Raw genomic sequence first — 72089 nt, forward strand, 5'->3', positions numbered from 1 at the left:
TTCTGTGCACTTGTCACATCAATCATGTACATTTTAAAGTTTTAAAAAGTCAATTTATCATGACTCTTGAGATAATGATATTTTAAATTTTTTACCAATCCTAACTCGATCCATTTAATAATCATGTCAAAAACATTTAGACTCAAACCATTTACTAGATAGGTAACACAATCATTTAATAAATAGGTTGAATTGTCTTGTGTTCAAGTTGACACACATAACATGTGATCATGGCATGATTTAAGTGAAAAGTCCTTAAAAAATCTTCAACAGTCATTGACATTTGTTGCCACCACCGGTACTTTTTCCCTCTTATATCATAATTCAAACCGATCATATACAAGCTTATATCAGAATTCAAATCGATCATATACAAGTCTGACATTTATAATACAATAATTAGATATCTCAAAATAAATTAAATAGATCAATCTTACTAATCTAAACATGACATTTTTACTATCGAGACATGATAAAGCTCAACCCAAATCCCCGAACTTTTTCTTGTAGGAGGGTCATGGTCATGTTAAAAAGTACAAGTACATAGAGTTATCTCGACTCCATCACTCCACATGATTAGGGGCGGAGCTAGTAAGTAGCCAATGGTGACACGCACACATACATATAAGTAAACAAAATTGGATTCTCTCTAGTAAATTAATTGAAAATGATCTAAATATTCATTTCTTCAACTTCAAACTAAAAATCAAAATAGCTTGTCCCCACCCCCCACAACAACAAGAAAATCCTGAATCCACGCCTAACATGTGACACACAGATTGCATAATGTCAGAATGACGTCACATCTACGTCATATTTGAGGAGATAAAAAGCCGTTATGATGGTGACACGCACGTAGAGAAAACATGGATTCTTGTATCACATGTCACTTTGCCAATTTTGAGTTGCATGTGCGGCAGGACTCATAAGGGACAGTTGGCCGTTTCGCTTTTTTTTTTTTTTTTTTTTTTTATAAAAAAAACAAACAAAAAACCACGGCACATCTATGGTCGGTTTTCACATTAATCACACATACAATTTATGGCTCCTCTACCACGGAATTTCAGGACACGCGGCGTCTAATTATATGTGGTTGTGGTCCAAGTCAACCTTGATTAGATTTTGGATTGTAAAAATCTAAAAAAAAAAATGAAAAAACTTCGATAAATGAAAAATATCGGCATATGCTTCTAACGTGTATTATCCGTCTCATTTCATAAATTCAATATTATGATAGTGATGTTATAAGTGATGGTGATGATGAAATTAACGATATTAATGATGATGGTGATGGTAATAATGAGGATATTGAGGTTATTGTTCTATTGGTTTATAAAAAAAGATCAAAGTGAAAGGTCAAATAATCAATTTGAAAATTTATAGTGTAACCTCAAATAAATATAGAAAGTTATGTCATTATTTTTTTTTAAAGATAAAAAAGATATTTATCACCTTTAAAAAGTGGATTCTTTCAAAATTTTAAAACACGACCGCTTCAAAGTAGATTTGTGTTATTCTTCACAATTTAGAAGTTTACATTTTGCAATATACAACAAGTTACAGTAGTATTTTTTTCGACGGAGTTTTATAAAAATTTGTAAAAATCGTAAAACTAGTAAAATCGTGTTTTATTTTATTTTTAGTTTAAAATACATGAATTATTCAAAATGATTTAATAATCCAAAGATTAATACTTTTTTTGAAAAAAATACAAAAAAATCATGAATTTTTCAAGAATTAAACTGGAGATTGCTTTCAAGGCGCCCAAACACTATTTAGTAGACTCAACTCTCCTTTTAGGCCACGTGTCACCATCAAAGTGGACCGAAACCATTACGAAAACCATCAACAAAGGCGATTGAATGCAACAGTTAATTCCACTCCATAAAAGATATTTAAGGGTCCATTTGATCAAATGCAGGGAATTCATTTCCAAAGAAATCCGACTTCATTGAAAAATTGGTCATAGAAAAATAAATATTTGTGAATATAAATTCCATCCACCTTTATACTTAGAAAATATAAAAAAGAGTTAGAATTTAGCATAACTTTAAAATCTGTCAATTTCAAATTAGATCAAGTCAACTCGACTTGAATGGAGTTTGAGATGACTCGACTCCAAAGTTTGACGGAGCCAACTTGTTTAGTCAACATGACAAATCATCAAGTCAGCTCGAAAATGCACCTAGTTAGGTCAGAAACTTGGTTTAGTTATTCTTTTATGTTTAATATTTTTACGAAGAACAAAAATAAAATATTTGATCTATCTTTAAATGTTCATAAATTAATAAATACATTTTATTTAACTTGCTTGAGTCAACTCAAAGATTGTTGACATGAGTCGACTCCAATTTTTGAGTTTTAAAACTATGGTTTTCAATTTTGTCAGGGTAGAGGTAAACCGAGAGAAAAAACATTTTCCAAAAGAATAGAAATCCATTTTTTATCCTCCATAGTGTAAAATTGAATTCCAAGGAAAATTAGGGCTTCAAGTTAATAATTTTACAAAAGCAATATTTTCTTTAGTGCTTCTTGTAGCAATAAACAAAATATGCTTAATGCCTTATCCGTTATTTGGGCCTTCCACTATTCTCTTCTACACTTTCACCTTCTTATGTGTCATCCACTAATAGAAAAAATGATTAGGTGGTTGGAAAAGTCATCTTTCCTTTGAAGTATGGGTTGAGTTGATTGGATGTCTTGTTTTTCGATCACAAAATGTGTCATCTAAAAAATAGAGTCAATTTTCCAATCGTTTCCTTTGGGGTGGGTCTTCTATAGTTTCTTCCTCTCATGCAGGTAGTTGGAAGTCATGATTGGAATATTATTGGTCTCGTGAAGATATTTTGGAAAGAGAAGGGATGTTCATGCCTGGAGGGTGAACAAGGATGGGTTGTTTTCGGTTAGTTCCTTCTATCGATCCAAGAGGGTCATGCCTCGTTCTCGGAGGTGGTTGTGTGGGGGTTAAATGTGTTGTCCAAGATGACATTTTTTTAGTTGGACAACAATTCTTGGTAGGATGCAAACCATGGACTTCTTGATGCGTCAAGGTTTCTATGGGGCTAATTGTTGTGTTTTATGCTTTAGAGACGGTGAATCATGGTTTGGGTTGACCCGATTGGGTCATACTCAACCCAATTTTTATTTTAGTCATATATCTTTAGTTTAGTTCAGTTTTAAGTTATTTATAAGTTATTTAGTTAGTTGCTATTTCAACTTTAGAAAATTTCTATTTCGTATAGTTTCTAATTTGTTTTTAAGTTTCTATTTCTTTTTTTAAATTCGTCTTTATTATTTAGACTATGATTAAAAGGCGTTTTTTAGTATCAAATTGAGTTATAATAAATTTAGATTTGAAAGTTATTTTTTAATATCTTAAAGATTTCTAAATTATTATGATGAAGTTATCAATATAAATGAGCTTCAAAAACGAATTCCAATCAACTCAAAACATATGAATTCAATTATCTTTTCTCTCTTAGTTATTTTTTAGTTTCATGCTTTATTTTCTTTCAAACTATTGCATGTTTACATATTGAATTTATTGATTTACACTCTTCCGCTACGTCGTAGATTCATACTTGATATATTGGCAATGGAGATATTTTGGAAGTGTCAAGCACCAGGAGATGCATCTTGGGCATGGAAAAGATATTATTAATGTATGAGATCTAACGGCAAAAAACATGAGATTTATTATTGGAGATGACTCAGAAACAACATTTTGGAAAGATCCTCGGCTTGAAGGAGGTTCACTAATTTCTCAAGTTGGAAGAACAATTTTCCAAATGGTAAGTTTTCCTAATGCTTGAATTACAGATTTCGGGGATGAGATGGGATGGCATAATATGGGTGATGTAGGGTTGAGATCTCAATAGGCGTGTCGTTTGATTTGGAACCACCACCCTCCATGGCCAAATGAAAAAGACTCCATCATTTGGACTGCCATGGCCTCGGGGTATTTCATACAAATCAGCTTGGTAGGCAATTTGTAAGAGGTGAGCATGTTGAATGGTATAAGATCATATGGAATAAATTCAGAATTCCATGGCATACTTTCATAACGTGGGTAGCGTTGAGGAAAAGCCTTCAAGCCAATGAAAATAGGTGTCGTAGAGGTCTTACATCACCTTCAAGATGTGTTCTTTGCTGCAAGTCCGGGGAGGATATAAAACGACATTTTGTTTAAATGTGATTATCAGTCTGGTATGGAGAGAAGTGCTGGGTAAGTTAGGTGTGATAAGACCCAATGTAGGCTCTATCCTTGATGAAGTTCAAGTGTTGTTAAACATTCCTATGGGAAACCGGGACGGGTTGGTGTCGAATATGCTTAATGTCACCTTTTGTTCTACAGCATACACCATACCATATGGCGAGAGAGAAATTTTTGTATATTCGAGAATAAGAAACGTCCTCACTCAGCAATGCTATATACAATTCAAATGGATCCTCAGGGAGTCTTCAATGGGGCTAAAGGCAGCAATAATATCAAGGATATTTTCGACAGATGGGGTTGTTCCTATAATATTGTGGCAAAACTGCATCAGTATGTTCAGTGGACTCATCCTCAAGAAGGTTTCATCAAGTTAAATACGGATGGGTCTTTGTTAAATGATGGGGTGAGCTTCGGTTTTGTGGGTTGTAATTCTCTTGGCCAAATTATCTTTGCTTCAAGCTGTTGAAGAAGGTATGAAAGCTGCTATTCAAGCGGGTATTCTTCAGCTAATTGTTTATGTGTATTCTATTTGATAGCTTGCTGCACGTTAGTAATTCTTCCCTCCTGGAGGTACACCACGATTATTAGAAGCATTGAACATCTGACGCGGAAATTTTCAAGCATTTCCTTCGAGTTTTCATGGAGAAGCAAATTGTGCAGCAGACTGGCTTGCCAAAACTGAATCTTTGTGACTTCATTCCTCATGTATTGGCTCAGATTTGTCTTTTTTTGAGGACTCGTATTGTACTTTTTTGTGACTTTAGCTTTTTATTGGAAAGGGTGGGGCCCTTTATAGTCCCCCTGCTTATCGATAAAAAAAAATTACTTATTTTTAAAATGCAAAATGAGATATGTACAATTTTTCTGTACATGATAATTGTACTATTTAATGGTACTGTACACAAAAAAAAATTGTCTATCCATCAAGAATGTCTCTTCTGCATATTAAAAATCTAAAATCATGGTAGATTCTCTTAAGTCTGAACTTAGTTACTATGATCACACGGTGCCCTATGGGCCTACCACATGAGCTGCAAAGTGTAAGAAAACTTGACGAGCATCAATAATAATATAGTGGTATACTGGTATGAGGGATGTACATTTGTGCCTCTGATTTTATGAAACCAACATTTCACCTTTTTTTAAAATCCCATTTCTACTATTTATAAGATAGATAAACTAATCTTTCTAACATTGCACCAATTTTCTCTCAAAATTAACAAAGTAAGAACCTAATCCAGTAAGTAAATGTGCCATTCAGGTTTGACTAACAAGGGACAATAGATTTTGGTTCTAATGTCTGCAAGAATCCCCTTTTGCAAGTCATTTAAATAACTTGTGAGTTTCCCTTCATCCCTTCCATTTGTTGTAATTGATTTGTTTCCTTTGTTCAGTTTGGTTTCTCTAAGATGAAAGTTCCATAATCCAAGAAGGCATTGATTTGAGATACTAAAAAGCCTTAATCTCACCTGATGATGATGGTGCTCACTGAATGATTGATTCAATTAATGGAAGTTTTGTTCTAATCATCAGAAGCAGTTTCACCATTTTCATCTGCCAAGGCTTGGTTCTGCTTTTCTTGTTCCTCTGCAAGTAATAACAGCCAATTTGTAACCCGAGTTATGTGTATTTCAGATGATTCATACAATTAATCATAAAAAATGAATTCTTCTAAATGCAAGATATTGACAGATATTTGGCAAATTCCCATAACCTTTGGTATAACAGTAAAATTTAATAATTGGGAGTACCTCAAAGTAAAATGGGTAATAGACAATAGAGTTTTTCCTTCTTTAATATAGACATACTAGATGCTGCTGACAGGAATTAGATAATTCTGTTTTTTTAATAAATTTTAACTTAGACGAGCATTTTTTAAAGAAGAATAAGGAGATCGAGAAGACTTGCCTAGGTTCAAATGGAAGCAACTGAGTCTAGCCTGGAACCAAGTGTGTAAGGTCCCATTTAAACACTAAATCCTCATAAAATATACTTTTAAACGCATCAAATAACTTATATTTGAAAAACAAGAAAGAAGACAATAGCCATAATATTTTGATGATTACTTAATAAAGTGATTGTTCCTTTACTTCAAAGATCAATTTTTGTTCATTTTCTTCAAAATTCCTCAACAAACTGTAAAATATGTTAGGACCAACAAGATTCTCTTTATGTGAGAAGGCCTCGATATGCCAACTTTGAAATAATAACATAATGAACTAGGAAAATAACTTATAGGTATGGAAAACGGGAGAAAATGACACCAAATCTCCCTAACTAGTGAACAATGGATCAACAATGACCTACCGATCCCCCATTAGTTTTACAAAGAATACATAAATTGGGCACAACGAATCCCTAATTGATTAAATGGTTTTAAGTGAGAATTTTATCCAAAGTGGCCAACCAAATGAAGAAAGATACCTTCGATGATAATTTGGGGCCCAAATGGAGGTGGGGGAAACTCCACAAGAGAGTTGTGCACTAAGAACATATAGAAAGATTCAACCATGAAAAACCTCTCCCAGCTACTTGTCCATTCCCTTTGGTCATCTTCTAACAATCATTAAAATCCGTCATAAAGCCAAAATCCCACTACGACTACGACTACGACTCGTGAAGGCTTCCAATAGTAGTTTTTTTTTCTTTTCTGGGAGGAAATCGTATGTATATATGGGAGTTTCTGAGATAGGGTGAAGCAACACATCACTGATCCTCCCAGAAATTGACCTTGTTACCTCTAGCAACCCTAAATGAAATCCTCATTTGAAAGTCTAGTAATACCCTGACAATGCATTTCCAAATGCTACAACCATAGGAGGACCCTCTCGTTGTACTTTGCCTTGACTATCCTCCTCCAAAGGCTTACTTGATCCACCCCAAACCTCTAGAGTCATTTGGTTAATAATGTTGAATTCATGGCCCAAAATCCCTTGGCACCTAAAATGATCAAGTACTTGACCATTTTTAGTTAAGATTTTGCTATTATAAGAATAGAGAACAAAGAAGGTGGGCCACCCTCCATGGTCCAGTTGACCCTTGACTCAACCAGTTGCACGGAGGACTTTTCGAGGGGAAGGTGTGTGTGATTGTGGGATTAGTTTCACCCGAAGTTTCACAGTAACCAAAAAAAGAAAAGAAAAAAAGAGTTGGATGGAGTGAAGGCATTCACGGCATTTGTGTTAGACAAAAAGAGAAACATCAACTTCTTAAAACTAGAGATAAAAACTTAGCATTCTTAGCTATGTGTGAGGCTTTAGCTCCCAACATTGATTCTGCTTGCACTACATATAGTTTGTGTTAGGGTTTAATAAATGCTTGGTGATGCTAACAAGGTTGAAGTTGAAGTGCTTGAAAATGGTAGGTAAAGCAATTGGCCACTCCCGAAGTGGCGGACGCCATTGATTAGCTAGTCTCAAAATCTTTTAGAGACTAGGTTGGCCCAAGGTTCTTATTGAGACTTATCAACCCCAAGGTTATGCAAAGTTATGGCTAGTAGCGATGGCAATTTTTCCCTTCCCCACCGATGCTCCGATCTGCTGTTTTTACACCTTTAAACGGTTTTGGTCTTAAAAATGAAAAACCGAGTCAGATTTGAGGCGGGGACAGTTTTGATATACCCTACCCCAATTTATATATATATACCACTCATAGAGAGAGAGAGAGAGAGTTCATATTGGCACTCCATTTTTTACTTATCTCAGTCATTTTTTTAACTAGGGAGTAATAAGTAAAAGTCGGGGTGCCAATATCAACTCTATTTTTTTCCAAGAGATTTATAGGGCAAACCTAGCTATTGAAATTTTATTACAAAAACTCCCTTACTTCATCAACTTTGTTACTGAACAAACCTTACTTTATGAATCAAGCAAGCATGACTAACTTGGTAAGAGTCGTTGGACCCATATAGATTATCAAATTGGCAATTCAACACCACAACCTTTTAGATTTCATGGAAAAACGCAGATTCAAAAGAAGAAAATATCAAAAACAAATCCTTTTTGAGCTTGATCGAAGGTGTTGAAAATGGATGGCTATTCAACCATAATTTTTTTTTTTTTTCTATTTTTAATTCTTAGAATTGTCTTTTATAACCCCCACGACATTAGATCATGTTTTTGGATGCCACAAATTGATGCATTTAGGATCCACTCCAAGGTTTGTTAAGTAACAATTTTTTTTTTGATCGATAAAGATAAATTTATTGATAAAAGAGAACGAGGGGGTCGAGGTGACCAACCCAAGAGCAAAGAGAAACAACAAGGAAAGAAAAACACGCGGATGACAAAATACTCTCATGACAACGAACAAACCCTATCCCATCTCACGAGAAAATCTTCAAAGAATACTCCCTTAAATTCCTTATGTAATTTGCTTCAAGAGTACAAGAGCTCCAAAATAGAAAGAACTAATCTTTTCATTGAAGAACTTTTCCCCTCAAAGATGCACCGATTACACTCTATCCAGATACCCCAACAAATAGCAAATGGAGTCAAGAACCATAAAGTCCGTTTCGAAGCCGAGAATGAAGCTCCCCACGCCAACCACGATTCCAAAACCGAGTTGATTGAGTGAGGGAAGCAACCCACTACCCTGAATAAAGATAAGAAGTATGACCACATGTGATCTGCCACCCGACAATGAATGAATAAGTGATCCATCGATTCCGCCTGGATTCTGCACTTACAGCATTGGTTTGGTGAAATAAAACCTCTTCTGATTCAACTGGTTTAATGTTGCGAGTCTCCCTGCAGTCGCCAACCAGATGAAGACCGATATCTTGGGAGGTATCTTACCACCCCAAACAAAAGCATGAGGGAAAACCGCTGTACTACTTGGAGCAATGCTGTCATACATGGATTTAACCATGAATTTCCCATCCTGAGTTCCAACCCACAATCTCTTGTCTTCTGAGGAATTCTGCACATAGTTGTTCTCCACCCTAAGAATCAGTCTCCCTATTCTATCCACCTCCCAGTCATTGAAAGTTCTTCTAAACCCAAAGTCCCAGTTAAGCGTGTCGTTTTTCGAAACTCTTGAATGCAGATACAACTTTATTCTTTTTCAAGGATAAGTCAAAAAGATCCGGAAAAGAGTCCTTGAGAGGACCGTTCCCACACCACCAGTCTTCCCAGAACCTCACCTTGATCCCATTCCCAACTTTATATTTTACTCTGCTTTTAAATACCGTTAATCTTCTAAGGATGCCTTTCCACACTCCGCGCCCCAACGCACCTTTCGCCGGACCACTCTCCCAACCATTTTCTTTGACTCCATATTTGTCAACAATTACTTTCCTCTACAGACTTTCCCTTTCCTCCCCAAACCTCCAGAGCCATTTCCTCAACAATGCCGAATTCATAGAACCAAAGTTATGAAATCCCAGTCCCCCATTCCTCTTGGGTAAACAATCCTTGCTCCAACTCACCCAATGATGTTTTCTCACGCCGTATTTGCCATGCCACAAGAAGTCTCGGCAGATTCTTTCTAGTTGCACTTCTACAGTCCTTGGCAAGGAAAATAAAGAAAAAAAAAATAAATGGGAATGCCAGCCAGTGCACTTTTGATAAGGGTAATCTTCCCTCTTTTAGATAGTAACTTAACTTTCCACCTGCTAAGTCTCTTTCTCATCCTTTCTAACACCGGCTCCCAAATGTCTTTGCTAGTATAACCCATCCCCAAAGGAAGACCCAAGTATGTGGATGGAAGGGTCCCTGTTTGGAACCCAATCAAGGCTGCCGCCACTTCCAACCCTACCACCTCACCTACCGCAAACAACTTGCTCTTGCGAAAATTTATCGGGATACCGGATATTGCCTCAAAACACCCAAGAATACAGCTTAAAAAGCTCAACTATCTCGGTGAGTAATCCAAAAAGATTAAGGTGTCGTCTGTAGATGGGACACCACATGCCTGCCCACACTTGTGGAAAAACTAGTGAGTTCCCCTTCAACCACTCCCTTGGATAGCATTCTTCCCAAGACCTCCATGACAACCACAAACAAAAAAGGCGATAGCAAGTCTCCCTGGCGAAGACCCCTCGAGCTTCTAAAATAACCAGTTGTTGATCCATTGACCAAGACCGAGAACGTGGAAGTCGAGATGCACTTCATGACCCACCTGACCCACTTATCACCGAAACCCATCCTCCTCAACAGGTATTTTACCAAATTCCAGTTCACATGATCATAGGCTTTGACAAAATCGACTTTGTAGATTAGTCCTGGACTTCTCGCTTTTCTACGCGAGTCAATACATTCATTAGCTATGAGAACCCCGTCCAAAATTTGTCTTCCTGCCACAAATGCTCCTTGGGCCGGACCAATGATGTTGTTTAACACCGTCTTGAATCTAGAGGCTAAGAGCTTAGAGATGATTTTGTAAACTGAACACACCAGGCTAATCGGTCTAAGGTCCGTGATATCTTCTGTTCCCGACACCTTAGAAATCAAAGCTAGGAAAGTACAGTTAGAACCCAGATCTAAGAAACCTTTCCTGTAGAAATCCTCAATAGCCGCCATTACATCTTCCTTCACCATCTCCCAACAAGCTTTGAAGAACCCTAGTGAGAAACCATCCGGCCTCAGGGCTTTGTCGCTAGCCAAACCACACACCACTCGCCATACTTCGTCTACAACAAACGATTTTTCGAGCCATCTCTGTTGCTCTGGGGTAATGCTATCAAAATGTAAAGAGTTTAAAGTAGGCCTGTCCACATACTCTTCCGTATAAAGATCGCTATTGAATTGAATTGAATCACTCCCTTACAAACTTCATCCTCCCTTACCTTCCACGACTCATTTACTTTAAGTTTCGAAATGAAGTTTACCTGACTATGAAAATTCGCCATACGATGGAAGAAAGAAGTGTTTCTGTCTCCCTCCATGAGCCTCCGCACTCTCAACTTTTATTTCCAACAGATTTCCTCCATTGTAGCTAATTTTTGAAACTCGACTTTAAGATTCACCCGTCTTAACCTCTCCTCAACACCCAAAATCCCTCTCTCCTCTTTACCTTCAAGATCTTGTAGCTCCAACAGCTTGGTATTCTTTCTGTCATTTACAGACCTAAAGATTTCCTTGTTCCAGATGTTCAACTTCTCTTTGATAGCCTTCAGTTTGAGCCTAAGCATTTTTCCTGGCCTGCCATAGAAAGAAAGTTCATTCCACCAAGCATTTATCATCTCCCCAAAACCTTGATACTCTAACCACATATTCTCAAATCAAAAGGGGATCGGCCGATTTCTCGGTATGTTAAGTAACAAATTAACAACATCCATTTGAATTTTATGATGTGGATCCCTGGTCCAAGGTTTGTTGGGTAACAAACTTAAAAAAGTAAGGTTTGGTGGGCAACAAACTTCACAAAGTAAGGTCCCTTGAAGTAAATCTATATTTTTTATTTATGTTCTATGTACACCGCAACTCTCCGATTGCCTTCTCCTTGCTTAACAACAAAGCCACACTCCCTTCTTGATTTTGAAATCTTTACATAGAAAAATTGTTACCATGCTTGTCATTTTATCAAAGACAATATTACCATTTACATGAGATTTAGATTCTCAAAAGACTTGGGAACTTCTTCCTTCTCCTCTTTGCATTAATCTCTATTGAAACCCCTTTCCAGTTTGATTGAAGCCCTTTTTTAGGTCCATTGAAGCCATAATTTCCAGGTGAGGTCTTATTAACTTGTAATTTTATTTTTCATGAAACATTTGATATAATATTTTTGATCTGTCTTTTTAGGGTTTGTGTATGCAAACGAAATGCACATATATTGTTTGATAAATTTCCTAAGAGTGGAGTTTGGATAACATGTTTTATTGCATTTTCTTTAGTAGGTCTATTTATTGATGTGCATGGTGATGTTCGACCATCTGGGAATTTGATGTTTCTGAGACGGTATGATTTTTTTAATTTTCCCCAATCTCTTGGATTCAGTAATGAGGGATCATCTAGAAATTTGGCGTTTTTGATTCTCTTTTAATAAATTGCAAGTCGGAGGAAAAGGCAACAAAGTGTTGAATTTTTTTAACCAATCGTGATTTTCTTGTTATGAAATCTAACAATTTTCTTAATGAAGATGAAATCAAACTTGGAAACTGTTATGTGGTTTATAATAGAGCAAGCTTGGTGGGGGGTGTTATGTTTTTTTTTATAAGTTGTGTTGCTATGTTTGATCATCTGTTATTTCTTTATTTGTTGCATTTTGCTTGTTCTATAGATAAAAAAATACAAATTTTCTTTTTCATTCTAGCACCTTATAAATTATTATCTTTATTTTATTTTAGTTGAAAATTACAGGGCATGAAGTTAACTCTCAACCAACCCCAATTGGTAGCTCACAAGCATCATAACTAGTTGAGAGCTCTCAACCATTAGCACCAGTTTGATCATTTTCCAACTCTGCCCCCAAATCAAATTGATCTAGATGATGATGAAGGTGGATCCATTTCTAATACAAGAAAAACAAAATTGACTAATTTTGTATGGAACCATTTTGAGAAGAAAACAATCAATGGAGTGACTAAGGCAATTTGTAATTATTGTCGGAAAGCACTAGGCGGTGAATCGAAAAATGGAACTAGGCATTTTCATGACTACTTAGAATGGTGTCCTATGCGTAGAGGAGTTGATATAAGACAAGATTTTGCAAACCAACGTCAACAAGGAGGATGAGAAAGTTAACATAAGTAATTACACATTTGACCCAAAAACATGTAGAAGAGCACTTGCAAACATGATAGTACCCTCTTTCCATTGTGGAGCATGTGGGTTTAGTAGATGTTCAAGCGCACTTCGACCATTGTTTAAGATCGTCTCCCAAAATATAATCAAGAATGATATCTTAAAGATACATGATTATGAGAGGGAGAAAATGAGATTGGTGGAGAAAAATGAAAGTAGAGTTGCAATCACAACTGACATTTGGAATCAAAAGAGAGGGTTCATGGCAGTCATGACACATTTTATTAATGATTCATGGCTAATGCAGAGTCACATTTTGAGGTATTTCTTTTATAACTAAAAACTCAAACATTGAAATTTTTTTTTTCATCGAGTATAAAGTTTTTTTTAAGGTTTATTTATGTGCCATGTTTCTTTTTCATAATTATTTCTTTGCTTTATTTTAGGTTTGTTTATGTGTCATGTCCACACAAGAAAGATGTACTTTGTGATGTGTTGCTGAAAACATTGTTGGATTGGAATGTAGATAGAAAAATATTTACTTTGACAGTTAATAATTATTCTACTAGTGATGCTATTATTAATATTCTTGTGGAGAAGTTGGATAGTAATTCTCTTGTCTTGAGTAGAAAATTTGTTCACGTGTATATTCTAAACTTGATTGTTAAAAATGGATTGGATGTGATTAAAGAAGGTATTGAGAAGATTTGTGATTGTGGTCTATGAGACTACAACACCTAAAAGGGAAGAGAAATTTGAAGAAGCGGCACACCAATTGCATATTCCAAGTACCAAGAAATTAGGAGTTGATTGTACAACTAGGTGGAATTTTACGTATTTGATACTTGAAACTAATTTAGTGTACAAAGATGTTTTTTTCTAAATTGAAACAACATGAGTCACAATATAGGATTTTGCCAACTTAGACAGACTGAGAATTTGAGAGATTAAAATTATTTTGATAATGTCACATTGTTATTTTCTAGAACGAAATATCCCACTTCTAATCACTAGTTTCCACATATTTGTGATATTAGAATGACGTTGTCTCACGTGTTCAAATGAAATGGTTAAAACAATGACTTTAACCATGGTGAGAAAATATGATAAGTATTGGTCAGTGATTCATAGTGTCATGAGAGTTGTTGTTGTGTTGGATCCAAGATACAAACTGGAGTTTATACAATTTTATTTTTCAAAACTTTATGGAAGTGAGTTTGTAGTTGAAGTTGCTAAAGTTCGGCAACTTTGTTATGATTTGATGGAATAGTATCAAACTTAGTTTGGAGAAATGAGTTGGTGATGTGTTTTTCCCAACTTCATCTTCTTGTCATTTAAAGTTAACTGATATGAGGAATGAGAACAATCACTCTGACTATAATTTGTTTACTAGTATCTAACAAAGAAATACAATTCTAAATGTCAAATCAGAGTTGCAACGTTATTTAGAAGATGATTTCTTGCTAAGAAATTCAAAGTTTGATGTATTGACTTGATGAAAAACAAATGAGTTCAAGTATCCAACCTTACTAGCAATTACCAAGGATATTTTAATTATTCATGTATCTATTGTTGCTTTATAGTCTATGTAGAGGTCGATTTTGTGATAAATTGACCTTGATCACAATCCCATCATTAAACTCACAAAAAATTGAAAAAAGAAAAGAACACGGGGTTTTTTACGTGGTTTGGCAAACGTGCTTACAAATATACTCTGAATTTGTTACATGCCCTCTCCTCTTCGGCCTCCCTTCCCCCCTCTCCTTTTACAATGGCCTTAACCCTTTTTAAATAGAAAAATCCTAACCCTAATTCTAATTAAATTGAAAATATTTTTTTTACCCTTATCAAATAAAATAATTACCAATTAGGAAAGAATCCTCAAAAATTGGGATTCTACCAAAATCTTATCACGTATCTGCCTAAAGCTATGTGTTGATGGTGTGAATGAATAGTCCAGATGCAAGCCAATTTTTATATCCCTCTACAGAGACCCCTCTCGAAGGTGAAGATTGATGTATCGAAATTTGCCTTAAAAAACGTTACAATTTTTGACAATCCTCAATGGATGAGCATCATCCTTGATTTATAAACTAGTGTGGCTCTTGAGCTTATATCCTTCCCTGTTTAGCACAATTAGGATTTTCCACTTAGTTGAACTTGTATAATAAGTTGATGTCTCAATAATATAACCGACTATCCTGCAAGTCTGGCTTGGCTCCCTGAATGAGCTAAGACTTTGATAAATGATAAAAAATTGATCGAAATCACAGACTGGGCTTAGATCCCAGAACAATCCAAAGACTTGAATAAATAATAGAAGAACCGACCGAAATTCCAAATTGGACTTAGATCCCAAAACGATTTAAGACTTAAATAAATAACAAAAGAACCAACCAAAATCCAAGGTGAGGCCTGGATCCCAAAACGATTAAAGATTTTGATAAATAATAGAATAATTGACCGAAATCCTAGAATGATCCAAAACTTTGATAAATGATAAAATAACCGATCTGGCTTGAATCCCAAAATGATTAAAGACTTTGATAAATAATAGCATAACTCATCAAACCGGTGCATAAAATCTAGTTCATTAAACCAATCTTACCTTAACCTTGCCTTGCCGACTCATAGAATAAGGTTTGGTTTGTTGAACCGACTTTACCCTAATCTTACTTGTTGATTCGTAGAATCAAATAATATAGCTTGATTCAATGAACAGGCCTTACTCTTTCCTCTGCTTTTTTCGATTTGTTGAATCGACTTAAAAAACTTGATCACAAAGTTCATCAAATATTATTCTTTTAATAACACAAATTTATAGAATAATCTTTTTTTTTTTCCTTATAAAATTGCAAAAGAGACCAAAATAAACTTTTATACCTTATTGAAAACTTATACTTAGACCGAGCCCTCAAGTACAAATTAATTATTATACCTCACAGTCTGGGCTTAAACTGAGCCCCCAAATATAACGAGATGAATTAGAAATTGAGTAATGAACCGAACCTTTCAACTCAACGAAGTCCCTATAAATTCGATCGAGTTGGACATGAAAATCAGCCCCCAACCTTATTTGTCAAGCCAACCCAACAAAAAAATTGGCTCGGCGTGATTTAACCCTTGAGCAATTTAATTGGCTCTACAAAGTTCACTACTTGATCAAAATTTTGAGTAATAAACTTGTTACGACGGAATCTTGTGACTCGACCTTGTTTTTTTTATAATAAAAATAAAAATACACCTTATTGTGTAGTAAAAGTTTTTTGATTGATTTGGCATTTCCCTATTTAGTTCTGCAAGTTGAGCTTGGTTAAGCCCTCCCAATTATACCATTTTACCCGATCGAACTTCTAATAAATAAATTTGACTTGTTTAAGTTGGGATTGCACTTAGCCTCCACGTTACTTTTTTGTCGGCCAACAAATTAACAAATTCAGGTCACATGGAACCAACTATTATGAACATGGCCGAATTCATGATCTTCCTTGGGACTTCTGAATCTCTCAAACCGGTTCGAGTTGACGATTTTCATTGCAATCCTCGACAAATTATGTGTTGGGGATGTAAGTACTCCCACTACATAAACCTACCGTCACCATACGCCTGACCAAGTAGAGACATTGTGCTCCTCCATCCAAAGTCCAAGGTCGAGATGATCCTCAGAGCACCATGCTGTCATATATACATTACAGCACCTGCTTGCCAAATAGTGATTGCTAATACAAAACTTTACTGTCTTGGTTGAGTATCCCACCACCCTTTTCCTTTCTTTATTCTCCTGGTTCCTTTTACCATAAAATGATTTTAGTACACATCAAAAGTTGATGTGCATGTTAAGTACCAACTTCGTCCAACAATTAAAACTTTTTCTGAATTGCTTTTTGAAACAGAAAAAAGATTCTCCTTATATCAAGTTTGATGTGTATGGCACACATCCAGTTTACCTTTTTCGTTTTCCATATATTTTAAACTCAAAGAAGGGTTCACATGCACATCCCCCCTTTGATGCATATGGAATATAATTTAAATAAACCACCCATACTAACCCTTTTTTGGAAGGTAATCTAACTTTTTTTTGTTTCTTTCCTTGCTTTTACGTGTCTCACTGGTATCCTTACTTTGCACGTTACCCTATACAAGGTTGCCAAACCAGTGCTTCCTGCATTACACACCACACATGTACATCAAGTAGTTTCCAATTTGCCTATACCACACACGTGCAACTATAAACTTCTCCACACGTTATGTCTATCACCCACAGGCCATTAATAATCCTCTTGACCTCCACATCCAGCATACAATAGCCCACCCCAACTAGAACTACCATTGGTTGGTTTGCATAAAAATGGCCAAACACCTAGCCATTGATGGTTTCCACCATGGTTGACCTGAAATCACCACCACATGACGAATAATATCATCTCCCTCTTACCTCTAAGAAGATCCCATCAAAAGGATGTACATTGAGGCATCCAAGAAATCGAAGATCAGTCGCACACACCTTGTAGTCAAGGAATGCATCCAATCAAACCCCGATCTAACCCTTGACAACACCAGATCGGAACCCTGCCAAGATTGATCTTGGAGTAACCCCCATACTTGAATGAGATCTGACCCTCTACGTGGTTACTAGTGTTTCTCAATTTGTTCCCACGAACGGAGCCAATTGTACAGGTCTGTTTTGTGATAAAGCAACCTCGATCACGATCCCATCATAAATCTCACAAAAAATTAGAAAACGAAAAGAACACAAGGTTTTTTACATGGTTCGGCAAACGTGCCTACATCCATGAGTTCTGGGAGCCATTTCACTATACTCTGAATTTGTTAGACAACCTCTCCTCTTCAGTCTCCCTTCCCCTCTCCTTTTACAATGGCCTTAGCCCCTTTAAATAGAAAAACCCTAACCTTAATTCTAATTAGATTGGAAATGTCCTTTTTACTCTGATCAAATAAAATAATTACCTATTAGGGAAGAATCCTCCCAAATTGAAATTCTCCCTATGTTAAATCACATTGAGCAATTTTTTAATTGTGTCGATTTGACAAATAAGATTGGAGGCTAGGGACTCCGTTGAGTTAAGATGTTCAGTTTGGTTCATTACTCGATTTCTAATCTATCACGATATATTTGGGAGCTTAATTTAAGCCTGATTTATAAGGTAAAATTATTAAATTATATATAGAGGTTCAATTTAAACTTGGACAATGAGGTATAATTATTAATTTGTACTTAGGACTCGGTTTAAGTATAAGTTTTCAGTAAGGTATAAAAAGTGTAGTTTTGTCTCTTTTTAATTTTATAAGGAAAAAATAAATTATTCTATAAATCTGTGTTATTAAAAGAATTATATTTTATGAACTTTGTGATTTCTGCTTGTTCAAGTTTTTCATATCGATTCAACAAATCATACAAAAACAAAGGAAAGAGTAAGACCAGTTCAACGAATCAAGCTATATTCATCGAGTCTACTAATTGACAAGGCAAGATTAAGGTAAGGTTGGTTCAACGAACCAAACCTTAGTATTCAATTCAATGAATTGACAAGGCAAGGTTAAGGTAAAGTCGGTTCAATGAATGAACCGACCTAATTCTTTGATTCTACGAATCAACAAGACAAGGTTAGGGTAAGGTCAATTCAACGAATGAACCGACCTTATCATTCGATTCTACGAATCGACAAGACAAGGTTAGGATAATGTCGATTCAACGAATCCACAAGACAAGGTTAGGGTAAGGTTAGTTTAATGAACCGCACCTTACTCTTTTATTTAACAAATAGACAAGGCAAGATTAGGGTAAGATTGGTCGAACGAACCAGACCTTATACAGAAGTTTGATGGGTTCTTCTATTATTTATCAAAGTCTTGGATCATTTTGGGATCCAAGCTCGAAATGGGATTTCAATCGATTATTTTATCATTTATCAAAGTCTTAGATCATTTTGGGATACAAACCCGATCTGAGATTTCGGTCGGTTATTCTATTATTGATTTAAATCTTAGATCGTTTTGAGATCCAAGCCTGATCTTGAATTTCAATCAATTCTTCTATTATTTATCAAAGTCTTGGATCATTCTAGGATCCAAGTTCAATTTGAAATTTCGTTCGGTTCTTTTATTATTTATCAAAGTTTTGGATTGTTCTAGGATCCAAGCCCAATTGTGATTTTGGTCAATTCTTATATCATTTATAAAAGTCTTGACTAATTCAAGGAGCCAAACCCGACTTGTAGGATAATCGGTTATATTATTGAGGCATCAACTTATTATAGAAATTTGACAAGTGGAAGATCTTAATTGCGCTAAACAAAAAATAATATAAGTTCGGTTCAAGAGCCATACTAGTTCAAAAATCAGAGATGGTACTAATTCAAGAAGGATTATCAAAAGTTGTAAAGTTCTCGAAGGCGGATTTCGATACATAAATCTCCACCTTCTAGAGGGGGCTCTATGAAGGAATACAAAAATTGACTTTCATTTGGACCATTCATTCACACCATCAACACATATCTCGAGGCAGATACATGGCATGATTTGGGTAGAATTCTATGTAATTAGGGAAGAATCCCAATTTGGAAGGATTCTTCCCTAATAGGTAATTATTTTATTTGATATAGATAAAAAGAACATTTCCAATTTAATTATAATTAGGATTAAGATTTTTTTTACTTAAAAATGGCTAAAGTCATTGTAAAACGAGAGAGAAGGGAGACCGAGAAAGAGAAGTCATGTAACAAATTCAAAGTATAGTGGACGTAGGCACGTTTGCCGAACCACGTAAAAAATCTCGTGTTCTTTTCTTTTTTCTATTTTTTTGTGAGTTTAATGATGGGATCATGATCGAGGTCGAGACCAATTTATCACAAAATCGACCTATATAGTCTACATTTGGCGCTAGTAGTAGATTGGTGAGTCCTCATCCTAGTAAACTTCATCTGAAGACCATGAAGGCATTAATGTGTAAATAAAATTTGTTGTGAGTTAATGAGATGCAAGATAACTAAAAAATAATAGGGACGGGGAATAAGGTCATATAGTTCTCATATATGTTTAACTACAATAGTAAATAAATGATGACCTACAGACATTTGATTGTATGCCTCCAGGAGTTCCTCAACAAACAAACAATAGTTGAGACCTCAATTTAGGTGGGGCCTTAACTCGTCAGAGTTATCAATTGCTGGTCGTGATCTTGTAGTAGTAAGACAGAATAGTACAAGATGTAATGGTTTATTTGAAATGTTAGGGGAGGGTTTTATCCCCGACCCCAATTTTAAATACTAAATAAAGATAAACATATTTTACCACATCAATACATCGTTCAACTGTATCCATATCATTATATATTGTGGCATAACCACATGATTCTGTTGTCGAATAGAATACAAAAAAGAAAAAGAAAAAAAAAAAAAAAAAAAACAAGAGAGATTGATCAATATTTGAATTGCCTTAAAAAGTTATAATAAGAGAAGAAACCAAGTGTTATTTTTTAGTTACGTTGAATCTCATCAACCCACAACAAATTTTGCGCACGCATCAATGCCTCCATGGTCTTTGAATAAAGTTTATTACGATGAGGACTTACCAACCTATCACTAGTGCTAAAGGCAGACTATGAAGCAACAATAGTTACAAGAATAACTAAAATATCCTTGGCAATTACCTACAAAGTTGGATACTTGATCCCATTTCTTTTCTACCAAGTCAATACATTAATTTTGAGTCTCTTGACAAAAAATCATCTTCTAAATAACGTTCGAACTCTTATTTGACATTCAGAGTTATATTTCTTTGTTAGATCCAATAAAATCATAATCAAAGAGATTGTTCACATTCTGAATGACAAGAAAATGAAATTGGGAAAAACACATCACCAACTCATTTATCCAAACTCCAAACTAAGTTTGATACTTTTCCATCAAATTATTACAAAGTTGTTGAACTTTTACAACTTCAACTACAAACTCACTTCCATAAAGTTTTATTGTTTCAATCTAGAAAAAACATCTTTATGCACTAAGGTAATTTGAAACATAAAATACATAAAATTCCACCTAGTTGCACAATCAAGTCCTAATTTCTTGATACTTAGAATACGAAATTTTTGAGCCATTTCTTAAAAAAAAAATTCATTTTTAGGTGTTACAATCCAATAGACCACATGATCATGAATTTTTTCAATACCTTCTTAAATCACATCTAATCAATCTTTCATAATCAAATTTAGAACATGCGCATAACAACGCATGCGAAAAAAATTCACCCAATAAAGAGAACTACTATCCAACTTCTCCACGAGAATATCAATCATAGCATCATTGGTAGAACAATTATCAACAATTAGAGTGGATAATTTTCTATCTACATTCCAATCTAACAATGTTTCCAGTAACACTTTATGAAACACATCTTTCATTTGTGAACATGAAACAAATAAAATAAAAAAAACTCTATACATAAAGAAAAAAATTTCATTTATATATATAAATTGGGGCGAGGCGACGTTTGTCAAAACCGTCCCAACCCCAAATCCGACTCGATTTTTCATCAAAATTGTTTAAAGGTGTGAAAACCCGACCCTATAGTGGCAGGGCAAATTGCCATCCCTACAGAGGATAGGGCACTCAATTTCTTGTTGTAGCCTTATAGGAGTTGGTATTTCTTCAATTTCCACCAAGCTTCAGGCTTTCTCCAAACTAGTGAAATAACTTCTAGAATCATAAGTGAAAAAAGGTATCCAAGGATTGAATCCATGAAAGCCCACTCATAGAGGAAAAGTCCAGGGATTTGCATCCCGCATTATTCCATCTCATGCCTAGTGTTTTAAAGTTCCTAAGGCGTAAGGCTCAATTAATTTTTTTTTTAAATCCTAAAAAAACATATAACAATTATAATAAATTAAAAAAAAAATATATATATATATATAGGGTCCCTTTCAGCACCAAACATTTTGGCCAACATTTTAGCCAACCATTTTTGTCCTACATGGGTTAGAAGTTTTGGACTGGGCTGATTTTTGGTGAGGATGATCTCTACGGTGAGGAGTCATCCTCACCAAAAATCAGCCCATTCCAAAACTTCTAGCCTCATGTTTACAAGTTGAAAAATCGTGGACCGTCCATTTTTTGTAAACCATTTTTGATGGGGTTAGAAGTTTTGGAATGGGCTGATTTTTGGTGATGATGATCTCCTCACCGTAGAGATCATCCTCACCAAAAATCAGCACATTCCAAAACTTCTAACCCATGTTTTGAAAAATGTTTTGCCAAAATGTTTGGTACTGAACATTTCCCATATATATATAAAACTATAAAATATAAAAGAACAAACTAAAAATGAGTAAACAATAATCAAACATTAAACAATAAAAAGTACGGAAGTATCAATGTAGCATCACTCATGAACAATGTTTTAAAAGGCTCAAGTCTCGAGGTGTGAGGCATACAGTACACCGCAAGGGGAGGCATGGGCTCAATGCCTCTAGGCTTAAGCTTTTTAAAAAACTCATGAGGCTTAAGCCTCACTTGTATGAGGCATACGCCTTATAACCAACAACAAAACCTAGTTCCCTGGGTCAATTTTTTATTTATTTAAATACCCCTCCCAAGGTTTTTTATTTATTAAATCCTCATAAATTGAAGTGTTATTAGGTTTAGAAACAAAAGATATGTAGAGAAATCTCAAAATCTCTTTCAAACCCTATTTTCTCCGTAGACAAATTTGTTTTGAGCTCTCAATACTCATCTGATTTCGATTCCATCATTTCCTAAAACTTTACTACAAAGCCGAGGTCAAATAGAAGCATCAAATCAAAGATTTACCAGATTTTTTAGGTATGTGATTATACCTGCATTTTATTCAAGTTTTTGTTTTTTTTTTCTTAAAAAATCTCATATTTCTCTCTTGTTTTCTGTTTTATTCTTCTTATTTATGATGGTGTAATACCCCGAATTCAAATTAGTATCTCGAAAAAATAAAATAGTGAAATTTGGAGAAATTCTAACATAGGGACTTAAGGTAAAAGACTCAAATTTTGTTCTGTCTATCTTTAACAAAATTTAAATTTGCCATTGGATTCAAAATAATCAAAAAACATACTTTAGCCTGTAAACACGACTTAATTAGAAGTCGATCGAGAAAGTTACTAAATCCTTGAGTTTCGCATTAAATATTTACCAAATAGGTAAATGGCACTTTAAATAAATAATTTGAGGAATCCGATCATATCATTAGATTCGTATCGAATCCGAAATAGAATATAAGATTATCCAAATCGGCATTCGGAAAAAGTAACTCCCGAAATGACGCTTACGTCCCACTTAAGTTATAAATATTTGAATTCTATTAGAAAAATCTGATTTCTTCTTATTCTCCTCTCCAAACAAAACTTATCCCTTTTCCCTCAAAATTTGCAATTCAGATCTACGCCGAACTAAAACAATTCAAGCTTTGCCGTAAGAAGGAAAGTTGTGCATGTTGTCAAGGACTATGCATGGATGCAAAGAAATTCGATTTTCGCCGGAGGAAAAATTTGGAGATAGGCCGGAGGCGATCTTAACTCCATTTAACCGTCGAATATAACCCAAAGTAGGTTGTATTCCCTTCTACCTTCTAGTTATGCAATAATTTCATAGAAAATCCATGTGATATTCGATAAATCGATTGTTTCATTATATTTATACATATTTGAACGTATTGGATCATGTTTGCATGGTTATTTTTTATTTATCTTAGTTCATTTGATTTATTTGATGTATTTTATACATTTTATGAGTAGTATAAGGTTTGTATCAATTTTTGTCAAGTTTCGATGAAAGAAATCAGTAATTCGAAAAAAAAAAAAAAAAAAAATCCAAATGTTAAGTTTAGTTCCAATTTTTATTTGTGTTGCTTCTATATAGTATGTATACCCATTTCCTACTTTTATTTCATTAAAAACATTGAAGTAAAATCCAATTATTTTAAGTTTTTTTTTATGAAATTAAGATTTTACCCTCCATTTCAAAATGTTGGGAATGGTTTTAAGATCCAAATCTCATCGTATCAAAATGTGATTTTTGATTTCAAAAACAAAACATAAAATTCGACGTTTTCTCCTGATTTTCAAAATGCGATATCTGAAGCGTTCCTTTGAATTAAGTAATTAAAAATTTATGGTGTTTCTCATGTTATCGAGGGCTTTTCAATTTCGACAACCTTGAAAAATCATTTTTTTAAACATTAAGCCAAATTTTCAGTTTTTATGTCTTACGGTTTTAATACCTTTTCTAGGCCTTTTTACTCAACCAAAACCATCGAATGGAATTGGTTGATGCTTTATGAATTTCAAATAACTTTAAAGGCGAAGATACTTTGATAGATATGTAAGAAGTTAGACGATTGATTGATGGATAGGTAGAAATAACGTATGTTCTCGACTGATGTTGTGACAGTGCCTCTAGTTCTACGTAGTGGTCATGCCATGTAAAACGTGATAGATAGATAAATGGATGGGATGATTGATAAATGGAAATGACAGATGGTTGTCATTGGAGAGCACTACCAGACCTTGTTTGTATTTTTGATACAAAGAAATTAGTATATAGTATACAAAAATAAACTATTTTGTTTACCAGAAAATGTTCGTAGAAAATCCATAAAGAGTGACGCGTTGCTGTGTATCCGGAAGCGGCAAGTCAATCTAGGATAGCGCTAGATGTCATATACTCTTTGATAGTATGGGATACCTTAGAGTATATTACAGCTTATGAGATCCGGGAATTTCTCCTACTTATTTCCTGGGGAACGTTACGTGTAAAGGCGATCTCTATATAGTGTAAAGGTAGGCGGGGTTCACATGCATTGCCTCTTGATAGACTTCGACGCGAGGGGTCTCCTGGGCTAGTTAGTGATCACTGTTAGTCTATAGTCGTCAAACGGTCGACCTCACCGTTAGTTAAACCTAGTATTAGGTTCTTGGTCAATGGTTAGTCTGAGCCGAATAAATGATCATCCAACTGTGGTATGCTAGACGGGCCACAAAAATCAGATTATAACAATGGGATTCCACGTCGGATTGGAAGTCTAGAACAACAAATTGCCATAGCCGAGGCGGTTCTATCGACGTTTTCCTTTGCTCTCTTATCAACTACACCGTCGTGTTCTTATTATGTGTCTTTTCCTTATTTTGTGATGTTTGATAGATGATTTCATTTGATAGATGTATAGGTTACTTTAAATGATATAAATGATAGATTGAAATTATTGTAACTGTTTACTGAATATGCTTAGACATTTATCGTATGTTACATTATGAAAAACTTGCATTATTTAACTGTTCAAATGATTACTCGTGCATGTATGACTCGCTGTTAGAATGACATTCATCCTGCTGAGTAACATTCCCCTGTTACTCATCCTATCTTTCTCCTTTCAGATTATTCAGCTATTGAATTGTCGTTCTTTGAGGAGTCTTTTGAGGAGGTTCTCGAAGAGGATCAAATTGATGGCCTGCCACCACCGAGTCTTTGAGGATTAGTAAGGGATCCTAGCGGTTTTTGGTTGTAAAAAAGAAACATGTTAGTTTAGAAATTTTTGTAATCTAAAGTATTATGAGATTAAAGATTTTAATGACATCAGTGTTTAACGATTGTTCTGCTTACTCTAGACTCTTGTATAGATGATAGTAAATGTTTAATTCTGCTGCGTATATTTTCTTTTCCATAAGTATTATTACTTGTGAATGTTCTAGCAGGTTGTGTGATTGGTTACCTCACACCTTGAGATTCTGACTGATGAATCATAGGGATTCATGTTGGGATTTCGGGGCGTGACATGGTAGTTGATAGTAATGCCAAGAGGAAGTGGTAAAGAAATGAATAAAGTTGGGGGTAATAGAAAAGACCCCGCTTGGAAGCATGGGATTGAAGCTGATGGACCAAATACAAGTTCACTCGAAGTATGGGTCGATGAGCTTGTGGATCACACCCACATGTAAAGTTTGATAAAAAAAATTGTAAAATATTTATTTAATTACACATGCTTGCATTGAGTTTGATTCTTTCTCTATTTTTGACATACAAAGTTCTGCTTAGTCCTTTAATCTCTTAAATTTGTGTTGTGGTTTAGGATTTTAAACTAAAAATAAGAAGAGATGATGATGTTGAGTGCATATTTTCCTCCACTCTCGGGGGAGTCATACCCCAGTTAAGCGATGTGACCCTCTTATATTAATAGTTCTCCCCTTCTCCAACAGATCAGTCTTTTGGAGTAGTTGGTTGGTTAACATGGTATCAGAGCGTTAGGTTCGTATGGGTCATGGGTTCGATTTTTTCCACTCTTACGGGTGAGGAGGTGTTGAGTGTATATTTTCCTCCACTCTCGGGTTTGTGATACCCAGTAAAACCCCGTGACCCTCTTATATTTATAGTTCTCGACCTCTCCAGCAGATCGGCCTTTTGTAGTAGTTGGTTGGTTAACAATAATGTTGGAGATGACAATGGAGTTGAGGTTTATGAGGCATATGGAGATTATGAAGATGGAGAACATCTTTCTTGCATAATTCACAACCTTTTTTCCCACACGATATAGTTTATTCCACACCACTTGCGAAGTTCAAGGTAAGTTGTGTCAGTTGATAATTGATAGTGGTAGTAGTGAGAATATCATCTCGTTGCATACGGTAGAAACTCTTAAGCTGCCCACAATTCCACATCCTAGACCTTGTTCAATAGGTTGGGTTAATGATGGATACCGCAAACAAGTCACTCAACAATGCAACCTTGCATTCAACATAAAAACATACAAGGATCATATTTTACGCAACATTGTCCCTATATGCACTTGCCACATATTTTTAGGTCAACCATGGCTCTATGACAAGGATGTCAATTACAATGGGAAAGCCAACACTTACTCCTTTATGCACAACAAAATGAAGGTTGTTTTGCATCCCTCTTATGCCAAACCAGAGCTTTCTCAACCAGCCAAATACAAGCATGATGCGACAAACATAGGCGTTTTAATGTGAAGGATATATTTCCTTACTATCCCGGGATGGAGTTTCCTTATTTGTGCCAAACTCGGGGACGAGTTCTCTTCAAGAACAAAGGACTAATGTAGGATATCTACAATTCTACTTAAAGTCTTAAGTAATTTCTTAATTCTAGTAGAATTTATTTCTATTTTTTAGTTGTAGGAGGATTTCTATTTTATAGTTCTAATATGATTTCTATTTTATAGTTACTTTAGAAGTACTATTCCTTGTTAGTTTCTAATTCGTGTTAAGTTTCTATTTTTTTCTAAATTCGTTTATATTCTTTAGGCTATAATTAAAAGTGCTTAGAAATGTTCAAATTGAATTATAATAAGATTGAAAGTTGTTATTATGTTATAGATAGTTAGAAAAGTTATTTTTTAATATTTTTGAAGGTTTCTAAGTTGTTATGATGAAGTTCTATATAAGGAACTTCAAATACAAATTTTTATATAACAATTAATTTAACTATTTCTCTTGTTTCAATTTATTTTTCTGGTTTTCCCTTCTTTCCAAACTTGTATCTATTGATTTAAACTAGTTTTGTGTGTTCCATTGAACACAAATTCATTTCAAATCTATTGATTCACATGTTTCCACTATGTCATAGGCATTACTATCAACCACCATTACAAATAGAAGAATAAAACAGAAAATAAGAGAATAAAACACAAAAACAAGAGAGAGATGAGATTTTTTTTTTTTAAAGCAAAAAAATTAAAGAAAATGCATATAATAACCACATACCTCAAAAAACCAGTAAATTTTTGTTTTGGTGATTTTATTTGACCATAATCTTTGTAAGAAAGTTGTAGGAAACGATGGAACCGAAATCGGATAAGTATTGGGACCTCAAAGAACAAATCTTTGTATAGGGAGAAAAGAAGGTTTGAAAGGGAGTTTTGAGGTTTATCTACAAATCTTCTATTTCTTTACCTAAAAAAACTTCTATTTATAAGGGTTTAGTACGTTTTTAAGTAAAACAGCATAGAGTTTTATCATGTACGTCTCATACAGGTGAGACTTAAACCTCTTATGTTTTTTAAAAGGCTTAAATCTTGAGGCATTGAGCCTACGCCTAGCGTACAACTCACACCTCGAGGCTTAAGCCTTTCAAAACACTATCATGCCACCATCGATAATTCAGATTCAACTAACCCTGATCGGCAAAGACCCAACGTGATTCAGAAAGGATTCAATCCTGATTAGGGAGCAAAAACAATTCTGATTTTGGGCCCAAATAGGGTGAGGAAAAAACTAGACTGAGCGTTGGTGATGTTACCAAAGCAAGATTATAGTCTTCCCACAATATGCTATCAACCTCTGCAACGAAAGCAAAGGATCTCCTCCGTATAGACTTTGCAGGCAATTCTACACTTCAGGAATAGGTAGCTCATAGTTGGACTGATGAGGACCATTCTCATATAATCTACAGATAGAGAATACTCCAACATTGAAATAGACATCGACATCCGCCCCAGATTATTCTGGCCGACTAGGAATACTTGGACTTCATTTCTACTCCTTTCCGGAGATCACCTTAAGCCAACTGAAACTATCTTTCTCAATTTTTTGTTTAATTTCTCCATCTTTGTTCTGTTGTTGGAGTATATGTCCTCACTTTTTAAACTGCATCTTCTTGCCATTTCCTAAACCTTTCAATAATCCAGAAAATAGGGACACTGATTTCTTTTTTATCTACTGTTGAATATGCTTTTGTCTCTACCACTGTAGTCATAACCAAAGCCATGATTGGGAGATGACAATACTGAACTAAAAAGATTACCCATGATGAGAAGCAAACACCAAATAAAACGTGTTCCATAGCTTCAGTCGTCCGAATAAAACTGAAGGAACTGAGGACATAGTTCTAGCGTGTAGAGAGCTTAAATCTAGTCACTGACACATGGGTAGTCACTGAAAAAATGGTTAGAGCAATACAACTATCCTTTTCATGGGACACTGGCAACAGAACTTCTCAACCTACGAAAGTCTGCATAATATTGAATTGCAAATTTTGTATTGGATACCATATGTGCTGTATATTATTGTTTTTTCTATATTTTTTACACAAAAAAAAAAAAAAAAAAAAAAAAAATCTAGAGTAAATACTTGGGATAAGACTATGAAGATGATGAATAAGGTGTTGCAAAGGTTTAATTACTAAATTACACAAGTTACATCTAGTGATGAGCACCAACATCAATCAGTTAATATTTGCCATTAAAGAGCATAAAAGTATGATTATAAAGGAAATAAAATAGAAGTTAAATATATAAATAAATAAAAAGGAGTCCTTACCCATGAGTTCAAATATAGCCTTCTGAGTACGTCTTTCAAGCTTGTCAAGCTTCTTTTGTATGACCTTCCGGAGGTCCCAGTTCGGTTTCTTTGGAGCAATATTTACAAATGGATCCTGCAACAATCCTCAAATTAGGATAAAAATGAAAAGAAAAATGATGAGATAAAGCTCGCATATTCCCACCTCAATCTTTTCTGATGGTGGAAGGGCAGCAGCAATCGGATCTTCAAACTTTGGTAGGACAGGCGGAGCTAACTTTCCATCCTGAAGCTGCTTATCATGTGGAAGATAGTTCCTAAACTTCATATTCAAATTCCTGTAAAACGGATGGTAGTTGTATCACAAGACAAAGCAGATCCAAATGCATATTTCGTTCACAAAACACCACAAATATTAAGCTGCCCCCAATGATTCATGTATATGATATGATGTAATACCATGTTACTGGAATGCAAATAACAGTCTATAAACATCAGCCATATCATCCAACTGAAAAATTCTCTCACAAGTAATATAGAGAGAGAGCTTCTATTGCCAGACCAACTTTTACTAATGCCACCCCAAGATGTGAGCTAATTCTTTGGTGATTTATATATGAATTGGTGTGGTATTAGCAAAAGTTAGTGCAGCAATAGAATCTCTCTCTATATATATAAAGCAAAGTGACAGTAAGAGAAAACTGACCAACTAACAACCTCTATTTCAATTAACTTGCAAAATGGGAATAAAGATAAAAGAGGCTCACTTGTCCTCAGTGGTGTCATCATCATCTTCTGTCTTATCTTCACTTTGAACCGAAGCTTCCTCGGGATTGCTTGAAAGCTCCTGATATCCTCTAAGAGCTTTCAGCCGCTCACGTCGAGCTGCAGCAGCTTGTTCAATGGAATCCTCTTCGGTGGTCATGACTTAACCTAGCACACACAGAATGAGTGATTCGAGAAAAACATAAAAAAAAATTCAGTACTCTAGGTGTGAATTTTATACTTTATTAATTCATTTTGCCAATCGTACCAAGGAATAAGAAGACAATTCTATCAAGCAAAATTTTCTGCCAAGAAGGATATTCTCCACACAGCTAACGCTGCCACAGTACAGACAGACAAATCAAGGAATGATGGACTAGCTAAAATTGAAAATTAGTTAAAAACCAACTTTTCATAAATTGGCAAAAGGGATAATAACAAACCACCATAAAACGATTGGAGCTGAGGATCAGTCAAAAGAAACGATACATGCAAGAATCTACTGAAGAGCTTAATACAAGGGTGCGATGAAACAATATAACAGGATTAAACAATGTCCATTATTTTTGTGAAGTAATTGTGCAGCTAACAAATAGAAGAACTTGCTAAGTTAGTTAAAGTCCAGTTGTTGATACCATACCACAACCTGGGTTCAAACCCACCTTCACCAACTGCGTGTTGATACCATACCATGACCTGGGTTCAAGACCCACCTTCACCAACCAATTATTAACCATTAATCTGCTTGCTTATTTATTTATTTATTTTTTAAATGAAGATGAAAAAAAAAAAAAAAAGTAATTAAGGCTATTTGTAATGCCCTGAAATTTTTGTTAGTATCTCGAGGAATAAATTTTGTGAAATTTGTTGATTATTAATCAAAGTTGTGATGGGATAGTTTTTGAGTCAATCATGTATTATCAGTAGGTTTAGAACTATTGAGAAACATGGTTTTTTTCATGAGCCTGATTTAATGGTTTAAGTTGGTCTAAAAAGATATTTTAGAAAAATATGAATGATTATATATATGGGAAATGTTCAGCACCAAACATTTTGGCAAAACATTTTTCAAAACATGGGTTAGAAGTTTTGGAATTGGCTGATTTTTGGTGAGGATGATCTCTACGGTGAGGAGATCATCATCACCAAAAATCAGTCCATTCCAAAACTTCTCACCCCATCAAAAATGGTTTACAAAAAATGGACGGTCCACGATTTTTCAACTTGTAAACATGGGGCTAGAAGTTTTGGAATGGGCTGATTTTTGGTGAGGATGATCTCCTCACCGTAGAGATCATTCTCACCAAAAATCAGCCCATTCCAAAACTTCTAACCCATGTAGGACAAAAATGGTTGGCTAAAATGTTGGCCAAAATGTTTGGTGTTGAATGGGACCCTATATATATATATATATATATATATATATATATATATATATATATATATATATGGGTCCCGTTCGCCACCCTTAGTTTTACCACACACTTTAACAAACGCGTTTTGTCTTACATGGGTTAGAAGTTTCGGAATGAGCTGATTTTTGGTGAGGATGATCTCTATGGTGAGGAGATCATCCTCACCAAAAATCAGCTCATTCCAAAACTTCTAACCCCATCAAAATTGATTTACAAAAAATGGACGGTCCACGATTTTTCAACGTGTAAACATGGGGCTAAACATTTCGGAATGGGCTGATTTTTGGGGAGGATGATCTTCTAATCATAGAGATCATCCTCACCAAAAATCAGCTCATTCCAAAACTTCTAACCCATGTAGGACAAAAAACGTTTGTTAAAGTGTGTGGTAAAACTTAGGGTGCTGAACATTTCCCTATATATATATATAGGGTCCCTATCCGTGGCCAACAGTTTGGCAAAACATTTTGGCAAACACTTTTTCAAAACATGGGTTAGAGGTCTTGGAATGGGCTGATTTTTGGTGAGGATGATCTCTACGGTGAGGAGATCATCCTCACCAAAAATCAGCTCATTCCAAAACTTCTAGCCCCATTTTACAAGTTGAAAAATCGTGAACCGTCCATTTTTTGTAAACCATTTTTGATGAGGTTAGAAGTTTTGGAATGGGCTGATTTTTGGTGATGATGATCTCCTCACCATAGAGATCATCCTCACCAAAAATCAGCCCATTCCAAGACCTCTAACCCATGTTTTGAAAAATATGTTTGCCAAAATGTTTTGCCAAACTGTTGGCCATTGATCGCTACCCATATATATATAAAACATTTTTCAAAACATGAGTTAGAGGTTTTGGAATGGGCTGATTTTTGGTGAGGATAATCTCTACGGTGAGGAGATCATCCTCACCAAAAATCAGCCCATTCCAAAACTTCTAACCCCATCAAAAACAGTTTACAAAAAATGGACGGTCCACGATTTTTCAGCTTGTAAACATGGGTTAGAAGTTTTGGAATGGGCTGATTTTTGGTGAGGATGATCTCCTCACCGTAGAGATCATCCTCACCAAAAATCAGCCCATTCCAAAACCTCTAACTCATGTTTTGAAAAATGTTTTGCCAAAAAGTTTGCTAAAAAGTTGGCCCTTGAACGCCACCCATATATATATATAGGGTGGCGTTCGGAGGCCCTAAAGAGAGCCAAACATTGTGCCAAACATTTTTTCAATGTATGGATTAGAAGTTTTGGAATGGGCTGATTTTTGGTGAGGATGATCTCTATGAGGAGGAGATTTTATCCTCACTAAAAATCAGCTCATTCCAAAACTTCTAACCCCATCAAAAGTGGTTTACAAAAATCGGACGGTCCACAATTTTTCAACTTGTAAACTAGGGTTAGAAGTTTGGGAATGGGCTGATTTTTGGTGAGGATGATCTCTTCACCATAGAGATCATCCTCACAAAAAATCACCTCATTCCGAAACTTCTAACCGTTATTTTAAAAAATGTTTGGCTCTCTTTAGGGCCTCCGAACGCTTCCCATATATATATATATAGGGGTCGGATCATGGGACATAAGTAAAAACACATGTAAAAACAATGGGTTTTCAAAATATGGGTTAGAAGTTTCAGATTGAGTTGATTTTTTGGGAGGATGATCTCTATGATGAGAAGATCATCATCACAAAAAATCAGCCCAATTTGAAACTTCTAAATCCATCAAAAGTGGTTTACAAATTATTGGCAAAAATTCGATAGTCCATATTCTAAATCACTTTTGATGGGGTAATAAATTTTAGATTGGGCTGAATTTTTTTTAGGATGATCTTCTCATTATATATGCATATGAAGAGCTAATTCATATTCATTTCTATTAAACTTATTGAGAGAAGTCGACCCTCAAAATTAATTGTCTCTTGACTATTAACTTAGGTGTTGATCTCGTTAGGAAGTGAAAGTGAATAAAAAGTCAGGCTAGTTGAATAAAGATTCAGGACATCGAGTTAAGAAGCTAGGAATTGAATCCAATGAGGTAGGGAACTTGCAATTTCTTAATTGTAGTCATAGATTTGTTTTAGAAATATTTTTGTTTTAAACAAAAGAATTATTTCAAAATTTATATTCAATGCATGTATTTCACCAAAAACTCTTGCATGTTGGATTAAAGTTTTGATATATCATTGTTGTATTTATGTTATAGGAGATTTTGTTGTTTATACCAAAACAATCCAATAAAATGTTAAAATTGTTAAAGTGTTTCTTTTAAAATTGGTTTTAAATAAAAACCAATAATGTTTCTTATTATTAAACTAATTAGAATAATAGAACATGGATTTGAGCTAATCGAGTATAGACTATGATTAATTGAAAACTTGTTTTAATTAAGTATTTATTTTAGAAATAGAAATATTGTTGTTGAAAAAAAAGAAGTAATTTTTTGAAAAAATTTAGAATGAAAAATATTCAAAATTAAAATAAGGTTTTCTACGATTTCAAAAATGGTTTTATTCATTTTGTAAAGGAATACTCAAATTTTGGATTAATGAAAAAAAAATGATTTTCAAAATAGATGATGATTCTTTTATATTAAAGTCACATTGGAGATGTAATCACTTGTATGATGGTATTGAGAACGTGATTCTCATTTGAGTGTGTATGTAGAGTGAATACTTGGTAACGAGATGCTTTGTCGTATGTCGTGTAAGCCACGAAAGAGATATGTATGAGATGAAAGAGAGATGTGATGCATGCTTCGATCTGAAAATCGTGTAAGACGCGAAAGAGTGAATGAGAATGGAAATGCTTCGGTTAGTTGTCGTGTAAGACAAGAAGAATAAAACTTAAAGAAATGAAAGAAAAAAAACAAAAAACAAAAATTGTGTATTTATGTTGAGTGATAGGCTGGGTACTCAACTCACATACTTGATTGTTATTTTTCATTTCATGTTTTGAAAAAGAAGGAAGTTTCACGTTTTGAAAAAGAGAAGTTTCATGCTTCGAAAGAGAGAAAAGTTTTATGCTTTTTTTTTTTTTTTAAAGAAAATTTTTACTTATATATTATTTAAGTGATTTATCAAAAACATTGTGAAAGCCTACAAAGAATAATGTGTTGTGTCACTTGGCACAACACGTTATTCCAAGATAACGGTTTCAACATATGATTTCTTACGTAGTATGGGATGCATAAGAACTTAAGATCACAATAGGAATCCGGAAGTTTTCCTTTTATCTTTAATAGAGAACAATGTATAAAGATAGTTGTATAAATGATAGAGTTTATTAAGGATTGCATGCACGCCAAATTGGCATAGACGAAGATGACTAGTTAATGATCATTAATAGTTTATAGTAGTCAAGCAAGAATGACTCACTTATTTGGTCCGTTTCTTAAAGCCTTGGTCAACAACCAACCTGAGCCGGGAAATCAGTTACCCAAGTATGACAAAGACTGGCCATAGAATCAAGAACTAACGGTGGGGTTCCACGCCAATAAAGTATTGGATCAATTATATCTTGACAGCGATGTTCACATCAGTTATGACCCTCAACTCTTTATTATAGTACTCAGTCATTATATGATATATTATGAGTTGATGTTGTATTTCAGGCTTATGAGAGTGTTTTATTATGTTTTATTTTACAGTTATTGAGATCTTTTAAACATATTTATGTTTTCATAAACCTGTATTATTTACAAATGAATTTGTGTGTTTAATCTACATATTAAGACTATGATTTAGAAACATATGTTTCCTGCTGAGTAACTCCCTTGTTACTCACCCTATCAATCATCTCAATTTCGGGAAGTTCCAACGATCGATGATCAGCTTTACAATTGTTTTGTTGTAAGTGTAATATTATTAAAGAAAGAAAACATTACAAAAGGCGGTCGAGACGACCCACCATAGGGAAAACAACTAATCGTAAAGAGAATCTCATCTAAAGATGAACTCCTTAAAAAACACACCCTTAAATTCAGGGCAAACTTTACACCAAAAAAACAACAATCCAAGAATCTTAGGATTGTTGTCGTTTCGAGAATAATAGGTTTGTGTGTTGTAAGCAGCGGTAGATAGAGTAGTTGGTTTGTGTTGAGAGAGCATGTTAGTATATACTTGGCATATGTGCCAATATTTCTTTAGGTTATATATAAATAAAAGGAGTTGTGAGATAAAACTATCACTTTTATTTATGTGTTCTTATTTAGTTATGCTTTTACTGCGACATATGGTATCATTGTTTGAAATTGTTATATTACATGTGTTTATCACTGTATGGAAAATATCTCACCTTTTGAGATTTTAACACTAAATCATGGGGATGCATGTTAGGATTTTGGGGCGTGACAATATTTCTTACAACTGAAATTTTTTTGCCAAAAAACAAAAGAAGAAACATATAAACAAGAGCAATGAGCCAACGAAGTCAAGTTGACCTGCCAAGTAAAGTTATGACGCTAATAAGTGCAAAAAGGCATAAATACAAAGGGCTATCCCTACTCCCATCCATTACTTTCCTTCATAAAACTGTCATGCTTTTTTCCTTCCAAATGCCAAAAAAATACAACAAAAGAAACAAGTCTCCACAACAAAGGTCCCCTAGAAGAAAAGGTTGAAGAATACCAGCCACAATATACATCTAGCACTGATCTCGACATGGTACAACTGATCCCAAACTTTTAGAAAAACATGTCCTAGATTTACGTTGCCAAATTACAGTGCAGGAAACGATGACAAATTCACCACTAACATAGCGCATCGAGTAGAAACCCATGATCATCCATTTGCAAATGATTGGTCATCTTTCGGTTAGGATTTCATTTAATAGCATCTAAATAAATAAAAATCTTGAAAAGGAATTTAAGGCCCCAAACAAGATTAGTGTGCAGAAAATAATTCGCTCCACCACAAAGTTCCAGAGCTTTGTTGGGACATTTTAGCTCATACTCCTCAAGATCTCATGAAAATCATAGAAAAACAAGAAAAAAAATATTGAGACTTTATGTAATTCAACAACCATGCCTACATCCACAAGCTCGAGGAGTCATTTCACTATAATCGATATTATATGGTTGCATGATAACCCTTATACTCCTATTTTCCAGATCATTTTTTACCATGACTTTTCCCCTTTTAAATAGATAATAAACCTTAATTCCCTACATCATCCCTATCAGATTGTAACTTCCAGCCTCATCCTTATCCAAATATAGTAATTATCTAAAAGAGAAGAATCCTATCTTATTGGGATTCTTTCTTGAATAGATAGAATCTGATCTTGATAATCACGTGATATGATACGCATTGATTGGTGCAACATGAAAGGTCCAAATGGGAGTGGATTTTATCCCTCAAATAGTTCTCCCTCAAAAGTGGAGATTAATACAGGCGATATCCGTCTTCGAGAATTTTGCAGTTTCTAGCAATCATCACAATGATGATATGAATGAGCACCAACCCTGATTTTCGAATGAAAAATAACATTGATTCCTGAACTCCCAAGCTTATCTTTTTCCTTATTTAGCACAAATGTGATCTCCCACTTGGTTAGGCTTGGCTCCCATAATGAGTTTAGACTTCAATAATAGAACCGACTTTCAATTCAATAATAGAATCGATTATCATGAAAGTCAGGCTTGGCTCTCAAAATAAGCCAAGACTTTGATGATAGAACCGACCAACCTGGAGGTTAGGCTTTGCTCTAGGGCTTAAAACAGGTCAAGTTCGGGCCAGATATGTGTCTACCCATATCCATTTTTGGATTATTAATCCGAATCCGACTCAGATCCTACTAGATCAAACCATATTTGATTTTTTGCTTTCATTAAACCCATATCCGGATCCAATCCAACCAAATTAATTGATTCAGGTCGGTTGGGTCAGATAATTTCAAACCATTATAAAGTAATTCATTAAAAAATGTGGCTTAAATGTAATTTGAACTCAAGACCTCTCCCCTTTCGAAAAAAAGCTTTGACCACTACACCTAATACTCATTTGTCGATGAATGATAAACTAAAAAAAATATAAAAATATAACATACAACAAACAAAATAATATATCATTCGGATATAAGTGAATATAGGGATGGGTTTGTATTTGACCTGTATCCGACTCGAGTCAAGGGACATCAACCCATATTTTAATTCGGATATACTTGAAGAAACCAAATTTAGCGCTAAATATCGGATTCGGATCACTTGGATTTTGAATAAAATCCGACCCATTTGAAAGCCCTACTTTGCTCCCAAAATAAGCCAAGTCTTTAATAATAGAACTGACTATCCTGAAAGTTGGGCTTGGCTCCCAAAATGAACTAAGACTTAGATAATAGAACCAACTAAACTGAAGATTGGGCTTAGCTCCCAAAATGAACAAAGACTTAGATAATAGAACGGAGTAAACTGAAGGTTGGGCTTGGCTCCTAAAATTAACCAAGACTTAGATAATATAACCAACTAAACTGAAGGTCAGACTTGGCTCCCTGAAACAACTAAGACTTGGATAAAAGAACCAACTAAAATGAAGGTCAGACTTGGCTCCCAGAATGAACAAAACTTAGATAATAGAATCGACTATCCTGAAAGTGGGACTTGACTCCCCGAAAGAACCAATACTTCAATAATAGAACCAACGAAATTGAAGGTCGGACTTTATTTTCAAAATGAAGCAAGACTTTACATTTTTATGAACCAACAACACCCTAGGTCGAGCTTGGATCCTTCGAAAGAAACCAAGACTTTACGTTTTTATGCATCAACCAACATCTTAAGTCAAGCTTGGATACTTAAAAGGAAATCAAGAATTTACATTTTTATACATCGACCAACGTCCTAAGTCAAGCTTGGATCCTTAGAAAGAAACCAAGACTTTAACTTCACAAAAATATTAAGCTAACACCTAAGACGTATTATCTAAACAGCATTCATGTCATAGTCACACCAATCAACGTGTATCTTGAGACGTATTATCAAGCCACGTTTATCTGGATTGAATCCAATCTAGTTCATGAAAGAATCCCAATAAGAGAGGATTCTTCACATTTGGATAATTATTATATTTGGATAAGAATGAGTCTGAAAGTTATAATCTGATAAAGATTATGATTCCTTTTTAGGGATTAGATTTTTTTATCTATTTAAAAAAATAAAATCTATAATAAAAAAAAATCTAGAAAATGGATGGCTTAAGAGTAATCATACAACCATGTAATATTGATTATAATGGAATGCCTCCTCGAGCCAGTGAATGTAGTCATCTTTGTTAAACCACGTAAAACCTCAATGCTCTCTTTCCTATTTTTCTATGGTGTTTATGATTTTTCATGATATCTTGAAGAACATGAGTCAAGGTGTTCCAGCAAAGCTTTGGAACCTTGTGGTGGAACGAATTTTTGCTTCCATATTTCATATCAATCATATTGACGTACCCGAGTTTCATTAGCAAGACAAAACAGACTTGGAAAAAGTGCCTAAGAATCGATGCATTGTAGAATAAAAGGACCTTGCCAAGAAAATGCCATTTTGATTCTTGGCCCTCAGACACATGACTTTGTTGAAAGGGGGCATTGGGAATTGTCAAGACGAATAAAAAAACTAGATAGCATAATCTACTAGTCATTCAAATTTCTTTTGAAGCCAAAGTTCCAATAGAAATCTTTGTCTTACCCTTCTCATAAACTCCTATATAGGTGGAACTTTCCAAAAGTACTATAAAGTTTTAATTGAGGGTTAGTCACCACATAATTTGTCATCCCCTATTCCCAACAAGCAACAACAACAAAAAATTATCCCAAATATTTGAAGTCAGCTAATCAAATCTTGTTCCTCCATTCACTCTGTCCACAACTAAGTTTCTATTATTGAACAAACCATTAACAAATAACCTTGGAAAACTCTTAATGCTTTTCCACACAACACACTCATAAGTCAAAAGAATATCTACTCTCCCACCCACAATTTCTATCACCATACTTTGACAAACATAGCCCTTCTAAAAATCCCTAACCACCTCCTTATTTTGAACAACAAATGGACTTCCAAATTACCATAAAGCATTTGAATGGCACATCAGTCACATTCCACATTTCACATAGTTTTAATCAAACAATCCAAACTTTTTGCCAAATTCATTGGAATGGAAAATTAAATCATAAAGAAAATTGTAATACTAGAAAGTGTGACTGTGATCAAAACAACTTCCCCCTTTCGAAAAATAACTCAACTTTCAAGAAGCTACCTTCCAACCAATCTCTCAATAACTATGCCTCGCATAGGCTACAACCTATTACACACCCCCAAGAGAACAAGGTCCTCAACGGGAGAGATTCTATTCTACAATCTAATGTCTCCACCAAACTCCCAATGTTGTTTATACGTCTCATCCCAACAACCCCGTTAATTCTCAAATTTCATTCCCAAACATGACAACCCAAATAACTGATTAATCCAAATCCAAACCAGATTCACATACTCCTTATTTCATCTTCTTCCCTCCCGCCCTGCATCACGAACACAATAAGTCTATCATGTAAGTAAGTGGATCACTTGAGGCTCCAAAAAAGAAGAAGTATAATCAACAAACTGAAGGGAGTATCCCTTCATTAACTTTAAAACCATCAAGAGCCCCAATGTCCACATCATTAGACATCATCCTCCCTAACATTTCAACAACCACTATAAACAAGGAAAGAAAAAATGGGGAGGCATCCCTATCTTTAACCCCTAAAGACTTTTAAAACAACAATAAGAGCACCATCAACCATGATCGAAAATGAGGCCAAAAGTATGCATTAGCCAATCCATCTTCTCTATTTCAAATAGAAACTTATTCTACCAAAACGATAATCCAAGAAACCCAATTGATATGATCATAGGCCTTCTCTATATCCACCTTACAGATGATGCCATGAATCCTTGACATCACTATGAAATCGATACTCATTAGCCACCACAAAAAAAACCCTAGATTTATCTACCAGAGAAATGGTGAGGGGAAGAGCCGATGGATTCCATCATCTTCACAATGATTTTGTAAACACTTTCCACAAATTAATTAATGTAAAAATCAATGATATTTTTCATTTAATAGATCCTTTGGAACGGGGGATAAGTAATTTAGAAGCTCATTGATCTAGAAATCCTGACCGAGTCTACAACAAGATTAACAGAACAAACAGTGTCGTATATTCGTGAGTTGAAAAAAAAGGCACAGCTTTTCAAGAAACTAAAATACCAAATTTGCAGATCATTTATATATCCTCAATGTGCATTTAATTTAAATCAAACCATACTTTTATAGTCGTTAATCAAAGCCTTAACCCAAAAAATTGGGGTCAGGTGAACGTATCCCTTATAAATTCTAGTGTGTTCATATCCACTCTCACTACCTCAATTCAAGTTCTTTTAGGTCTTACTCTCACTGTTTTTAGAACCTTCAATTTGCCCATTTCTTCTAACTGGGGCAGTAGTAGGCATACATTGTATATGAGCAAACCATCTAAAATCAACATTATACAGTCATTCTAAGCTCGCATAGTGAAGCAAAACATTAAAAACAGAGAATGGGTCATCCGGAGCTACACTGGTGAACTCTAACTAGGTTCGGGTATAGCATCATTCTCCATATAAGGCAGACCCAATTCCAAAGGAGTCCATGCATTTTTATTTTTTTTTATGTTTCCACAAAAATACTTTTGTTTTGCATTTTTTATATTTCAAAAATAAATAAATAAATGGTTGAGCATATTAGTGTAGCCAATATCGATCATGGTCAATCCAAAAAAGGTTTTCTATCAAAGCCGTTACAATAAAATTGACTGAAAGCAGATAGTGAACGAGAACTGCACTTAAAAAAAATATGAAATTAAGAACTCGAATAAATACTCACCTTCGATTTTAACGATCAAGAGAGAGAGGGAAATTACTCACCCCCCAATTTGAGCAATTTAGAGAGAGAGAGAGAGGGAGCAGAGGTTTTCTAAACCCTAGAACCCTAGCGCGGTGGATTGGTGTGGCCGGACGCTTTTGTGGAACTTGCAGTAGTTTTGGAGCAAATATATAGCTTTAGTAAAAAACCGTTTTTCCTAACGACACCCAACGAGCCGGTTTGACTCGGTCGATCTCATCCGATCCTCGAGTCGGGCCCCATTTTGGCAAAAGTTAATGATATATGGATTCTCACTTCAATGTGCAAGGCGGTTTGCGATATTGTCATAAATTTAGGGGAGTTCATGAGTGTCCATTTAATGTGAATCGAAAACCCTAGTTATGGATCTCTTATTTTTTTATACTCTATTAGAATCAAGTTTAAAGGGAACAAAATTGATAGGGATTGGAACCAACTTGATTCAATTCAGGTACCTAAGGCTGCTCGAAATTGATAATTTATCATTTCTTTTTTAATAATGATTTTCTGACGCTGCCTTCAACATACACCCTCATCATAGAATCGCAAATCATTTGCCTTAGGATACATAAAATTATGTATCCCGAGGCAAATGATCTATTGTTCTGTGATGGGGGCATATGCCTATGTTAGAGGAGGCATCAAATTATCACGACTCTTTCTTTTTTATATTGTAAATGATTGAAGGATTTCCTATCTTGTAAAGTTCATAACTATTGCATAAACATCTTCAAAATTTAATATAAATTATGTATGAGAACTTAAAAAAAAGCATATCTTCTAAGAAATTTATTACTTTTCAAAGAAGATTAATTTTTTTTAATTAATTCATATCTTTTTAGAATAAATTGAAATTTTGTTGAGATGCTTTTATATATTATGTGCGGTAATTAAAAAAAAAGGGGGGGGGGGGGGGGGGGGGGGGAGGTTTTACAATCACCGATATATTTTTGGCTCAATTGTAGAATCTACAGGTATCCATGGTTCTTCAAAGTTTCGATTCCACTTATTTTAGAATCATAATCGTAATCAAGAATAACCAAAATCATAAAAATAAATGATGGTTCCTATCTAGTATCTTAGGACCAAACCCAAATCAATATGTATGCGACTATAAAAGATTATTATGGCTTTTAAAGGCATTCATAATATCATAATCAATTAATTATGGGCCCCATATATATATATATAGGGTCGGTTCCGTATACCCCTATTACGACTCACATTGCGACACACCGTTTTGTCTTATATGGGCAAAAATGTTTGGAATGGGCTGATTTTTTGTGAGGATGATCTCTATGGTGAGGAGATCATCCTTGCCAAAAATCAGCTCATTATGAAACTTCTAGCCCCATGTTTACAAGTTGAAAAATTTTAGACCGTCCAATTTTTGTAAATCAATTTTGATGGGGTTAGAAGTTTTGGAATGGGCTGATTTTTTGTCAGGATGATCCCCTCATCACAGAGATCATCCTCACAGAAAATCAGCTCATTCCTAACATTTTTGCTCATATAAGACAAACGGTGTGTCGCAATGTGAGTTGTAATAGGGGTTGTAATAACGCCATCCACACACACACACACACACACACATATATATATATATATATATATATATATATATATATATATATATATATATATATAATATATATATATATATATATATATATTGAAATTCTAATATCTGCAACTTGGGTGGATAAAACTCAAACCTGCTAGGGTGAACCTGACTTTGGGTCAGGTCTAGGCATAGTTAAGTTGGGTTTGGCCTTGGGTTCACACAACAACAAAAAAAACTCTTGACTCAAATCGAGTTAGGCACATGCATAGTTATCGGTCAACTCGATTTGTCTAAACCTGAACTTAATATGATTATAATTTAAAAATATTTCTTAGCTTTGTTTCTTTCACACTCATAATTCATATTTCAATATGTATATTTTTGTTTATCCATATACCAAAACTAATGTGTGATTATTTTCATTAGATTAATAATTGTTTTTTTTTAAGTGTAATTTTATATTGTTATACAATGATTATATTACAATTTTTCATGTTTTTCTTTTCTTGAAAATTATGATTATTAACAAAAATAATAATTATTTTAATTAGTCTTATTATTTTTCTTCTCTCTATAAGTTTTCTTACAATTTTATCTATGTAAACTTTTGAAACACATTTGTTTAAAATAATTGTAAATTTTAAGTTCGTTTACATGCTACTTATCTTTATATAAACCCTTACCAATACTAAATTACCTAGAATTAATGAGGAATGAATTAACCAGACCAATTCAACTTGGCTAGGGTTCGGGTTGAGCATTTCATGCTCGAAGTTAAATTGGGCAAGGGCGCATATTAGTGTTTGTCAAGTTTGGGTTGGACACGGGTTGATCCTCAACCTAACTGAGTTACAACCCAAATATCTAGTACTTTACTTGGACATTAACAACTTATTATACTTTTTCTTTCTAATAATACTCTTAATTATTATTATTTTTATTTTGAAAGGGGTAAAAGTATCACCGCAACCCATTTGACTCCGGACGAATTGGTACTACCAAAAATTATGAATATACATTGCGTTTGGAGGTATTAACATAATCAGTTGTAATGGGTTTCAAGGGCATTTGATAATATATGAATAATTGGTAATTATAAATTGACAAAAAAATATTTACATAATCATAAACAAAAACTTCGCTCTTTTGCCAACTTTCATGCAAAGAACCAGTGCTTCAAAGAAACATATACAACTAGAGTATATATATAGATATATATAGGAAAGCATTCGAAAGCCCTAAAGAAAGTCAAACATTTTTCAAAATAGGGGTTGGAAGTTTCAGACAAGGCTGATTTTTTGTGAGGACGATCTCTATGATTAAGATGTCATCCTCACCAAAAATCAGCTCATTCCGAAACTTCTAACCCTAATTTACAAGTTGAAGAATAGTATATCATCCGATTTTCGTAAACCACTTTTGATGGGATTAGAAGTTTAGGAGTGGGATGGTTTTTGGTGAGGATAATTTCCTCATCGTAGATATCATCCTTACACAAAATCAACCCATTTTGAAACTCTAATCCATAGATTAAAAGAATGTTTGGCATAATGTTTGCCTCTTTAGGGCCTCCAAACGCCACCCTGAAAGCGCCCTCGATCCGCGGGGTGCGCGGATCCGCTTTTGACCCTTGAGGTTTGGGAGTCGCCACCTAGTTATTACGGTCTAGGAACCGATCAATGACTCTAAACAGATAAATAACTAATCTAGAACAGAAAAAACTGAATTCGAAGATCATGTTACGGGGTTGGAAAGTGTTAGGCACCAACCCCGCCCGGCCAAAGCCGGTCTCTACTAACTTCCCAAATAGGTTACATTGCTAAAAAACCTAGATAATAATAAAAGAAAAAATAAGAAGTTATACATTTCCGATAGCAAAGACTTTGTTCCCTCAGATCCGACAAAAATTGCTCATTGTACCGTACTTCTTGCTTCGTTCTGTTTCCGGATTTGATTTTCGATCTCTGAGGCAAGGTATCTCTTCTTTCTTGGATCTGAATTCTTCGAGTTTGTTAATGGATTTTGAAGTATTTTTTGAGGGCTTTTAGGTGTTCTTTAGGCTAAAATCAGAGGAGGGATGTTAGGTAAGGAGTTGGGACTCCAAAACTAGGGTTTATGGGAGGCTAGGGGGGCTTTTAGACCTATTTCTCTTAGGGTTTATGACTTGATACGAAAATAGGGTGTGAGCACCTCTATTTATAGATTTTTTTAGGGGTTGATTTTGATAGAGTTAGTGTTTAATTAGAGTTCTTTTAGTTAGAGTTGTGTTTTAGTTAGAATTGTTTTAGGTAGAATTGTGTTTTAATTAGAATTGTTTTAAGTAGAATTGTTTTTTAGTTAGAACTCTATTAGATAGAGGTATTATTTAATTAGAACTCTATTAGGGTTTTGACTTTTGGTCTTATTTGATTGACTTTTAATATTTTGACTTTAGTCTTAATTGATTGACTTTTAATATCTTGACTTTAATTTTGACTTTAGTCTCACTTGATTGACTTTAAATTTTTGGAGAACCCCCTCTATTATATCTTTAATTCTTTGGACCTCAAATGGAGGGGTCCTTAAAGAAATATCTCACGAACCCTCAACAATTTTACTCGAGAGCCCGATTGATCGATTTCTTTGGTTCAAAATTTTAAATTAATTTCATTAATGTTTCACTTTAATTATTTAATGTTTTATTTATTAATTTCAAAAATTTTAATTATGAAAATTGTGAAATTACCGTTTTGCCCCATGAGAGGACTTTTCACGTTTTAAGTCGGTTTTTAATGTTCTAGGATGTTTTAGAATCAATTTTTAATAAGGAATTCAATGGAAATATTGGTTTGTGTTATTTATGAAATTTTTTGTGTGAAATGGTTGTGAACTTTATGAGGGGCATTTTCGTAATTTTGTTAAATTCTGTGAAAATTGGAAAAATGATTTATTTAGTTTCGATTTGTTATTTTATGTGTTCGAAAGGGTTTTCCTAATCGTAATATAAGCTCTAGGGTTGTTTTGAGGTTAGGGGTATTTTGATAATTTGATAATTTTTTAGTGATTTTTATCGTAAAGCTTCTTTTTGTCTGCAAAATGATGATTTCTAAGTATTTGGAGTCGTATTTTCCTAGCGTAGCATGGTTTCTAAGGTTTTGTCAGTTCAAGATACCTCATCTGAATTTCTGAAACACATCTGGTAACAAAATAAAGCAATGAAAATAACATCTATCATTGGGAATCATTGCAATCGGGTTGACGAGTTGATTAATCAGGCGAGTGCAAAAATGGGGTGTCTACACACCCATATATATATACATTTAGTGAGGATGATCTTCTAACCGTAGAGATCATCCTCACCAAAAATTAGCCAATTTCAAAACTTCTAAGCCATGTAAGGCAAAAATGGTTGGGCAAATGATTGGATAAATGGTTGGGTGCTGAACATTTCCCATATATATATGGGGTGACGTTCTGTAGCCAACGTTAGGGAACCAACACATTTGTCCTATGTGACCTAAAAAAATTTTGATTGAGCTGATTTTTTGTAAGGATTATTACTACGGTGAGAAGGTCATCCTTACAAAAAAATCAGCCCAATCTGAAACTTCTAAGTCCATCAAAAGTGATTTACAAATATTTGGTAAAAAATCAACCGTCCACAATTTCTAAATCATTTTTTATGGGGTTACAAGTTTCAGATTGAGCTGATTTTTTGTGAGGGTGATCTTCTCACCATAAAGATCATCCTCACAAAAATTCCAACCAATCCAAAACTTTTAAGCCAAATAAAACAAACGTGTTGGCTCTCTATAATTGGTTGCTGAACTTGATCCATATATATACATACAACTAGAAATAATATTTGCTTACTTGAGCTTCGGATGGAGATTTAAGATCCGACAAGGATCCAATATGAAATCTTATCGAATGGTATAGTATTGTATATTTCATTATAGGACGTATATTTGTATTTCATGTACACATTGTTCATCAAATTGAATTTGTTCATATTCAGATCATATGATTGTTTGGAAATTAAATTTGGACGAAAATGTTGTGATATGTAAAGTATCACATGTGTTCTAGGTCAATCGGTTGTCAGATTGGCTTGGATTTTTATTTTTTTTTCCAAGACAAGTGAAATTAGTGGTTAGTAATGAATAGGTGAAGTCAGGTCATGGTATCAATATTCAGAGACTTTAACCAACTTAGTAACTCAGCACCTTCATTTGGTTCAAAATATGACATGATCAGATAACTTTTTTTTTAAAACATGGTATCCCCATTGGTAAAGGACTTGGACCCAGTTCTTCAAACAGTCCACAGGACAGGCCTAACCCAGGTTTCCCAGCCATAGCCGACAGGACTAATCCATGACCACATGCACTGACCCACACAACACATGTGGCATTTTAATCAAGAAATAGTCCTCAGTTTCGATCTCACAACACATGTGACACGATCACATAACTGATTGTATAAGATTTAGATACGATCCACTTGCACCGGATAATTGTATCAATACAAATCCAAAAGTTAAGATTCAATTAGGGTCTGATCTGACAGGAGCCTTGAATCGAGTCTAACTTGTATCTTATTAAATTGAACTTGGATCCTAAATGTTTGAGATTTGACAAAGTGACAACGATCATCGAATGGATTTGGATCCAAATGTTAATATTGGATAAAGAGTGCAAATCAATAAGGAACCAATCTAAATAACAATCATATAAAATCAGATCTAATCTACTCACATCATATACTATATTGAAATCGGATCCTAAAGTTAATATATGTTATGGATCAAATCAATATAGTTTGGAACTAGATATGATGTAGTAAGCATCAAATTCCTTTTGAATGAAATCCAAGTCTCTACAAAATAGTTTTAGATCACATTATTATTGGAATGATTCAAATATAATTATTGAAATTCAACAATAATTTGAACTACCACTCGAATCTACTCCTCAAAAGCTTCACCACAATGACCAACCTAAGTCGATTAGCCCATTGACTAATATCACACTATTCGTTAAAGATCTGCTAAGCCGCTTTAGAAGGACCAGAACAATTATCCATGTAAGCACAGCCGTTCTAGTCATCCTTGTCAAGTGTGGTCTCTCTCTAGCCTTGTAGTTGTCACCCAAAACTAGAGCAAAGGTATGTCATAACTGAACGATAAATTATCACAACCAAACACTCTTGATCCAAAGCCCCTAGAAGCACCCTTTACCGTATATCCATCCGGGACTAAGGTGGACAAAGTATTAAATCAAGGCTTTTGGCTGAAGATAGAAGATGAGGCATTTAGATCAATTTTTGTTTGTCTTTCAGAGTTAAATGATGTTGAGGGGTATGTTATCAGTTTAAAAACACCGGTATCTAAAATAATCACCAATACGTGGAGAGGTATGTCTAAATCACATAAATATATATCAAGAGGATATAATCTAAAATAACCTTCAAAAACACCATAAATATGAAATTGCAGCATACAAGAAGGGTAGCAATCTTGGTTTGTGGGGCGGGCATGCAACCGAAGGGGATTGGACCATCCTTGTCAGGGTTGGGACAATCTCCATTATTAAATAAAAGAAGAAGAAAGGTAGCAATCTAGAAAAAATAGAAAGCCTTGTTTGGCTAAAACAATATTACTAACATTGGTATCAGCATGTATCACTCCTGCGCAGAGTCTGAGACATGGGATGGAATCATATTCAGTGCCTTAAGTAGGAAAGAAGAAATGAAAGCCTCTTCTTGGAGCTTCTCGAACCTGCAACGCATCAAACCAACATATTACGGATTAAATAGGGGTAAAGGGCATAAAAATTGCAAAACCGTTTTCGGCCAATAAGACAAAAACCACACTTTGTTGATTCATATGGGTTTGGGCCATAGCCCATTTAAGATTCTCCAGAAAAACTACTAAGGACATATCTATGACTGCTTGATCTTTGGAAATATTGATTGGTTCAGTATCAGAAATATCTGAGTATCTACTGATGAAATTGCTACTTAGTATGTGTTGGGCCCTTCTAATCCATGAAGGACTTGAGTGATTAACTACATTTATTTAAAAGCCCAATGTGGGATCCAGAAGACCTACCTAGGAAGAAAAGAAAAGAAGTAACAAAGAAGAAAGACAACAAGGCCCAATGATACTCTCCTCCCAACCCGTCACAAATCCTGACTCTCTGAAGAGCTTGCACCAAAAGAAGAGGAGACCTCAAGCACTTATGACAACTCCCTGAATCGGTTGCACTTTCCCATTGAGAACTCTTATTTCTTTCTTTCCGAAGGGTCCAACAAACCATAAAATGGCTTCGACCTTCAAGGGATTTACTTTTTAGATTTAAAAGCCATGGTATGTAAATTAAAAAAGAGAGAGAATGAACTTTGAAAGAGCTCAATAACTATCTAGGAGGCGGTAGAAATGAGTACAGAGAGCTCAAACAAAATTCAAAAGCAGGTCTGAAAAAAAAACCCAAACAAATCACATATGATCCCTTTAGTGGCTTGTGCCTAGTAAGGTTCTTTTATATAAAATGCCGAGTGTCATATCTTGTAAGATAGCATATTAAACTATAATGGTCAATAAATCAACACTTAGGTGTTGTTTGTTAAACTGAACAAATAAGTGCTGAATGATTATAATTGCTGAAACTGTATAAGCGCTGAATTTAAGTGCTGAAATTATTGTCTGTTTACTGATCTGAATTGTGCTGAACTGATTCAAATTAAGCGATGTAATCACATAAATCTGTTTGTTACTTAATGCTGAAAACTGGTAAATTGACTATATTACCATTTTCAACAGTTGTATGTTTAAGGGAAAATTATTAATGAAATCCAAAAATTAAAATTATTTATTAAAAAAATACTAAATTTAATGAAATTCGTTTAGAAAACCTAGCCGAACAAATTCTCTCTCCTCCACATCATTTAAAAAGTAAATTTTAAAATTTTTTAATTCAAATTAAAAAATAATATTAATTCAAATTAAAGAGAGAGAATATTAAATATAAATATTTCGTTAAATATTAAATATTAAATATTCCAAAAAAATAAAAAAGGAAAGAGGAAATTTCTCTCCTCTTTTATTTTTTCAAAATATTTAATATTTAATATTATTTAAATGCGTGGAGGAGAGAAAATTTCAACCCTTTAAGGGCCAAAAATTTTCTCTCTTTAATTTGAATTAATATTATTTTTTAATTTAAATTAATATCATTTAATTTTAATGAATATTATTATTTTTAATTTGAATTAATATTATATTTTAATTTGAATTAATATTATTTAAATACGTAGATGAGAGAAAAAATAGGGGAGAGATAATATTGGTGTGAGTTGCCTTATTAATTTGTGGGGTGCTTATATCATTATCCATAGGACATAAGAGGAAATATCATTTCAAGTATAAGGGCATACTTGTCCGTGTTGAAAAAGACCAGTGCTAGCTAAGCGCTTCAGCAAAAAAATTAAGTGATCCAACTTCACTTAATGCTTTTCACTTATTTTTCAGCAAGAAGTGCTGAAAATGTGGAGTAAACAAACGTGCTGATTGCTGAAGCTGAATTGCATTCAGCATTAAGTGCTGAAATCAGCGTTAAACAAACACCCCCTTAGCCCTTATGAACGCTACTATTTTTCAATACTAGTACTGGATACTGGATGGATATTTGTAGCATAACAACTACTCATTTCTTATTATATTACTGCTGATTTTCTTTAAATCCCAACAATTTCTTTCTTTCTTGTTTCGTCATTGAAAATATATTATATTAGAAAGAAGCTTATCACGAATATAATATAAATGTACTAGTTTTGTCAATTTGAATGATATAAAGAATACCCGAAGATGCTTGGCTTAAAAAGACTAGAATTAAAAGCATTGTACCAATGTGTACATGCATCGTACCTATGTCACGGATGTTGGAATGCAAAGAATTTTACCCATACCCCAAGTATACGTTTTGTATCAAATACTTATCCTATTGAGGCAACTTGGATGTTAGAACTTAAAGGTGTGTGTAGGTGCAACATCACTTTTAAGGTTCATATTTAAAAATCCTATTCCCCAAAGGCACAAAAGTGAGGAAATAGATGAATTTGTAAAGAATCCCATTATAAGTGCTCCAAACATTAACCAATATCTTAAAAACATAGCTAGGGTACTGATAACTTATAGCCTTTAGGGTTCAAACTCGTTCAAACATTTCAGCCACTATATGGAGAGGAAAACATAAGATTTAACTTTAAATAGGAATACTTGCATAGTTGCATCTCAATAGGATAGGAGGATCTGTCTCTAAACTTGTGCTATGTGCATAGAATCTCAACAGAGCATGAACTCCCATTTATTGCCCTTCTCTTTAAAGAGAAATCATTTTAGACAAATTTTCTTTTCCCTTTATATAGATAAAGTGCTGCCCCCACATGGAATCTTATGATTCACGAGATTCAGGTCCTTCAGATAGTTTAATCTTTATTCTTATATCAATGCAGTCCTAACATACAGTTTTAATAACTGGTTCAAGAGATTCTAAAATTAAAAAAAAAATAAAAAAACATTAAGTAGAACTGTTACCTTCCCGACTTTGAGGAGTGCCCCGCGCTAAATTCACATTTAAATAACAATATGTTATCGTCAGTCTTCAATTCTCTCAACTTCGCCACAAACTTTGCAGGTTCAGAATATAAAACACGGGGATCTGTTGAGGTACACTAGAATTGAGATCAAATGCTATAGACTACTATCAGGATGGGAGAACAGAAAAAATGCTACCCTTACTGCCTTTTGTGCGCACAGCACACCATAAATTTGATGGGGGCAGAACCCACCATCCAATGATTCCGACCATGAGGTCTAAAGAAAATTTTAACCCAATTGAATGATGTTAATTATCTGATAAAAAAATTTAAAAAATTGGGACCATTCACAATAGTTTTCTGACTTCCCAAAAGAATGCATGTATCATATTGTTTGAGTCATCCGATCAGATTCATTTCTTCTTGGTCAAACCCCCAATCAAGTGGTGGGTCATTATCTGATACATGTGTTTCATGTGTAAAGCAAAGGCAGGATGGACCACTTATAGTCCTCCAATATTGACAAACAATCATTAAAATGAAGCAAGAATGCAACTGCATGTAATCAGAAATATTAAACTTACCATTTAAACCAGCAGTAACAAGAATGTTTGGGTAACGTTGCGGCTTAACCTGCATAAACCAATTGGAGGATGGGGACTCAAAGAACATAATTAGGAAATAAGAGCAAATAACTAGTAAAGTCGCGACATGAAGAAATTAATTGTAATAATTCATGAAGTCCATGAATAAAATTTTGATGATGGAAAACATTTAGAAATATCGAAAACACTGCACAATTGTCAATTACTCACATTATCAACTGGAGAATAGGACTTCATATAGAAGTAGAACTCTTCCTTCCGAGGATCACCCCATTCCTGTTGCCAAATCAAAGAAATCAAACAGAACTAAACATAAATGTACAAACCAGCTCTTTGTGATTGTATTTGCAATCCATCATAAAACAAAAATCTCCCTAAGAATCAAAGTTTAAATCTCGTCTAGAGGAATTTTCTCGGGCAGGAAAAGAGAACAGAGACTATCTCGAACAAGATAATCTCATAATATTCAATGTTTTCGTTTTGATCTCTGTCGAGAAGTTCCACTATGATAAGGAAATCTAAACCATACTAAGAATAACACCATACCCCATCTGCAATTTAGGGTTTCATCGGAGTACTAGGAAAATGGGCCGAGTTCATATGGTTCAAGTAAAGATAAGAAAATCAAGGCAATTGTGGCTCAAAAGGCGTGGACAGTCTACCAACATTATTTCAGTGAATTTGGAATGTAAAAGATATGTGCGGGAATGAAGGTGACCTCCCACTCTGAAGTTGTGAGAGGGATAGTTGGATCAAGCATCGTAGTCACAACATCTACAAATGGAACTCCGGCTATGGCTGCCTTGAATAAATCGGGACGCATGTTGAGAACAGCACCAATAAGCAACCCTCCTGCACTCCTTCCGTCGATGCACAACTTTTCTTTTGAGCAGTATTTATTCTCTATTAAAAACTCAGCAGAAGCAATGAAATCTGTAAAAGTGTTGCGCTTCTTCATAAGCTTCCCATTTTCATACCACTGCCTCCCCATTTCACCACCTCCACGAATGTGAGCTATCGCAAAAATAATGCCCCGGTCCAACAAAGAAAGTCTTGAAGACCTGAAATTGGGATCTACACATACCTGTAAAAAATAGGACATTCTGTCACATCAATAAAGCAAAAAAAAAAAGCCCAAGTGGTTGGCCAAGTGGTAAGCGGAGCCTTGATAAGCTCCTCAGGAAGGTTAGGTCAAGTGCTTGAAACCCCACAAAGCAATGACTTCCTTGAGGCCACCCTCTAGGGTCCGGTTGACCCTCGATTCAACCAGTTGCACGTAGGACTCCCGAGGGGGCAGTGCGTGTGACCATGGGATTAGCTCGCCTGAAGGGTGAGGATGCCCATGATAAGCAAAAAAACTCCAGTAGAAATAAAGAAACGAAGGAGACAAGGAAAAACAACGAGTGGATGTGTGCCATGGATGGTAAGACCTTGCCTTCCTATACTACAATTGGGTATGTAATCATTAAAAAGGCTCAAAAATCATGTTAATTGAATGATTTAACAACGAAGACCAATTTCATGGCCCCGATGAATATAGCTGCCGAAAAAATATTGATTGAAGAGAAAAATAGGAAAGTTCGATGGAAAGGTGAAGTCTTGCAAGAGGTCATTGTCTCCATCAAAGCTTATATACTCCTAGTCCAAGCTCTATAGGGAGTTTCAGGGCTTGTTTTTGAGGACTTTGGTTTAGTTAGGACAGCCTACTTCATAGAGGAAGTAGGCCTTTTTCTGGCTCCATTTATGTAAGTAGTGAACATTAGGAGCCAATCATTTTAGGTTGGTCTGCTTTATTGTAGTATGAAATCTTATTACACTTTCAAAAAAGATGTGTGGAGTGTTGTTCCCACATCCTAGGTTCAAACCCCTTGAACCCACCTTCATTTACTAAACTGACTGAAAAAAGAAAGAAGGAAAAAAGAGAAGAAAAGAAAAAGAAAAACACAGCTGTTCAGATAGGCCCTATTATGCCTGCAACATATATTCTATTACTGAAGTTTGGATTTCACAAACTTAGAAAGAACTTAAATAACACGCGTTAAACATAATCTATTAAAGGAGGGGGCTATTGTTACTTCTTTTTTTCTTTTTTAGTGGTTGGTGAGAGGGGAGGGGGGGGGGGGGGGGGAGGAGATAGGGATTATCACTGAGGGATTCAGACATGCAATCACATATTACCTCATATGAACCATAACCATAGAGTAGTAATGGATCTGATCCATCAAGCTTCACAAGATTCTTTCGATAAACAATTGATATAGGAACTTGAGTACCATCTGAAGCAGTAGCCCATTTTCTCTCGGTCACATAATTTGATGTATCAAACCCTCCTAAAACCTGGATAAAACAATGTAAAGATCACAAATGAAACAGTGGAATTTGTTATAATAATAATAAAAAAATCTCAGGTTGAGTAGATAACAAAATAGAAATAAATATACTATGAAGTGAACAATCTGATTTGGTTTAATGTTTGGGACCAGGCTCGTGAAGTGAACAGTATTATCATGTATGGATCAAAAGAAATAAATAAATTTTCAGAAACACTTCAATGCAGCTCACTTACTGTTTGAATCTTTTTCAAGACAGAAATGCCTGTGTTCATGTCATAATCGTATACTGATGGAGGTGTCCTCATTGAACTGTAAGAAAACCGTAACACACTTGAAGAAAATGATGATTCTGAAAGGTCCACCGAGTATACAGGATCAATAAAATCAACAACCCGACCACCATGTAGGCCATTAATTGGTTGCCCTTCAGCGGGAAGGCCATAAATGGTTACTTTAGGTAGACCATTTTCACGCTCGTGTACAACAAGATGATCAATAAAAAGCTGGATGCCCTGTATCTTCACACTGGATAGAGTCCACACATTAGAAAGCTTTTATTCAACTGAAATTATAATTTCCATACCTAAAAAAGTTGTGAAAAGGAAACCACCACACAACCCATATACATGTAAGTCTGCTCAAATAGAACTGGCCAAACTAAAGTACTTAAAAAGGTAAACCAGTGATCAAAGCTGAGGTATTGATGAGATTTGGTGTACAAAGAACTCTTTTGTACATTGAAAATTTTCTACTAAAAGAAAAGGTAGGGCCTAGGCATCGCAAGATAAAACCCATACAACACACACAGCCGGTCGAGTTGGGTGCCCATTGGGCTGGCCCCAACCCAAATGGCCACCTACTCATCCTGAGCGTAACAAGGTAAACCCATAATGTGCGGAAAAAAGACAAGAAAACTTACAAAGAATCCTGACCAAAAAAATAAGAACTATCCCAAAGATGCAACAGAAAATAGAGGGAGATCAAGAAACTGACATAAAGATATATAGTCTATACAAGGAAATTCCTACATACGATTTTTGTTTTCATTTTCATAATGAGAAATAGAGAACTCAACTTCAGCAATGGCTGCCTTCAATATTCAGCAAGTAGGCAAAAAAGATTACTCTTTTGTTTAACTTTTTGGTTTAGTTGTTTGACAACTCTTAAGACTCCAACTCGGTAAGCCTCCTAAAATATGTGTGTGTGAGGAGGGGGAGTAATGGGAGTCGAAGGTCTCAAGGACACGAAAAAGGGAAAGCCTTCACTGGCGCTTCTCTAGAGATACATTGCTTGCTTCAAATATTCTGTAATAGAACATGTGTCTTTTCCAACATTAAACTAAAAATAAGTTACGTGCATGATAACATGCCATTCAGATTCATCAAGGTCAAAGTGGCACCCTTTGTGTCGCAAGTAGGAATAACCAATCATTATCTATGTAGAATATTCCAGAGAGAGATTTTATTCTCTAAAAGAAAATAGATGATAAACACAAAGAATACAGAAAACTATGTCAACAACAGTTTGTTGTTGAAATAAATGGAATATTCAGTATTACCTTGCCCTGTGTGGCAGCAGCACAGTAGTAGCAGATACATTATCTAACGGACAGACGAGCACCTCTGAATTAAAAACCTCATCACTTCTTCTTGTGATAAAAAAATAATTTCCCCGATGGCTGACTGATGTGTCGATGCCATTTACACGAGGTGTCAAAACCTTAAGCCCATCTCCTGGCTTAGAAACGTCAAGGAAGAAGACAAAATGCGTATTTTTACTTTCAGATGCAATAAACAAAAATCTCTTGCTCTCGGAAGCTTGAACATAAATAGAGAACATATCATCCTTTTCTTGATAGAGACAGAGGTCGCTTGACCGCTCAGATCCTAGTTTATGTAACCACGCCTGTGAAATTGATTACAAATTTATAATCAGTATATGGTAACCACTTGGTCTATAAAGTGTTCTTGCACCTTTATTTTGATACAATCATCTCCTAGTCATGACTTGTTAATCAAGTAACAATAATAATATTATTATTATCTTTTTCTGTAAGTAAAATATTTTTTTTTTTATGATTTAAAGAGGGATGTCAAGGCGATCAAACCCAAAGTACAAGAAAGAAAAAATAAAAGGTACATAGACACGCAACTACGGCACTAATCCAATGAAAGATTACAAACCCTTTCCCACCTAACAAGAAAATCCTCAAAAAAGATACCCTTGAGCTCAGCAAATAATTTACTCCAAGAGAAAAGTTAAGCCAAGATTGAACCACTTTAGAACAATCTTTTTATTAACATGCAAGATAATATTATGGCAGTAAAATGAAGTCCAAATTAACAAAAATAAGCATCATTTTAGAAATATAAAAACACTAAAGCAAGTAGTAAAGTTTTTCCACAAAACTAGGACCATTATGAATGACCTTGTCTGGCCGAAGGATCTCATCCATTGTGATGTAAACTAGTGCATCATTCCCAGCCCATTCCAAGTTTGAAGTTACACCTACTAAAGGCTTCCCAACAGGTTCTCGAGTTTCGGCATCAATTATATAAACTGTATAGATCTCATCTCCTTTAATGTCTTCTGCATAAGCTACCAACTTATTATTTGGACTGACCTGAAAAAAGGAAGCTATGATAAGAGGAATGAACCATTGGAAAGAAACCAATCAATTTAAGATGGAATAAGTGTGTATTACTTTGAAAGCCCCAATGCTATAGTATGTGTGTCCTTTTGCCTTAATATTTTCATCCAGGATAACATGCTCATGAGGAGCATCGGGTCCTGTTGGCATTGTATCATACACAGAAGGATGGTCACCTCCATTGGGTACAAGTCGCCTACAGTGCTGAACATACTCCTTCCCCTCTAATGTTCTTTCATAGTAGTAATAAGGCCCTTTGCGTACAGGTGCAGATATGTCATCTTCCTTGATTCGGCCTCTTATCTCGGCATAAATCTGATCTTCAAAGTGTTTAGTTCCTAAAGAAAATTCATAAGATTAACAACCCAGGCATCTCAACAAGAAAATAACTGGAATGTCTGATAGAGCAAGATGCCCCATTTGGGAAAATTCTCAAACCGAGAGAGTCCAAAAAAAGAGTAGGCTTTATACAAGATTTCAGTTCTTTACGTCTTACTATCAAAACAAGCCATCTCAGAGTGTGTTGAAACACCAGTTGCATTAGAGAACACATCATATATAGCACATTAACAACTTCACATGGTTTTACACGTATCAATAGCTATGTAGTCAAAAAGTTCATGAAATATTGATTCATGATAATTTTTTGGGGTAAATTGCACTTTGACCCCCTGTAGTTTGACATAATTCTATGTTGACCCCCTAAAGTTTTGACAATTGCACTTATCTCCCCTATGAAAAACATTGATAACCTTCAAATGTCATTTTATTATTTTACCCTCTTATCTTATCTTTCATTGAAAAAATAAATTTAAAAAAAAATGTTCCTATCTAAACATTCGCACTCTTACGCATGAACCCTTTTTTTTTTTTTCAAGAATATTTTTGTTAATGACAAAGAATCACATTTTAAAAAGGGTAAAATAATCTTTACAAAAATTTAAAAATCACATCTTAACTGTTTAATAGACGAAAAATAGGTAAAAAAAAGTGATAAGTGAGCCTGTTACATAACTATAGTCTATAGGGGTGGTAAGTGTACTTGTCAAAACGTTAAGCGGTCAACATAGAATTATGCCATACCATAGGGGTGAAAGTGTAATTTACCCCACTTTTTTTATTATAGGTAAATGCAAATTTTCTTAATGTGGTCGATACGACCAACAAATAACATACAACGAAACAAGGACTTAAATAGTATCTAAAAAACAGACCCAATCCCACCTACCCACAAAGTCCTCGAAGAAAACTCCCCTAAACTACTTAATGGATTTACACCAAAAACAAAAAAACAAAAGACCCATCACGGACATCTTGTATAGTGCCCTCCGTCAACCTTTAGACTTTGACAACAAGATGGGATTTTGGGAGAAAAGAGAGAGTTAACAATTAACTAGCTAGCAGATTTCAGAAGATAATTAACAAGTTTGCAGATTTCAGAGAATCGTTTTGCTAATTTTGTTTCATAACAAGATACATTGTATTAAGGTGCATGAGATACACTGTATCAATGCCAAGTGTATCTCATCACAAATGGAAGGTTGTAATGGAGATTGATATATTTAGACTATATCAATTAGTATTTTCTATACTAGGAATGATTAGTAAGTAAGATATTTAAATTTAAATATCAGGTGTGAATTATGTCAATTAGGATTTTTGATGTAACTTGACGAGTACATTTTACAAAGAAATGTGGCTGAAACCTAATTCTGAATGAAAGTAAACAAATCAAAGATGCTAAATTTAAAAATAAAATAAAACATAGTTTAAAACATTAAAAAATTAAGAAACTCGAACTGAAACCCTAGTTCTTACAGAAACTGATCCAATCAAAGAGACAACTACAACACCAGCATTCATAAAAATCAAAAAACCAAACCAGAGGAGAGAGAGAGAGAGAGAGAGATTCAAATTTCGAACACTAGCTCACCCTCCATGACGAACTCTGTAAACGAATTCTCCTCTTTGAGGTACGAAAGGACTTCAGGATTGGAACGAGAATCGTCACGCAGCCAGTAATAGTTATCAATCCTTACGTCTCCAAACATCTGCATCTCGTGTTTCACCTTCTTCGCTACTGGAGCTTTCATGGTTGCCTTTGCAGAGACAACAGCGAAAGCCCTATTAGAACGAAATGAGAGCAGAGGAGGACTTGAAAAGAGGAGGAGGACGTACGCTACACCGCCGAGAGCAAGAGAGAGTCGTAGACGAACCATCATTTATATATATATTTTTTATTTATTGAAATATTTAAATATAGTAAAATATATTAGCCTTTTTGGCAACTGTAGACTGAAGGGTTGACGTGAGGGGTGAGGGGTGAGGGGTGACGGGTGAGAGGGCTTGCGCCCGATATAAGCTAAGTATATTGTTCTTGTTACGTGTGAATTGTCATGTTATGAATAATTTATGCATCTTAACTGTTTTTATGTTACACCTAACAACAAAACTAAGTAAAATTACATATAAACATGCTTTTCAATCTCCAATTCCAATGTGGCACTGTTCATGAATAAGAAGGTCCATTTTTTTTTTTTTGGGTAATTTAGTCTTACCCCTATAAATTGGTGAAATTAGTGAAAATCCGTACAAAATGCAAGATGAGGTCTGCTCCCTTGACTTTCGTTGACTTAGTTAAATTGTTAATGTTATTTATTTAATTGATGATCTAAAGTCTAAATATTGAAATTACTCTTATAGCATTTAAATTATCAAAATACTCTCCACTTAACAAATCTTCATCTTCTAATTTGATCTATATTGTTGGATTGAATGTATTTACACTGTTCAATTGAAAGGTAAAATCCTAATTTCATCTTCTTCAAGAATATGAAAATAAATTTTGGGTCTTGAAGACGATGAAGTTAGGATTTTACCATTATCACACCTATTGAAGTTAGGGTTATTGTTGGATTGTTGTCGTAATTGTTACGATTCTATTCATTAGAGTCATTGTTTCAAAAAATTAACATTAATATTTTGATTTCGATTTCAGATTAGATCAAGTTAAAGATTCCATATTTCGTGCAATGGATAGAGGTCAGGACTCTCGGTGAGCTCTTTTGACTCTTTTATCATCTAGGCTTAAGTTTTTGCATATGAAATTAAGCCAAAAAATTATTTTCATTCTTTATTATGTTGCGGGGGGGAAGAACTAATATTCATATTCATAGGAAGGGGGTATTACTAAATTCATTTTTTTCATTGTTTCATTTTTTTTCTTTATGTATATATGTGGACTTCAAAATCTTTGGGAAGGTTTGAGCTCATCTACGTGAGTTCAGGAGTCGCTATCATTTAAAGAGTTTTGAGGGGGGGGGGGGGGTAGAACTAATATTCATATTCATAGGAAGGGGGTATTACTAAATTCATTTTTTTTCTCTATGTATATACGCGGGCTTCAAAATCTTTGGGGAAGTTTGAGCTCATCTACGTGAGTTCAGGAATCGCTATCATTCAAAGAGTTTGGGTGTGAATGGATACCATAAAAATATTTTAAAATTCTATTTTTTTTGACGTATAGTGACTCTCATATCTAAAGGATAGGGGGAAAAGTCTATCTAGAGAACTAAGGTAAGGATGTTCGATTGAGAGACAAAGACAAAGAAGGTGTTAGGCACACATTGTCCTTCTCATCCAAGGATGGTTACCATTGATTGACCCAAAGGTGAAGAAACTCATTTTTTAGATTTTTGAAAATAGAGTGAGTTATAAAAAAAAAGTTAAGAAACAAAAAAGCTATATTTCAATTTACAAATTAGAAAAATTAAATTTTTTTTTTTTTTTTGTGAGCTTGGAATTTTAGTAGGAATCCATTTGAATTTCACCATTTTGATCCCCAAAGCACTTTTAATGAGTTATGTGCTCACTTTGGAGCATATTTTTGTTGGTTTAACCTTTAGGAAGTGCCATGAACTAGACACCACTCTAAAAAGACTAGGGACCTTACGCAAGAGTTGTGTCCTCTTTGAGACTGTTTTTATAAGCTTAGAGAGTTAAGTATAAATCTAAGTAGATCCCCACCTTTGACCCTTAGTCATTTTAGAAAAATATATTGTGATACATGTGCAAGTAGTGTATACATGTAATAGACTTAGAAAGAAAATATTACCTCCAAAAAAGGATTACTCTCTAACTCTTAAGTCATTAGGAAAGTATCTATTATAGAAATTTAAATTTGCAAGGAAATAAAGAAAGTAAAGAACGTTTAAATTAGGAACTTAAAGCTTGCAAGGAAAAGTAAATAAGTAAAGAATAATTATTATAATACTCTTATAAAACTTATTGAGGGCTTATTAGGGAGATTAATTCTAGGGGATTTTACTCTCTACCCCTAGCCTCAACATAAAAAAAATGAAAATCTACATTACTAAAAATAAGAAAAAGTTAAAGGTAAATTTTCTTGAATGTAAAAAAGGAGGGTGAGATAGAAGTGGAGATAAGAGGGAATTATTACACAAAGGAAAGTTGAAATCTAAACCTACTCCCCACCTTGATCTCTTCTTTTTATTTTTTCTTTATCTTCTTCTCGGTTTAGGCTTTTTGAGTGAGTGAGATGAGATTTGAGCAGAGTTTTGATAGGCTAGAGGGTTTTGAAGAGAGAATTTGATAGAATTTTGGATTACTTGAGCTCCTCTTCATCTTTACCTTGAATGAGAGTTTTATTTATAGGAGTTTTGGTGACCCTTTGAGATAAACTTGTCTTAATTCCTAAATTTTTTAATATTCTCACTAAAACCTCAATGGATGACCCTAATTACTTCTCCTCTCATTGGCCTTGATGATTTTTGCACCTTATTGGATTTTGCCAATCATGATCATTAATGGGTAGGATGGTCAAATCCTATAAGTTCTAGATAATTCTTTATGGAAGCTAGAATGGTCCTAAAACCTTGACCCTGAGTCAAATTAAAGAAAATTAAATCAAATGACATGTAATTATGTGGTAAGACTTTGGATAAATTGGTTAATCTACTTAGGCTAGCTCTTCAACAAATTAAGGATAATCTAGTATTTGTGCACAAGTTTTAGAGAATTCTATGACTAGGACAAAATGGTCATGACTCATGGATTTTGGTCAATTTACATTGATCCAAGGAAATCTAGTTGAATTAGAGGTATGATCAGTGGGCACAAGAGTAAAACTCTTCTATTTAGGCTAAAGTAATGACACTCTTGTGGGGATTGATCTTGACCAAGAATCCTTGTTAGAAGAATTACTTGAAAACCAAGGTGGAAGAATCATTAGAGAAAAAATGCAACGATATAAGAGTAAATTGGAAGGATTTCTTGAGGACAAAATCATTAAAGAGAGGGATTAGGGGGTATTTACCTTAAGAAAATTCGAGCCCACATGGGTTGTTACTGCCCAACAGAATTGATTGAACCTATGATTTGGTTAAGCAAAATTTAACAAAAATTCAACCCTGTCCAAACCTAAGGTTCAGCTAAGCAAAATTTTAACCAAGCTAAAAAAATGGCCTAGCTAAAGGAAAGGTTTGGCCAGGTTTAAATTTTGCTCTGAAAATAGCCTTCAGGTCATGTAACTACTTGATTGATGGGATTTAAAGTCTCTTTGAGAAATACCTTGCGTCAAACCCATTTTCGAAAGGTTTTTGATGTTCTTAGGCTCAGTCTAGACAAAAATGGGGTGTCTACACTCTTAATTTTATTTATTTATTTTTATTTCAATGTTTTTCATGTGGAGATTCTGAGCATTAGGGGTCAAAGAATGTCTTTGGGTTGTGATGGAAACGATGAGATTTGGGATGAACATGTGAAATTAGGTTGAAAAGTATGAAATTTAATTGATAATAATGAGATTTAGTTTCAAAACAACAATATTTAAGTTTAGATCGATGAGAAATAGGATTGAAAACGATTAGGGATTTCATGACTATGGTGTCTAGAGTGATTAGATTGAACACATTTCAGTTGTTTAAAGCGAATGACATTTTCGTAATTACAACACATGGGAGTATTTTGGATATTTTACCATATTTGTTAAAAGACTGATGTATTTATTAACGTTTTGATCGGATCAACAAAATTCAGGTGGGTAAACCTCATCTTGTATTTCAAGGGGAGGGGGAGGGGGTTAACACTAATATACCTTTTTTCCAATTTGAATATGGAATCATTACAATGTTACAATCAGACGTCATACATTTTGAACTAGTGAGCTTCAAACATCATTGGAGGAAAACCAATAAATGTGCAGATTACTTATCTAAGTTGGATCTACAAATTTCTATTGTAATTATATAAGTTAATTCTAAAGATATGTCTTTAAGAATTAAAATTTTTAATTGGAAAAAATTTGAATTCTACCTGTGAAAGAATTAATCTAGAGTGAGGGCACAGTAACCACATCGCTTAACCATTAAAAAAAAAAAAACCTATAAGTATTATTAAATGAGAGCTAAATTATAATTATAAATATATTTTGGTTTTAATAGAAAACATAATTATCTAATTAAATATTTTATGAATAATAACAGTCCGGACTGGGTACAATTAGGCCCCAACCCAACCTGGACTTGTCGGGTAGAATATGAAGGGCCTAACCCTTATTTTGTCGGCCTGGCCGGACTAGTGGGTCAATCTACTCAATAATTGACACTTAATTCAAAGATTGATTTATTATAAGAAAAAACATGGTGTGTCAATAGTAGTTCACTCTACTAAGTCACACCATCCATCATTCTTACTATTGAGGATAAGGTGCCCAAGATAACTGCAAATTGCAAAATATTAATAATGCAAGAGTGTGTGAGATAGAGAGAGAGAGAGAGGAAAAGATGGCAAGAGCCTACAATTTCATTCCAAAACAAATTAATCCAATATCTTCCCCATACCCTACTAATCCCAAAACCCAAGAATTGGAGATCCGTCATTCATTCAAAATCAAAGCTTCTTCTAGGAAAGATGATCTGTCTCTGGTAATGTATCTATCTCTCTCTCTCTCTCCCATAGACACAAATTAAATAGAATAATTCAGTTTTATGTTTTTAATTTGATGGGTGTGTTAACAAGATTAGAGGAAAAATTCCGAGGACACCACGACGACGTCTAATAACAATCGCAACTTCGGATGGGAAATGGAGCGGTAAATGGACATCTGATTATATTTTCACTCTACAAGAGTTGCGGTTGTCAGATTTGGCCGAAGTTGAAGATGGACAAAAAGATGCAGAGGTTTATATTAGTCTCAACGTAGACAAGGTGACTGATAGATAAATATATTATTTTCTCGCCCGAGTCAAGCCTACAATGTTAAACTGTATGTTAATTTTTAGTTATGTTTAATTTTGAATAATGCTGAAGTGACCTCAAGTTTGTACCTCATATCGTACATCTTGACGTGAAAGTGTGTAAGAATCATGGATGTTTTTCATTGAGATATGCGTAAGAAAAATGATATGATTTTGACACACTTTTACGTCATGATGTGCGATATGAAGTACAATCTTGAGGTCACTCTAGCAGACGACTCATTTAAGTATGTATTTTCTTGCCATGATGGATGTTTTGTCCCAAAATATTTATAACAAACATTTGAAGTCGTTAAAAAATATTGCCAACCAAGTTTTCATAAACTCAATAATTTCAAAATATTAGATGAGTCATCTTGGACGAGTTGATATGATGGGCCATTTGCATTGTTGACATGGGATGAGTTTCTAAACCACGTGTCAGTCCCATCCATTGTTTCAAATCTCGTTCGAGACTGATGAGTCATCTTGGAATCATCCATGAACAAGATGGATAGACATGACGTCTTAACTGTGAGGAATCTCGTGTGATAAACGAGTCAATTGGGATTTTGTATATTTAAATTAAAATGATTATTTATTTATTTATTTAAATTCATATTATCTAATAAATTACTAGCAAGATCGCTAATATATAAAGTGACGAACTCATTCAAAAACGTGTTTTGGGAATTAAAATGAACAATGTACCAGAACCAGAATTTTTTTGCATTCTATGCATGACATGGTAATTTACCCTTCTTAATTTCATGGTATGGTGTTACAAAAAAACTTGGTGTGGCAATTACAGTTTTTTTTTTTTTTTTTTGGCTAAATAATGTGGCAATTACATTATAGTGTGGTTAGGATTAGTTATCATATTTTATTTGAGTTAGAATTGACACCATTTGAAAAGTGATTCTTCTTTCGAGAATTGATTCATCGTGGTGGAGTGATTCTTTTCAAATTTCTTGATGAAAGAAATTCGTTGAATCCCCATAAAAAAACATGGATTTTCTTGTTTGGAAAATGATTCTTTTTCAAGTGATTCCTTGATGTTGCCATTTAAATATTCTATTGAGGGGATTCTATCACTCCCCATTAAAAAAGACAAATTGATTGGATGATTCAAACCATTTGTGCATATGTTGGCACTTAAATATGCATATATGTACATAAAATTGATCTCTTTGTCTCCAGCATGCAAGCTTTGGCTTTTCTATAAATGGGAGGATCATCACATCATTCACCAGAAAATGTAGTAATTGCTCTTCCCCATACTGCAGAGAGGTACTGCTTTCTAGTATTGCATCATATTTGGTATTTTCTCGTAGTTGGTGTTTTGGCATTGGGATTCATTTTCCAAAAATACCTTCCATTTGCATTTACTACTTTATCATTTAGTGCAAAAAGTAAGGGTAGTTTTGTTTTTCAATATTAAATGTGGTATTGGAAGTTAACATTCCCATCTATATATAGTATCCTCCAATAGTGAAAGAGAGGGAGGGCACTATCACCCTCCGTAGCTATATACCCAATAAATAGTCTTGAAGATTAAATGAACAGTCAAGATTTGTTAAATTCAAGTAAACTTCTTCACAAGGTTAATAATGTCAGAATGAAATAAAATTTTGGGATAATGGTTCCCAACATATGAAAAATTCACCAAAGCTTAGTTTTCGAAGGGAATATGATCATATTCTACGATGAAATAATATTTCGTGTTGTACCTTGTGGAAATGAAAATATTTTTTGGTATTTCGTGGAAATATGTCTAAATTTAATACTATGCTTATAGGCCTCTGATTGCTTTGGCACATATATGCCTCACAACCCTTTGTTTTGTTTTAATTTGTTAGATTGATACAAACTTCGATGTTTGGGTTCTACCGTCAAGCAGGGACAACCGTTCGATTCAACTTCCTGAAATTGGGGGCGACGATCCATCATTAAGTCCCTACTCCCTTCTTCTTCTTCTTCATCTTCTTCCTTCTCTCTTGGATGATTAACATCATTGATTTTGCAGGTTATCTATGTGAAACCTGGATGCGAAGCTGATCTTGACACACTTATCCAAGACACTATTCGGCTTACCACCTCAGTAAAGGCAGGAATGATAATAATATGCACGTGATATTAAAATTTAAAACAAGAAATCCAATGGTCTGGATAAACGCATATCCGAAGGATGTATCACATATCTCTAGGATAAATCCCGATCTTGGGCTTCCTGTGATTTAGTGTTCTGGATTTCATGTTTTTATATGAGTCATTTTTCATGAGTCCATCAATCCCAACTCATTAAGTTATTTGATATCATCTTGTTTTGACATTGCAGGAGACTTGCTCTGACTCATGTGAGAATGCTGAACCAAGATTGCAGTGTAAGTGTTTTAAATTGTGAGGAGTTTGATATTTTTTATTTTCATATTTATATACCAAATGGATAATTATTTCATGACCCCTAAGTATTTGATTTCACACACCAAAATTGTCATGTGGCACTCCCTTTCTTACCTACTAAAACCCCCCAAATTTGTCATCTTCTATCCATTGGATTTAACATCTTTTCATAATTAGCCAGAGACCCATCCCTCACTCTTACAACGTGTTATAACATACAAATGCAAGTTCATGTGATTATGTAAATATGTGTGCCTTGTTAACTTGGTGAGGGAAATATCTTAAGCTATGTAAAAGTATTAATTTTTTTTTAAAGAAATATTTACAGAAGTAGTTGCAATGGACATTTCAACAAAGTTGGGCTATTTCGATATCTTGGATTCTTTTTTTTTAAGTTTAAAAATAGTTTCTACTATACAATAAATTCTATAAATGGGAGTGAGCCCTTATTGGAATACATAAGCTATTTGTATATAGTTTTTTCTGATCTACTTAATATGAATAACTCTGTTTGCAGATATTGGTGGCAAAAAGGAGGCTTCTTTGGACAGGAGATGGTCTAGACTTTTAGAGCTAAAGAAAAGAATCTAAATCATGTCAACAGGGATGAAATACAATGAACACATGGTTGGATTCTGATATGTTATCTTAGTGTCTAGTGCTAGTGAGCCCCTAGAGAAAATATTATTATGTTCTTTCTCTCTCATCAGCTTAAAAACTTGATACTCAAATGAGAGGACAACAGGGGGAAAATGTAGATTTTTCAAAGAGAGCTACTATTGCTACACCAACTTTTACTAATGCCACACCAATTCCTATATAAATCACCAAAGAATTGCACACATTGCTGTGGCATTAGTAAAAATTGGTGGGGGCAATAGCAACTCTCTTTTCCAAATTCTGTTGTAACACATTCTTTCTCTAGCCTGTTTGGAAGACATAACAGGGGTTGGAGTTCCAACTCCACCATCAGGCCATTTGTTCCAAGTGCCCACCATGCAAAGGTCGCTCACTCGAGTACTGCACAAGCCACCTATTCGGTTTACTATGATGACACCAAGTCGAATTCTAGCAGCATTGGACTTCATTTATGGAGTCGATATGCTATTTTGTAAAGGTACAAATCTTAATCTTCATGGTGAATTATTGTTAATCTATTCAACCTTATCTTCAATTCATCTTTTCAAATTAGTCTTAATCTTTTGTAGAAAATCATACATTTTTTTTAATCTAAGATTCTATCATTTTCTACTTCTGAAATATCCCGTCTTGCCTTGGGATTTGAAGTGAAAGAACAGAGACTTAAACAAATTGAGATTTCAATGTACTCTTTGTTGTGCTTCTCTTTCTGTATAAATAGAGAGAACAAAAACAGGTTCGAGCTACAATCAAGGAGAGTTTGTTATGTACATGTACAACAACTAGACTAGATACATAGCTAGAGAATAGGAATGCTAAAATCTAATCTAGACTTTTTCTTCTATAGTTGTTACTGATCTAGAGAAGATATGGGCAGGCATATTCTGATTCGATGAATGGTTAACATTGAGTAGATAGAATCTCGAGGTTGAAGATTACTAGTTTTGACGATGAAAAATGAAGGGTTCTAGATGATTGGTGTCAAGGGAAAAAAGTTTTGTGTACAAATTGAAGACAATGACATTCATGTCATTTTTTTAATTAATTTATCACAAAAAGACTGAATTAAGGGAGAAGGTAACATTTTGAAAAAATAGGGTGAAACGCGGAAGGATATATCTAATCGACTAAAAAAAAATGGTGCAGTAATATAAGTTCTTGGGGATATCAATATCAATTGATCGGCTCTGAGTTAGTTCTTGAGGTATCTTGAATTGGAACCATCAAATTTTTATATTTTTTTTAATTTTGATTCCTCTTAGTAATAAAATAAAGGGGATCGAAATTGAAGCTGACAAAAACCATTGGTACCAGCCGATTTCAATTGTCAAGAACCAGATCGAAAGAAAAATAACACTTCAAGTCATAGTAAAATTTCATCTTCTTTACAAGTAAGCTTCTCTTTTTTCGTCACAAAATATTATAAGAAATATGAAAAAAATGTCTGCTAGGAATCATTGCAAAGTTTTCCTTTTAGGATAATTTCAATTCGTTCTAATAAAGATATGGAGTATGGTTTTTTCAAAAACTGAAAGTCATCTTCTTTTTAAGTAATAAACTTCCAAGAAACTTTAATATCGAGTACATAGTTTATGCAGAAAGTTGAATAATTTTAATATTCAGTAATTATAGAATGTAAGAAAACTTTCAACCATTTACAATATTTAAAAAGAGCTTCTATTGTTGCCACACCTATTTTTGCTAATGTTATCCTAAGAAGTGTGCTAATTCTTTGGTGATTTACAGATTGGGTTGGTGTGGCAATAGAATCTCTCTAAAAAATTATAAAATAAATCAATTTGGGCTCCCACAAATATCCTTCGTATAGAAGTGAATCGATTTCAATTCCTATTAGGTTGGTTCTGATGTAGAAAATAAGGATCCATAATTGGGATTTTTGATTATGATTAGAATTCAATTTTGATTAAATGGGTCCCCATTGATACCCTACTAGGCTCCCTTATTATTTTTTCTTTTCTATTCTTCAATTTTGTATATTGTTGGGATTGTTTCCCTTGATTGTTGTTGTAACAATATTATATAATGAAAGAAGACCATCTTTAGAGCATAGAATTCATAACTCATTCTCCTTGATATTTCGTTCATGGTATCATAGCACAACGTCTTGTGACTCCGTTATCCTGGTTTATCAATCTCTCTCGTCTCGTCTGAGGTTGTCGCACCCAGGTTCTCAAACATCCTTTTGATCAAACTTAATCGAAATAACTACACATTGTGGTTGGCTCAAGTTTTGCCACTTCTCCGAAGCAAGAATTTGATAGGTTTTGTCGATGGAACCAAACCATGTCCAAAATAATTCTCGATAGATAAGGATGGAAATCCTTCGACCACGATCAACCCTGCCTATTCTGAATGGCAACAACAAGATCAAACCATTCTAAGTTGGATCAATGCAACTCTGACTCCAACGGTTTTTATCAACAATAGCTCTCTTGACTACCTTTCGCGGTGTGTGATCATCTCTTGAAAAATAATGTGTCACAATCTCGAACCCACCCGTATTTTGCAACAATTGAAAAATCAGCTTCAAAACACCAAGAGAGGAGATCTATCCATTTTAGATTTTATCAACAAAATCACACATATTGCTGATAATTTGGTTTGTGCTGGAAAACCAGTCGATGATGATGTTTTGATTACCTTGATTATGAAGAATGTGGGACCGACTTATGAAGTTATTGAGAACTCCACTCAAGCTCATGATACTCCAATCTCATCGGATGACCTTATTGGATTATTATTGAATGCAGAAATACGTCTAAATGATCATAACTGAGCCATCTATCATTGCACTTCATGCGCCAAGATCTGGACAATTCTCTCATGGTCGCAGCCATGGAAACATTTCTAATCAATGTCCGTCTTCAAATCACTAACAAGACAAAAGGCATATTGGAACTATTACTAATACTTAGGACACAAATTTTACATCTTCTAGTCCGTGGTCGTTCTGGCCATTTAGCAATCAGTTGTTATCATCGAATGAATCATGCTTATGAAGGACGAACTTGCAACAATGGTTGCTTCTTACCATACTCGTTCTGATGATCAAACATGGTATGCAAACAGGGGAGGTTCTAATCATACCACTTCAAATCTTGCAAATTTTCAATACAAAATGAGTACCATGGAAAGGATCGAGTCGTAGTTGGTAATGGTTCAGGTTTGAAAATATCACATGCTGGTTCTTCTCAAGTTGCTCATAAATTCTACCTTTAAAAATGAACAATATTTTACATTGTCCTTCTATTTCCGCTAATTTATTTTCCATTAACCAATTTTCTCATGATAACCACTACTGCTTTGTGTTCGACTTTGATGGTTTATTTATTTATTTAAGGATAAAACGACGGGGACAATACTTTTTCGCAAAAAGAGTGACCAAGGCCTTTATCCTATCATTCTCCGTCAATTTCAGAATAACGCGAGTCAACATTTTACTTTTGTCGGTGTGCATGTCTCTCACCATGTTTGGCATCCTCGTTTGGGTCATCCAACATTTCCCATTTTGCAACGTCTAGTAAATCAATATGAATTGCCTCTTTAAGCAAAATAATAAGTAATTTTTTTGTGATAAGTGCCCCCTAGGAAAGAGTTCGTGGTTGCCCTTTACGACATTCGACTTTGTGTCTTCTGCACCTATGGAACTTGTTCATTCTGATATTTGAACTTCTCCATATTATTCAATAAAAGGTTCTAAATATTACTTGTTATTTGTTGATGATTATTCCAAATACTATTTGATTTTTCCTATGAGCTTCAAAAATGAGACTTTGAGTTATTTTGTAAAATTTAAATCTCATGTTGAAAATCTTTTATCGTGTAAAATTAAATCCCTCCAAATTGACAGGGGTGGTGAATATGGGAACACTCATCACAAAAATGAGTTTCAATGTTTTCTGTCTCAACATGGTATTTTACATCAATTATCGTGTCCTCGCAGTCCTGAACAAAATGGGATTGCTGAGTGAAACATCAAGACATTGTGGACACCGATCTCACTCTTTTAGTTTAGGCTAGCATGCCACCAGAATATTGGGTAGACACCTTTAATGCAGTTGTTTTTCTTATCAATCGTTTTCTCACTAAACTTTTACAATATGTGTCTCCATATGAAAAACTATTTCACAGATCTCCAGATTATACTGTTCTTTGTGCATTTGGGTGTGCTTGTTTTCCCTATCTTTGTCCGTATAATTAAAACAAACTTCAATTTTGATCCAAACAATGTATATTCTTAGGATACTCTCTTAATCATCAAAGATACAGACGTTTAGATGTTGTTAATGGGAGAGTTTACTTGTCTCTCCATGTCATATTTAATGAATCTTAATTCCCATGGAAACAATTATTGGTCACTCTATCTTTGTCAACGGAAACATCTTCTCCAATGGTCATTTATCCTGATTCCTCTGCTCAACCATTCATCACCCCTCATCCTAAGCCTACACCAGCATCACCTTATTTTCCCACATCATTACATACACCTACTACGCCGATCATCAAAATCATAACTACTACCCTTGCGACCCCCACATCTCCAGAGGAACCGACAATCATTCCTGAACCACCTCGAACTTTGGCAACGTCCTCTACCCATGTTATGACTACATGTGGCAAGGACCATATAAGGATACCAAATAGAAAGTATGCTCTCATGGTTCCTTATAGTACATCACCTGTTGAACCCACTTACTTTAAACAAGCAATCAAACGACAAAAGTGGTGATCTGCTATGGGTGTTGAATTTAATG

General features: G+C 34.5%; 3 protein-coding genes across 6 annotated transcripts; 1 reads left to right on the top strand and 2 right to left on the bottom strand.

Annotated features, from left to right (window-relative positions):
- Positions 1-5351: 5351 nt before the first annotated feature.
- On the bottom strand, positions 5352-41427 carry LOC147406371 (Cwf18 pre-mRNA splicing factor). Of its 2 annotated transcripts, XM_086434375.1 has the most exons (6): positions 41270-41422; positions 30237-30306; positions 29971-30136; positions 29409-29541; positions 29225-29339; positions 5352-5803 (listed from the first exon to the last, which is right to left on the bottom strand). In XM_086434375.1, the coding sequence occupies exons 3-6, from the start codon at positions 30126-30128 to the stop codon at positions 5739-5741; spliced, it is 471 nt and encodes a 156-aa protein (XP_086290501.1). In that variant the 5' UTR covers positions 30129-30136; positions 30237-30306; positions 41270-41422; the 3' UTR covers positions 5352-5738. The 2 variants fall into 2 exon arrangements, with proteins under 2 accessions (XP_086290501.1, XP_086290500.1); XM_086434374.1 differs by lacking the exon at positions 30237-30306 and having other exon boundaries at positions 41270-41427.
- A 6821-nt stretch (positions 41428-48248) lies between these two features.
- LOC147406372 (Prolyl oligopeptidase family protein) lies at positions 48249-59337 on the bottom strand. 2 transcript variants are annotated; one of them, XM_086434376.1, is made up of 11 exons: positions 58950-59334; positions 57071-57354; positions 56795-56989; positions 55925-56271; positions 54600-54891; positions 54212-54370; positions 52752-53117; positions 52244-52309; positions 52013-52061; positions 51427-51550; positions 48249-48609 (listed from the first exon to the last, which is right to left on the bottom strand). In XM_086434376.1, the coding sequence occupies exons 1-11, from the start codon at positions 59236-59238 to the stop codon at positions 48513-48515; spliced, it is 2268 nt and encodes a 755-aa protein (XP_086290502.1). In that variant the 5' UTR covers positions 59239-59334; the 3' UTR covers positions 48249-48512. The 2 variants fall into 2 exon arrangements, 1 of the variants encoding a protein (XP_086290502.1); XR_015176440.1 differs by lacking the exons at positions 48249-48609; positions 51427-51550 and having other exon boundaries at positions 52700-53117; positions 58950-59337.
- A 4402-nt stretch (positions 59338-63739) lies between these two features.
- LOC147406373 (E3 ubiquitin-protein ligase, putative (DUF177)) lies at positions 63740-67849 on the top strand. 2 transcript variants are annotated; one of them, XM_086434378.1, is made up of 7 exons: positions 63740-63965; positions 64060-64243; positions 65473-65562; positions 66132-66221; positions 66299-66379; positions 66611-66656; positions 67193-67849. In XM_086434378.1, the coding sequence occupies exons 1-7, from the start codon at positions 63820-63822 to the stop codon at positions 67264-67266; spliced, it is 711 nt and encodes a 236-aa protein (XP_086290504.1). In that variant the 5' UTR covers positions 63740-63819; the 3' UTR covers positions 67267-67849. The 2 variants fall into 2 exon arrangements, with proteins under 2 accessions (XP_086290504.1, XP_086290503.1); XM_086434377.1 differs by having other exon boundaries at positions 63740-63960; positions 64055-64243.
- Positions 67850-72089: the final 4240 nt, after the last annotated feature.

Source organism: Akebia trifoliata, chromosome 3 (assembly GCF_017979445.1).
Source record: "Akebia trifoliata isolate Shusen 1 chromosome 3, ASM1797944v1, whole genome shotgun sequence".
Classification (NCBI taxonomy): domain Eukaryota; kingdom Viridiplantae; phylum Streptophyta; class Magnoliopsida; order Ranunculales; family Lardizabalaceae; genus Akebia; species Akebia trifoliata.

Coding starts and splice junctions, on each gene's coding strand:
- LOC147406372 (XM_086434376.1), bottom strand. CDS start 59,238: ATGATGGTTCGTCTACGACTCTCTCTTGCTCTCGGCGGTGTAGCGTAC. Junction 56,272..56,794: donor AGATCCTTCGGCCAGACAAG/GTCATTCATAAT, acceptor TCAATTTCACAG/GCGTGGTTACATAAACTAGG. Junction 52,310..52,751: donor TCACAACTTCAGAGTGGGAG/GTCACCTTCATT, acceptor ATTTGGCAACAG/GAATGGGGTGATCCTCGGAA.
- LOC147406373 (XM_086434378.1), top strand. CDS start 63,820: ATGGCAAGAGCCTACAATTTCATTCCAAAACAAATTAATCCAATATCT. Junction 65,563..66,131: donor CTTCCCCATACTGCAGAGAG/GTACTGCTTTCT, acceptor TTAATTTGTTAG/ATTGATACAAACTTCGATGT. Junction 66,657..67,192: donor TGCTGAACCAAGATTGCAGT/GTAAGTGTTTTA, acceptor CTCTGTTTGCAG/ATATTGGTGGCAAAAAGGAG.
- LOC147406371 (XM_086434374.1), bottom strand. CDS start 30,128: ATGACCACCGAAGAGGATTCCATTGAACAAGCTGCTGCAGCTCGACGT. Junction 29,340..29,408: donor CACCATCAGAAAAGATTGAG/GTGGGAATATGC, acceptor GGATTGTTGCAG/GATCCATTTGTAAATATTGC. Junction 5,804..29,224: donor GGCTATATTTGAACTCATGG/GTAAGGACTCCT, acceptor TATTACTTGCAG/AGGAACAAGAAAAGCAGAAC.